The 72089-nt window shown below is 37.8% G+C and overlaps 5 protein-coding genes and 1 non-coding gene across 8 annotated transcripts in view; 3 read left to right on the top strand and 3 right to left on the bottom strand.

Annotated features, from left to right (window-relative positions):
* The window catches only part of LOC575419 (metallophosphoesterase 1), a 6448-nt gene extending 5751 nt beyond the window's left edge, over nucleotides 1–697 (top strand). For both annotated transcript variants that reach the window (XM_775822.5, XM_030975950.1), the window contains exon 8: nucleotides 364–697. In XM_775822.5, the coding sequence (XP_780915.4) occupies nucleotides 364–531 (168 nt within the window). In that variant the 3' untranslated portion in view covers nucleotides 532–697. The remainder of the gene's footprint in view (nucleotides 1–363) is intronic.
* Nucleotides 698–3653: 2956 nt separating this feature from the next.
* On the bottom strand, nucleotides 3654–10343 carry LOC575345 (cytochrome b5). 2 transcript variants are annotated; one of them, XM_775752.4, is made up of 5 exons: nucleotides 10217–10343; nucleotides 6990–7124; nucleotides 6532–6568; nucleotides 5919–6010; nucleotides 3654–4332 (listed from the first exon to the last, which is right to left on the bottom strand). In XM_775752.4, exons 1-5 carry the CDS (start codon nucleotides 10271–10273, stop codon nucleotides 4309–4311), a joined length of 345 nt encoding a protein of 114 aa, XP_780845.2. In that variant the 5' UTR covers nucleotides 10274–10343; the 3' UTR covers nucleotides 3654–4308. The 2 variants fall into 2 exon arrangements, with proteins under 2 accessions (XP_780845.2, XP_003727784.2); XM_003727736.3 differs by lacking the exon at nucleotides 10217–10343 and adding an exon at nucleotides 7848–8258.
* A 5655-nt stretch (nucleotides 10344–15998) lies between these two features.
* Nucleotides 15999–17659, top strand: LOC115920241 (uncharacterized protein F54H12.2-like). Its single transcript, XM_030975587.1, has 2 exons — nucleotides 15999–16193; nucleotides 16400–17659. The coding sequence occupies exons 1-2, from the start codon at nucleotides 15999–16001 to the stop codon at nucleotides 17657–17659; spliced, it is 1455 nt and encodes a 484-aa protein (XP_030831447.1).
* Nucleotides 17660–31110: 13451 nt separating this feature from the next.
* Nucleotides 31111–38614, top strand: LOC575271 ((Lyso)-N-acylphosphatidylethanolamine lipase). Its single transcript, XM_775684.5, has 7 exons — nucleotides 31111–31349; nucleotides 31967–32052; nucleotides 33112–33428; nucleotides 34237–34444; nucleotides 34863–34977; nucleotides 36721–36907; nucleotides 38022–38614. The coding sequence occupies exons 1-7, from the start codon at nucleotides 31213–31215 to the stop codon at nucleotides 38109–38111; spliced, it is 1140 nt and encodes a 379-aa protein (XP_780777.2). The 5' UTR covers nucleotides 31111–31212; the 3' UTR covers nucleotides 38112–38614.
* A 5160-nt stretch (nucleotides 38615–43774) lies between these two features.
* LOC575334 (26S proteasome non-ATPase regulatory subunit 7) lies at nucleotides 43775–51466 on the bottom strand. Its single transcript, XM_774922.5, has 7 exons — nucleotides 51199–51466; nucleotides 49647–49739; nucleotides 48630–48727; nucleotides 48009–48089; nucleotides 46456–46547; nucleotides 45452–45614; nucleotides 43775–44225 (listed from the first exon to the last, which is right to left on the bottom strand). Exons 1-7 carry the CDS (start codon nucleotides 51359–51361, stop codon nucleotides 43920–43922), a joined length of 996 nt encoding a protein of 331 aa, XP_780015.1. The 5' UTR covers nucleotides 51362–51466; the 3' UTR covers nucleotides 43775–43919.
* Nucleotides 51467–70046: 18580 nt separating this feature from the next.
* TRNAK-CUU lies at nucleotides 70047–70119 on the bottom strand. The gene has a single exon. It is a non-coding gene; the product is annotated as a tRNA-Lys (tRNA).
* Nucleotides 70120–72089: the final 1970 nt, after the last annotated feature.

Genomic DNA, 72089 nt, shown 5'->3' on the forward strand with positions numbered 1-72089 from the left:
AACCCTACATTCCTCATTTGAGTCCCATTAATTTTATGAAATCCAACATAAATCATTGCCTTGGTACAAAATAATCCTTTCAGTTCATCGTACTGGAGGAGTTTCATCTCCAAAATATTCTTACTTCCTGTCACCTTGTGGACTGACTGTTTTTTCAATGTATTTTTCAACAGTTTGATTGTACCTTCAATGCTATTGTAATCGGCACTCAGAACTCTGATCGGTTTGTGGTATAAGACTGAACTAATTTATTTGTCAAAAAACTTGGAAGACAATTGCAATCAGTTACATGTATAGTTTCTAACCCTGAATATGAGATAGTAATTACCAATCGCCCTATGTTCTCTCTCCTATACATCCCAGGCTTCGATCTCTCCTACCTCCATCGCTATCAACAAGTGCTTTCTCCCAGAAGAATATCTCATCCTCATCCTCTATGCTGCATCAGGTGTTACCATGGCAACCTACATTCTTTACTATCTCGTCTGCATCTTATGCAGGCATCGATGGAGGCATGTCAAAGAACTCTGATGTTTCTCACAATTATTAATCTATGCTATTTACATGAAGATATTTTATATATGATGATGGTGCAATTTTGAATGAAGTGTATACAATTACTACATTTTGTTCTTCTTTCTTGGCAAAAATGAATGAAATATTAGAAGGGTAAGTTGGCAAGTAACATGAGTATGTATTCGAAAAAGTACCATGGCTGTAATATTATTAAATATGCGGTAGTACGTGTACATACTAACTCATCTGTTTCATGACTAAAATTCAAGTTGTCTTTTATTATCTAAGATCATGCAATGCCCACAGTTTGGGTCCAACTGAGAATTTATGCAAAGAACAGAAGAGAACAAAGTTGTAACATAAATAAAAGAAAAAAGAAAATAAATTGAGGTGAAATCTTGTATTTTATTTATTATATATTATTATGTAAGTCATATATTGTATATAAATGATGCTTTTTTTTGTTTGGTATACATTTGCTAATAAATTGTCATGTCTTTTAAAAAAGAAAATATTAATTCATTTTTTTTTTAAATGATACCGTTAATAAGGATCTAGGAGTCAAGTCACCCGTCTTCCTGTTCACAGATCTGGGTTCAAAATCTTGCAGATGATTAAAAGAGAAGTTTGTCTCAGCTGTGAATACATACATGACATATAATTGCTCCATACAGATATACCTGCATATGGTCACACAAACCCCTGCACAATACAGACAAACCCACATCCAAATATCAAAATTGATGAAGAGAGTGATTTGATGGGAGAAAGAAAGAAAGAGAGGGAGAGAGAGAGAGAGAGAGAGAGGGGGGGGGTAGGGAAGGGACACAGAGAAAGAGACATACAGGAAGATACAGATAGAGAAAGAGTGAGAGAGAGAGAGAGAGAGGGGGGGGGGGACATAGAAAAGAGACAGATAGCGAGATAGAGAGAGAAAGAGAGAAAGAAAGGGAGAGGGGGGAATGGAGGAAAGAGACAGCGAGATAGAGAGAGGAAGAAAGGGGGAACATAGAGGAAAGAGACAGTGAGATAGAGAGCAAGAAGGAGAGGGGGGGGGCAGAGGAAAGAGACAGCGAGATACAGATATAGAGAGGAAGAAAGTGGAGAAAAACAGGAAAGAGACAGACGGCAAGATAGAGAGATAGAAAGAAAGGGAGAGAGTGAGCAAGAGAGAGCGAGTGAAACAGGGGAAAGAGACAGACAGCGAGATACAGATATAAAGAGATGGAGAGAAAGAGGGGGAAAACACAGAGGAAAGAGATAGAAATGAAGAGAAAGATGAGAGAGAGAGAGAGAGAAGGGGGCTGGAGAGAAAACAATGAGCTATTGAAGTGGAAATAATTATAGAATTCTGGGATGAGTCAAATGGAACAAAATATTGTATAGAATTTATTTCGCATTCATTCTGCCAGAAAGTCATTGTACATCACTATAAATCATTATGAAGTAATACATTTTTTGAACTAATGAGAGGGAGAATTATTAGTAGGCCTAACCTCGTTTTTAGAACACTGTAAACACTACGTTAGTACACAATAATCGGGTCACTGCAATTTAAAGTTAATGACGATGGTATAGACTTGTTTGATAAAACTCGTATCGAATACGGCTGTTTTTTCTGCAATGCCAGTGGCGTACAGCGAGTCCATCATCTGAAGGGACACTGGAACGAAGGTACAAGAAAGGGAGGGGGCTGAGGGAGGATACCGACCTGTCTTATTAAGAAAACAAAATGTTAATTTACAAGGCTACTGAATGGGGGAGGGCATGTGAGGTTGTCAAGGTTGTTGGCGACTTCTTCTCTTTCCCTTTCCCCTCTTCATTTTCCTTCTCTCAATTTGTTTTCTTTACCACTTGATTTGGTGCATGTGCCACCCGTAACCATAGCACCAAAGAAATGCATGTATAGAGTATACGTTTAGGTGGATACCGGCGCTATATAAGTATCCATATTATTATTATTATTATAAAATCTCCTTGGTTATTTGAAGATCAATAATTTTCTCTCGCGGTTGGAGGGGGTTGGGTGCTCTATGCCTCCATTTCCCACCCAATGATTTATTCAGTGATGCAATGTATAGCTTATGCAGTGGTTTTACCGAGCGGCATCCAGCCATTATGGCCCGAATTCACAAAGGAGGTTTGTCGACAAACCTCCTTTTGTTTCGACAAACCTCCTTTTGTTTTTTACAAACCAAGGTTTGTAAAAACGCGTCGAAACGCGTCGTATGACGCACATAAACCTCGGTTTGTCGACAAACCTCCTTTGTGAATTCGGGCCTATGTGTCGGAACATATTGAGACGTTATTTATTATTCATTTCATTATTAACATCAAATTATATATTTTTCTGCCATAAGCAGACGTCTAAATCCATAAGGTACATGAGTGTATGTCTATCTGATAAAACCAAGTACCTCAATATAGAAGAACCCCTATTATTTGCACTTTAAATACCTGGCAGCGTTTCATGAAACTGTCATAAGTACAAGTTCGTCGGACATCTCGTTGAAACGCGTGTATTAAAATTACGACGCGTTTGAAAAATTATGGAATGTCGGTGAACTTGTACTTCGGTTTCGTGTAAACGATGCACTCGAGTACAATACTTGTTTGATACAAAGTACACAACAACTCGAGTGCAGATCATAATTTATAAAAACTCACGTGATAACAAGAATGTGAAAAGTATATTCCTTTTGCATAACAGAAATTAAAACAAGCTGTAGGCCCTGAATACGTTTGTTTGAGACTGCAGCATTAATTCGCGAGACGAAGACCCACGAGTCCGAAAACAGCAGTCGATCTCGTAATCATTTGAAATAGTACATGACTGTTAAATGGCCCGCGATACCGAAACACGAAACGCCAATTGCATGGCTTTCGGTCTCGCCGGACTTTGGTCTTATTCGCGCGCCTTTTGATTAGTGCATGGTCACTTAAACTATGAATCAAGACCTTCGGCCTCACTATAAAGACTGTATAAATACTCGTCCTCTTAGCTCACACATTATTTTCCTCAATGGAACTTGACTCATTAAAATTTAAAAACCATTTAAAATTTAAAGTTCCAACCACAATTGCGTCTGCAACAGCGATATCCAGTTGTGGTGTTAGACTGAGATGAACATCCGATCTTTTCGGCCTCGTAACTAAAGATCACTAGGGCGTGTTCAATGTAGGCCTATATTTTGTTATAATCCTCCTGGGCCCCGTCTTATAAACACTTGCGATTGATCGCAACTACATGTATGTATATACGAGATAGAAGATAGAGGACTTGCGATTGATTTGGATCAATCACAATTACTCTTCATAAGACGCGCGGGGCCCTGATATATAAACAAAAAAAATACCCTTTCAATATATTTCAATTAATTGCAACACTGAAAGACTGAGAGAAGAAAATACCAGCATTATTCACAAAACTATTTTTCTTTCTGAATTCCATTATACAAAGTACTTCCAGGCAAACAAATCCACACATAATTATATCACCTATAGCCTCATATACATAATATAATAAAAATCAAGGATTTGTATTTACAAATTCATTGTACCCTGAATACGTTATAATACAAAGTGTTAATTCAATTTGGACACGCAGATTCCCATATAATATTCATTATTAGAGCTGCCATAAAATGTGATCTACAAAAAGCTGCCATCCGATTTATTTACACGTATCCTCAATGATAATATGAATAAATATATAATAATATATAGACTTTTGTGTAAAAAGACACCATTATTGCATAAAAACAGCAAGAAATCTATCCTCTTGTTACTTCGTTATCCTTTCTCCAGACGTTCACTCTGCAGAAGAAAAATAAAGGAAAACAAGAAGAAGAAAAAGAAAAAGAAGAAGAAGAAGAAGAAGCAGAAGGAGAGAAGAATAAAACAGAGAATATCAATATTGTTATATAATATAAAAGGTGAATCATAATATGCAATTGAAGCATTTTCCAGTTTTGTTTGATAAACAAAAATCATGCAATGGTTATTTGGACAATTTTCCACAAAAAATATTAAAAATCACCGTGGCTTGAGAAACTCCACAGGTGGATGAGAACTTCCCTACTAACTTAAAGGTAAAGACCAGTTATGGTCATGCGATTGCATTGTGAAAGAAACGTTGTGGAATCGATCAGAAAAGGTTGATCATCTAGCATCTAGCATCTGCAAGGTTCTGGAATCATCAAAATGATAAGAAATTTGGCCCATTCTTCGTAAAGTTACAAGCACTATACACAGAAAGATGTATATGGGACTACCCTATATCTCTCACAGTCCATGAGAGAAACAAATTTACCAAATATATGAATTAGTAGGCGGTTTCCCGGCAATTTTGTTATCATCATGTATTAGTCAAAACATATTCTTCACATGATTGGTAATGAGAGCTTCTATTTCATTTTTTGAAATAAAAATATTGGGGCGTTTCCAATACTGGTCTTTACCTTTAATGTTAATAAAATAAGCCCATGCAAGCTTCAAGCCATTTCTTGTTTCACATCTTTTTAACCTCGACCATGGGATGTTTATGACCAATCTTGTATTCGAGTGTTGAGTGTTTGTATGATTAAGATGAAATAACAAAACATGATCATGAAGCAGTGTTGGTGTTTAATGTTTAAAAAAAAAATATTTCAACGACGGCATATCTGTATAATAATTATGAAAACGATTATCGTATACGAATCTTACGCAGAGCTTCATACAGATTTCAAGACAACTTTACATAATTATAGGGAGCGAAAATGAAAGTGAGTATCCATTTCATGAATTAATGTGTATAAAACATCGGCCTCATGGTCATAGAATTTAATGTGTAATAGCAATCATCAGTTAATAATATTGGAAGAGGAACTAGTAATTCGAGTTAAAGGCGATTCTTATATTGTGGAGATCAGATGTTAAACCCTCAACTATACTGTGCAGCTTTGTAGAAGAACTTTTCGTATACGCTTCAAAAGCAGTTGTTTAGTAAAGATCTTAAAACATAAAAATAAGCAGTGGAGCTCTTCTTAGCAAATTTGAAGGGGGGGGGGGCTAATTGGATCACATTTTGCCAACAAAAAAGGCAAACTATCGACACACGCAAATGCAAAGTCATTTAAAATTAACAAGTTTCAATACAAATTGTAATAATTCCAAACAAAACGTGAAAATTTGCAAAACTACCAAGGAGTCATGTGTCACTGCCCGAATATTGGTAATATCATTTTCAATTTTATTTATTTATTTATTTATTTATTTATTTTTTTTTTTTTTTGGGGGGGGGGGGGCGGGGTTGGGGCTGCATTTCCCTGGGCTCCCACCTGGTATAATGAACTCCATGTCACGTGATGATACAATAACTCATAGCAACAATATTTTGTATAAAACTTGAATGTTCTTACCCTTATTAACTGACCGATCTTGAACCCGGCAAGCAGCTTTAGTGCATCGTCTGAGTGGCCTTTGCCCTCGAATGGATTAGTTGCGTCAGTACCTTCAGGATTTAAAAGTTAAAACCATGAGAAATGCTGGGGGTTTTATGATTATTAAATCAAATAGAACAGTATGAAGTTGAGAAACCTAAATAGTGTGAGTATTTGTTTTACAAAGTGAAATATACAGGAGCTTCTTTTAAAAACCATTGGTATATACCAATATGAACACTAGTTGACAGGTTGCAACTCTATACGAGAGAACACCTAATTGTGTTACAACTGTTACGAAAAGAGAGTAACAACAACAAGGGACATAATGTAGTCTAATGAAAGAAGAAACAAAGTTAACATGTTATGGTAATTTATTTTGAGCAACACAGAGTGAAATACGTCGTAGCTAGGCAATTATTAAAAGCGGGAAATAGTTATGAAGATAGAAAGAGGGGGAAGAAAGAGAGCGGAAGAGAGAGAGAGAGAGAGAGAGAAAGAGAGGGAGGGAGAGAGAGAGAGAGAGAAAGAGAGGGAGAGGGAGGGGTAGGAGGGAGGGGGGGAGAACCATGTTTGATAATTATGTATATACCTGCTCTCTCCATGATCATCTCCCATCCTCCAGGATGCTATAATTAAGAAGAAAAAAAAACATCAAGAATACAATTTTAACAGATACCTATTTTGTGATAATGTAAAATTATATACACAATATTTATGAAAACAAAGGTTTATTAAGACGACGATTGCCTTAAACTAGGACCTGCAGTTATCTTAATGGCGGAACTTGGGAGTGAGGTATACCGAATTTTCCGCAACTGTATTCTTTCGAGGATTAATTTTGTTTAAAGAAGATATCTCAACTTTATTAACTGCTTGATGGCATCATTACATTACCTTTTTATGGGGGACGGGGTCCATAACCGCGACGACAAAAGTAAATTACATTATTCATGCAAGGCTATTTTATACAAGTATTATACATTCTCGAATGTAGATACAATTTCCAAACATGGGTTCTAACTTCTAGTCAATTAATATTAAACTAACCTCTGAAACGAAAGACGTTACATCGTAAACGAAGTCTTTGATGACCAGCCAACATGAATGGTGATCGGAATGCAGAGCGACTTCCTTCATTGAAAACTGTCTGATGTCATCAACTTTATTGTTGTTTGGACCCGACTGTGAGGTGGGAAACAATATTAATCATCATATTTTAATGGTTGAAGATTTTTAATTTAATGTCTTTATTACTTAAATTATTTCAATATACTCCAGGAGTTTCCTCATAACGCACACAAATTTTAAAAAATGTGTTTCGACGAGACTTTGAGTAACTAGTGAGTCTATACAAACTATTTCATTCACCTGATAAGAATAATAGTATTTCAATAGACAGAATCCGAATTGCATACATTAGTTGTTGCCAGGTAGGACAAACATCATGTCTTGCCCTACATAGCAACACTTGATATATGTAGTTTGCATTCTGACTATTGAAATACTATCATAATGAAATAATTTGTATTGAGGCACTTCACAAAGACTAATGTATTATAATTTGGTTACATTACGACAATGGCCTATTTGTTGGTTAACGTTAAACAGAATGATGAAGAAAGGAAGCATGGGGAATGGAAAGGCTCCTGCGAGGGGGAGGCTTCTTTTACAGGGAGTGAGACAAAATATAATCTGTGGTCGTGGTATATAGTTCATAGAACTGGCTATTATGATGATGAGTAGTGAGTACTAACTTCCGGGTGACGGCCGAGGATGAACAAAACTAAAGAGAAGAGAAGTGATTCACTTCTCTTCTCTTCTCTTCTCTTTATCTTCAGAAGATAATTATGTATCCATCAAAATACCCCAAATCTTACAAAAGTCCTGATACCATGTTTGTCTTACCGCAAATGATCCAGTTTCCTCAGTCGCCATTGCATAAAAATTTCGCTGACCAACAAAATATAAGGTCTACAAAATGATCCTTTATGTAAAGTATAATCCTTTCGAGTGAGGTTCTGGGTGATAAATAAACATAATGTCGTCGTGTCTTCCTTGTGTGTCACATCGTCGTCAGCCAATCACGAATATGCTAAGATATAATAAGCGGTTGCATGAAATATGTTCAGACAAAAGTGGTTGCTTGATAAATTATTATATAATTCCAGACGAGACCGCAGCATTTTTTCAGTAGAGATCTTGGTACGATACATACAGCGTGCGGTCCACAGAAGGTTACATGCAGGGGATTCAACAATAGAATGGCTAGTTGTGAATGCATACAATGCATTCCTCCTTGGTGAACAATTATTGGTTGAAAGGGAAATGGCGCCTTATTATTTGCCTCGCACTAAACATAACACTCCGTGTTTGGTGAGTGAGGACGACGATCCTATTCTTCTATAACCAGTGGACCATAACCTCCTCAACACACTCCGCCAATCCAGCAAATACAAGAATTTATTGTGCTCCGGTGCTTGATATTAATCATTAATAACATATTTATTCTAGTACCATGCTTATCACTAAAGTGATATCATCACATCAAAGATCAATCTAATAATAACTGTACAAAATAATGATATATCTTTGAAGAAGAGTACATGACTGTATAAGACCATGGACCTATAGGTCCATAAATAATTTATGACTAGAGAAATAGTATCTGAAATTAAGTTTAAAGCAAATAATATGAAACTCTGTATCTCCATGTATGGAGGGGGTGAGGGTATACTGTCTTATTATGGCGATAATATTCTCATGTATATAAACCGTATACTCAAATGAGTTTAGCCCATAGAGATATGTATATATCTCTATGGTTCAGCTATAATAACAAACGGTATAAAATTCACGCACATACAAATTCCAGCGTTGAGTATGGTGGGCTCGCCTGGGGGTGTGTATAAAATACTCTCATCTGATTGGATGATGTGGAGGGGTTCATTGAATGAACTGGCGTGAAGCCAAGTTTAGGCTTTGCGACTAAACCTTACAGATATCTTTTTTTGTTTAATTGTGTTTTATTTCATTTACTATAATAATCAACAAAATGTTATCACTTTGTACTTTTCTTCTTTTCCTTTTACTGGTTCAGTTGGAAAAAGGTCCCACAAAAATGGCCGTGCTAAAGAAAATCTTCCACTCAAACAGGTTCTAGTGAGAAAAAAAAAATCATCAAATTCGAAGAGCAATCATTACAATAATTGTGTAAAATAAATAAAAACAGAAAATTTCCAACGATGACAACTTTCGGCTGATTTCGGTAGACTATACATAAAGCGCGGGTCATGGCCGGGGTCAATTACTGAAAATCCATCTAACAAAAACTGCATCTAGCGTTTCTTGGGTTGGAAATTCTATACAATGTCATGGTCGTCGATGGCCTTGGTCGTAGTACAGTCAAGTGCCAATTCGAATTTAGGTACTATATTCATAACTCCTTATATTTTAATAAGATATAAACACCCTCGCCCCTCCCCCTCTCCTTCCTGAGCTGAGTTATGACTATTGAGAGCCTCTGTAGGGAGTCATCTGGTTATTTGCTGTTCTTTTATTCTACTTTTTTTTTCCTTCTGTGTAACTATAAGACCTAAATAAAGAAAGACAACCAGATTTCTTGGACTTGGGGAAACGGTTTCACATCCTGTTCAATGTGATTTCCTCACGTGCACATTTGAATGAAGAGTGAACAGGACGCATAATTATAATATTCCTGCAATAGTATACAATAAACAGGTTAGGGTTCCCCTCGGTTATTTTTATGGTATATGATATGGAATTCAAACACTTCAGAAACTGAGTTATCGATAATCAGGGATAATAATATCTTAATTTCCTAAGAATTTCCAAGAATAAAATATATTCTTTAATGATTAATCAATCATTTTGAAAATATACTAGGCTACCGGTATGCAAATCATACCCTATTAAATCCTATAATATTCAACATAATTTAGGGCTCAAATTTCAGCTACAAAAAAATTGGGTCTGAAGTCTATCCGACCAGAAAAGGTAAACATTTTGTTTATTGAAACATAGGTTTATACATCAAAAATACTTGGAATATATATGGATTATCAAAAGATATATACCCTGTAAACAAACGGAACAGCATGCGTCGCTAGCTCAAGGAGCTACACACGTATAGCGTGGATTTCATGACCATTGAACGCATTGGTTACGACTTTTACGCTCGCGCTTACCGCAAAATATGTTTTCACGTGAGGTAAAATGATTTTACAAACTACGCACTGTATTTATAGCATTCTTACCTTACAAATGGCTTTACCCCTGACCATGTCGGTATTTCTGATCCTTGTTATATTCATGATGTAGGATTATCCAATATTCCTTTGTTAGAGAGTTGAGAACGAGTCTGAGCTGAATGGCCACATAAATAGAAGTGTAATATACCACACTACCACTCTAACTTACAATACCGGATGTGAAATTATGCATCGGCATCAGACGGAGCATTAGTGGTGTGGGAGAAGCCGGGTCAAGATTCCTGCGGTGTTAAAGATTCAAGTTTCACGCAGCTACAATTTAAAATTTGTCGGTATTTTATTGTTAATTTTTGTTGTTGAATGTGTAGGCCTAATGTCAAAGCAATTGGGGCAAGGTGTTATTGATTAATGGAAAAGACAATCTTTTTTTAGAAAATAAATATTGATTTAATGATTAACTTATTCTTATATAGATCTCACATCATTCATATTCAATAAGTTCTTTTATATTTTCATTCGCATTATTGAGCTATGTGCTCGGAAATAGTTTCACTGAAATTAAACGGATTAGAGAAGTCGTCATGATATTAATTTTATATAATTGTATCACTGTATCGGAATAAATAAAACAACTACAAAAACAAACATAGCAGGGCACAGTGTTCTGAGACGAGTTACGTTATCTGTGTTTATCATTGTGAATATCAAAAAAAACTTCTATGCTCAAGAGTTTGGTGCTAATTCTTGAAACAAAATTTCAGGTCTTGAGTGATTGGATCGGAAAACAGCGCATGTAATAAAATAAAAAAATATTATGAGCTCGCCGGCACTGCATAATCTTGTCATGTATACGGTTATGATATTAGAAGGGAATCTCCTCGGTGAAGGCAACCGACTATTCCGTATTTTGGTAGAGAAAGGTATTCTGAAGTGCAATATCTCTGAACATGCAGACAGGGGTGTCGATTTGTATCCGTGGTTGGAGAGGGGGGGGGGGGGATGATAGGTGCCAAAATATTTTCGGCAATGGATCAAAGCAACCAAGAGGTAGAAGCGTGTGGCAGGTTTTACCCATCCCTTCCAAGTTATTAACTTTTTCAAGTCCCCTTCAATAAAGATAACATTTCAGAGAATATGGGACCCATGTGGGGCCCACGTGGGCTTGCTACCTGGGTTATTATCCTCTCAAGCGCGTAACCAGGATTTTATTTTAGGGGGTGGTAGTGAGCTCTGACGTTTCATTAAATTTTTAGGGGAAAAGAAGACGATTCGTTGTACCGTTCTCGACTCTTAATCCTTGTTTGAATCAAGTTCCCCTTCCTCAGCGCGTAGCGCGGAAGCTGACGTTTCATTAAATTATTAAAGAAAGAAGACGATTCGTTGTACCATTCTCGACTCTTAATCCCTGTCTGAATTCAGTTCTCCCCCACCCCTCCCGCGCGAAGCGCGTAAGCTTTGACGTTTCATTAAATTAATAAAGAAAAAAGACGATTCGTTGTACCATTCTCGACTCTTAACCCTTGTTTGAATCAAGTTCCCCTTCCTCCGCGTAGCGCGGAAGCTATGACGTTTCATTGAATTATTAAAGAAAGAAGACGATTCGTTCTACCATTCTCGACTCTTAATCCTTGTTTGAATCAAGTTCCCCTTTCTCCGCACGTAGCGCGGAAGCTCTGACGTTTCGCTAAATTATTAAAAAAAATAAGACGATTCGTTGTACCATTCTCGACTCTTAATCAAAGTCTTAATTCAGTTCCCCAGTAGTATAGGTGTACGTATAGCGTCATACTAATCCCTATTGTTTACAAACAATAGAAATATGAATTATGATATGATCCTATTGTTTACAAACAATGGAATATGAATTATGGAAATATGGATCAATAATTATGAAAATATGAAATATGAAATATGAAATATGAAATATGGATTAAAATATGAAATATGGATTAAAATATGAAGTATGAATTATGGATTAACGGATAATAAATTATGAAATGGATTAAAAGCAAAAACAATAGAATATGAAGGAAAGAGGATTAAAGAAATGAAAGACAAAGGAGGGATTACCTCGCTATGGAATAGCAACGATGGATTATAAATGTATGGATGATATCGGAAGGGATTATAACGCGAGGGATGAATGACGAAGGGATTAGACACGTATGAAAGAGTTATGAAAAGATAATCCTTAAAAACAATAGGGGGATTATAAACAATGACGTAGTGCTTGACGAAAAAACAAATGACGTCATGGGTACCACGGTGCAAATGACGTCATGGTGTTGCACAACGACCCAATGACGTCATCCATGCGACACGCCTCGACAAGACCATGAAGTTGGCCAAGTACGAAACAAGAAATTTCATGTATAATCCTTAAACAAGAGAAAAGTAATGAACAAAAGGAAAGAGGAACAAAGACGAACCCGTTCACGGATGACGTGAATACGTTAAAAATAGATTCTGGTTGGTATAAAGGTGAAGGGCAAGACGTTGTCTATATTCATTATCAAACTCCTCCGTAGAAAACGAACCCACGTTTAAAGATGCCCGAATCTCCAAACGAATGGTGCAGAGAAATGGAGACGACCGTGGAGAAAGTGGAACTTCTGATGCTGACAGAATATCTCATGATAGTGGAAACCCAATGGTGTATCAAGAACCAGCCAGACAATATATCCAGCCTTCTACCACCAGCCGACCCTCATTGCCTGGTTCATCACACAGTCAATTACCTCGACCCTCAGAAGGTGGAACGATTTTACCCTCACGTTGCCAGGGTGTTATGGTTGAAACCCAATCAGGTAGACTGCAGACTCTACATGGCACATCTACAATTCATCCTCAAAGGGGAGACGGAGGCGGAATTGGAGGCGAGACGCAGAAACATTGCGCGTCATCTGGAGGGGATCGAAGCAGCGGTACAGATTGTTTACCGTGCCATGGACGTGGACAGGGGCTTCCCACCGATGCCATGTGTCTAACTCTAATAGCCAAGATTGTACGGGAGCTATGTCCAGAGATTACAGCGAGAGGGGTCACGACATTGACCAGCCTATGTCAGAGGATAATACACCACGATGACTTTCAACGCGTCTCTATCATCCGTCTTACAGAGGACGACAATCTTAAACTATTCATAGACACTCTACTTTCAGAAGGCTTGGAAGAAAAAGATCATCCTCATCTATGGACCCGAGCTGTGGTATTATTGTGTTACTTTGACAGCGTCTACAAAATGGCGGTCGTTTCGACGGGGAAGAAGGAAGAACTTTTCTCATACTTTGTAAAGGCGATGGCGGAATACAATATTCCCTGGCGAGTTGGGAGACCAAGATCGCTGATTGGACTTCTTCCATGGCTGTTTTCACCCACGGCGTTGAACCGGCTTGTATTCTTGTTGAACATGGATGTAAATAGAATTTTTCATTAAATGTATGTGTTTTTGTTTAATTTTTTTTTTTTTTTTAAGCATTCTGAATATAAAATGAATGTAATAAAAGTTGGAATCGAAATAGCTCGTCTCGTTGTTGTATTTATGCGTTGTTTCAACATAGATGGCGGTGTTTAAGTGTACGTGTGCTTGTGTATAGATGTTTGAGAGAGAGAGAGAGAGAGAGAGTTATATAACGTCGTTTCCGTGAAGGGAACATTCATTGTGTACAATAGCTTATACAGCGTGAAGATCGAGAGAACATGAAAGGATTGGAGAGAGTTTTGAGAGATATTTATTCCAGCCCGGAACACCGTGCAAGTTTTGGAAGTGTACAAAAACTATGGCAGGCTGCGAAACAAAACGGTTTTCCCAATGTGAGATTACATCGTGTGAAATCATGGTTAGAGAAACAAGATGCATATACATTGCATGCCCCCGTGAGAAAAAAGTTCAAAACCAATAGAGTACGAGTGCGTGGTATGGATGAGATATGGGAGTCTGATTTGATCGACGTACAGAATTTGGGCAAATTCAACCGTGGCTATAGATATATATTGACATGCATCGACGTGTTGTCTAAATTTGCATGGGCCATTCCTCTCAAGACGAAGACGTCAAACGATGTTATTGGGGCTTTTAAGCAGATACTCGATGAAGGGCGCCGTCCTATCATGTTGCATACGGATAAAGGGAGTGAATTTATGAATAGAAAATTTCAAACATTTCTCAAAGACAGAGACATTCAATTTTTCAACACGGAGAACACCGTGAAATGTGCGGTGGCTGAGAGATTCAACCGCACAGTTATGTCGAAGGTCTGGCGCTATTTTACGTTTAACAACACGTACAAATATATAGATGTTTTGACGAGGATAATGCAAGGGTATAACGGTACCGTCCATTCCAGCATCCGTATGAAACCTCAAGAGGTTACCATTGAAAATCAAAAGAGGGCGATGGAAGCACTGTATGGGGAGAGAAAAAAGGGAAAGTCGAAAAAAACTACAAGGTTTAAATTTGTTACGGGAGATCGGGTTCGCATCAGTAAATCAAAAATGCGTTTTGAAAAGGGTTACGAAACAAATTGGTCGGAAGAGGTATTCACGGTGAGTGCACGGGTGAAAAGAAAATTACCCGTATACAAGATAAAGGATTATAACGGTGAACAATTACGCGGTACATTTTACGAGAAAGAACTTCAGCGTGTTGTGAAGACGGTGAACACGTCTTACACTATCGAGAAAGTATTACGTAATCGTATTTATAAGGGAAAGAAACAATACCTTGTAAGGTGGAAGGGTTATGGCAAAGAATTTGACAGCTGGGTAGACAGGGTTGAAAACCGTTAAATGACGGTACACCTTTGAAAACGACCTCATTTTGCTATCCGGAAAAGTCTGAAGCGGTTGATATACCATGGGGTCTCATTTCTACATGACACTGCCTAGCAACAGTAGTATGCAATATTACCCTAATAACAAGACGTGTAAGTTTACGACAAAACTGCATACTCCCCTCTCTCTGAACGGCGATTACGAGGTCGCGTTGGTTGAAATTCAATTTCAATGTACATGGTATAATGTACGAGAAATCAACAATACCATAACCGTATTTAACAAAAACACAGAAGATGGTGTACCGTTGGTACGAAATGTTACTCTACCGACGGGATACTATTATACGGGGGAAGAGTTGATAACCATGATCAATGCATCGTTGGACCAAGACTGGCGTCAAAGAGTTGGACTGTTTTACAAAAAATCATCGAGAAAGGTTTACGTTCAACTAAGAGCTGACACGGGGCTGCTGATACCGTGCAACTTGGCCAGGATGCTTGGATTTGACAGGGAATGTCATCTGTTAGAATCCACGGAGAGCCCTATGCCCGTGGATCCTCACGTGGAATTCCATACTTTTTATATGTATTCAGATATTGTACAGTATCAGCATGTAGGGGAAGTATCCGTGCCTTTATTACGTACAATAGCAACCAAAGCTAGAAAAGACCAGTACAATAGCGTCAGCACATACAACACCCCTCATTACGTGCCGCTGAAACTGTATAACTTTGAAACTATCGATATTATATTAACCACCGAATCTGGAGAAGTGGTTCCATTTGAACGTGGAAAGTTGATCGTGAAGCTACATTTCCGTGAACGCTCCCCTAGTTTATAAGAAATTCAACCTTCATAAGCCATGAAATACAATTACCGAAACCCGAGTAACCTTTTTAGGCTGACGAATGGGTATTCACCATCTATTAGGAATCAGAGGGGTGGGACATTGCCCGTTTTCCGCGGAGCACCTATTCAACGCGGTCACGGTCTAGGGAGTTTGGTGAAAGGACTTTTTCGATCTGCGGCGCCTCTCCTCAAAAAAGGCGCTATGGCTCTGGGGAAGGAGGCGATGGAAACGGGGTTTAATATCGCCAAGGACGTGAGCGCTGGACAATCGATAAAATCTGCGGCAAAAAGAAACGTGAAAAAAGCGGGTAAACGTCTGGCCACCAAAACTGTCAAGGGGATTAAAAACAAGATGACATCGGCACGCAATCAAGGGGGAGGAGCGAGTCTATTGCTGGTGAGAAAGGTTAAAAGGAAAGGGCAAAAACGTAAACGCATCATTCGCACCCCGTCATCCCGTGGTAAAAGAGCTCGCTCGTCAGATATCTTCGACTAACTGTGTTCCGAAATTACTCCTGGTAACCCATCATGTCTCTCCTACACGATAAAAGCGACGTGTGCTGTAAATCTGAATTGGATCTGTTTACCCTTCCCTTTACACAGATGAGTATCTTAAAAGGACCCTGGGTGGAATACCACCCCGTGAGCAATATCACGGATTCAGCCCCTATTGAGTTCAATGTAGCCGGCACGGCTGAGGAATACGTCGACCTATCGCAAACCATGTTAGCGGTGACTGCGAAAATCACGAACCCCGACAATACAAACCTTGCACAAGAGGCTCCCGTTGGACCCGTCAACCTCTTTCTCCCGTCGCTTTTCAGTCAAGTCGATGTCATGTTGAACGAGAAACTCGTGTCTCAACCTTCAAATACATATCCTTACCGGGCAATGCTTGAAAGCATAATGCATTATGGGAAGGAAACAAAAGATTCTCAACTCACGCAACAACTCTATTATAAAGATGCAGCGGGGAAAATGGACCTTCTAAACCCTCTCTTAGCCGGAGAAAATGTCAACGAGGGATTGAAAAAAAGACATGAATTTATCGTCGACAGTAAAGTACTTTCCATGCTCGGGCCTATATACGGCGATCTTTTCTTTCAAGAAAGACTGCTTCTTCCGGGGGTGGATCTAAAACTCAAACTGAACCGTAGCAAAGATGCCTTCTGTCTACTTTCCTCAAATGCCGAAGGAAATTACAAAGTCAAGATTTTATCTGCTGCCCTCTATGTTAGGAGGGTGAAAACGAACCCGTCCGTCATGTTAAACCATGCTAAGATGTTGGAGAAAGCGAATGCCAAATACCCCCTTAATAAAGTAGATGTGCGGTCCTTCACGATTCCCGCTGGAAACATGTCTTTTAATAAAGACAATCTCTTCCTAGGACATCTCCCTAACCGTATCGTCGTAGGATTTGTGGATAATGACGCCTACAATGGAACGTACGGGAAGAATCCATACAACTTTAAAAATCTACTGTTGAATTACGTCGGTGTGACCGTGGACGGTGAAAGCATCCCTATGAAACCCCTACGCCCCAATTTTCGAGAGGGTCCTGGCCAGGACTTCATTCACGCGTACAACTCGTTGTTCATGGGTTCCAACCGTCTTTTTCAGGACAAGGGCATCGATATAAATAGAGAGGAGTATGCAAGGGGGTACACACTCTTTGCATTTGACCTTACACCCGATCTGTCGGATGGCTGTCATCTTAATCTCGTCAAACAGGGAAACCTACGTTTAGAGCTGCAGTTTGATAATCCCCTCCCGAACACTGTAAATTGCCTCGTCTATTCGGAATCACAGGGACTGATTCAAATCGACAGAAGTAGGAACGTTGTCTACGACTACCAGGGATAACGGGCGAGGTAGTAACTTTTAATCACCATGGATACCTCCCAGATCGACTACGTTTTAAAACAGCATCCCTCTATAAGAACCTATTACGGAGGAACCTATCCATCGGACGCTCTACCACGTGATATTGGTTTGGACAAGCAATGCTTCGTCGTGAACGTGGACCCTCGCAGTCAACCCGGATCTCATTGGGTAGCTTTTTATTTTGAAGGGGGTAAAGGGGAATTCTTTGACTCTTATGGAAATGAACCCTCGTTTTACAGTAAAAGATTTACCACGTTTCTTCAAAGAAATAGCGTGTCGTGGATTTATAATAGCAAGAGAGTGCAGGGAACGCTTTCTACCGTGTGTGGACAATATTGTATATTTTATAACCTCAAACGGTGTCAGGGTTATACATTGACCCCTATAGTGAGTGCCTTTGGTAATGATTTTAATAAAAATGATAGCAAGATAAATAACTGGTTTAATCGCCGTTACGGTTCCTCATTTCCAGTGCACGATGTATCGTTCGTTCTCAGTCAAGTTGCAAAAAGTTTATCCATCTAACATTTTTAGATTTGATTGACGTGAATTTAGTTTTGCTAGTTTAGAATTGTGATAAAAAGGAAGGCTATTTGTAGGGGTGTTTGTATTCCTCTTCTTTCCCTCTTTTCTCCTATTGCGCGTATTTCTATCTCACACCTCTTTCAATCTTATTTATGACACCGTCACTCGTACATCTTTCTCTTATTTCCATCTCCTTCCCTCTCTCTCTTTACCCTCATCTTACATCCTCTTTTCATGCAGTATCCCTCGCTACCCGTTATCCTTTTTACATCCCACAACCCTTCTTTATACCGTTGAAGTACATTCCCGCATCTTCTTTCACTCTTAAGTCCTCGTACAAGCTCTCTTTCTCTCCTCTTATTTTCCTATTTTCTTTTCTAGCGTGACTTTTGTTCACGCTTCAATCATTTCTTAGTTATATACTATACGATGTACACCGTTGTAATGAAAAGATGTATACAAAATTCAATGATTCAATGATGTTTAATGCATGAATACATGACGAATAAAATATTGTTCAACCATGAAACAAACGTACAAACTGGTGGATTTATTTACACAGTGTCTATGTAAACGGAAAGAGAGACAGAGAGAGAGAGAGAGAGAGAGAATGAGAGGAAAGGGGATCATGATTGAATGACACTCTCGTTAAAATACACGCTACATACTACAAGTAAAATTATATACAAGTTTTTTATAACATGTTATGCTAAAAATAAAATACAACTTTTAAAACCAGGTAAACGTGATGACGACATTGAATATAAAAGCCAAAGAACAATTTACTAAAAACCTTCATAAGTTGAAGATATAAGTGAAATGGTAGATGAAGATTTCATTCTTGAAAAAGATTCAAGCCTGGTTCAGATTTGTTCATATCTTCGATTTGTTCATATCTTCGATTTGTTCATCTCGTCGATGTGAAAAACAGTTGAAAAAAAAGTGAATTGACTATGAAAAAATAAAAATAATACAGTAGACATTTTGAATCGAAGTAAACGCGATGACGACACTGAATATAAAAACCAAAGAAACCCCGCACCGTAAACTAGGAACGTAACAACACTCTCGTTAAAATACAAACTACATACTAAAAGAAAAAATATATACAGATTTTTTTCGAACACCTACTACGTTAAAAAATAACAGTTTTGAAACGAGGTAAACGTGTTGACGATAGCGAATATATAAACCAACTAAACCTCTTACTGAAATATAGGTACATAACAATAACAAATTAAAATTATTTTTTAAAAAATACCTTCGTAAAGCTAAGATTTAAACAAACGGGTAATGAATATCTCATTTCTTGAAAAGATTTAAGCCTGATTTCGATCCGTTCATTTCTTCGGTTTGTTCATCTCGTCGATAAAGAAACAACATGTGAAAATAACAAAAATACAATTGACATTTCACCCTTTAAAATGTAACGTGTCATAGCGTACAAAACTAGGGTTACTGAAAAGAAAAGAAAAAAAAAGAAAAAAAAAAAGAAGAAGAAAAAATATATACAAACAAATACAATCCAATACATTCAAATAGTATCACGGGGGGCGGTGTCTGTATTACAGCCTTACGGTAACTCTATGAATTTAAAATGGGAACCACTCGGGGGAACGAGGACTCGTTTCGCGGCCTTTTTTCTTTCTTTTGGATTTACTACTAAGGGGTTTAGATTGTGGAGTAAGTGACACACCCGGACTCGCTGTAGAACTGGTAGACTCTATCCGCATACGTTTCAACCGTTGGAGTTCGCTTCTTCTTTGAGGATTGCTCACGATCGTTTCGGGGAGGTTGATGTTGGCCAAACCACGGATAAAATGTTCACTGCCACTCGGTGTATAACCCCGCCGTTCTCTGAATAAATCATAGACCAGGTCACACATATTCGTGCCCATCATGCGTTGACCACGGAGAAGGAGTTCTCCGCTACCTGTCCATCCAATATCACCGTGTTGTTTCATTTTCTCTAGGAGTTGCGTAGCTCTTTTCACATACAGTTTCGGTACATGTTGTAGGATGTCACGTTCTACCGTATTCTCTTCTTTCAACATGGGCGGTGTGTCCGATGTAGGAGTGGATGGTGAATAAGGGGCGTTTTTAAGTTCGATGGAGAGCGGTTGTTTCAGAGAATCCGTGGCATGGAGATATTGGCGGAGGTATTGGGAATACAGTTGTGCTTTTCCGTGAAGATCGAGATCGTCTCGTTCAAGAACCGTTCTAATCTGCTCGTCCAACGTGTTGATTTGTTTCTCTTTCACCGTGGGTTGTGTAGTTTGTAAATTTCGTAAAGTTTCTTGAGGTACCAACACCATTTTTCGTGTGTTTTCCATCCGTATTCAGCTCTATTTACCACCGGCGACAAGGTTTGAAAGTACACCCAAGACGGGGCCCACCAGTCTGGAAAGAAGAGGAATGAAGAAACCTCCTCGCTGGGTGATGATATGTTTTCTTTCCTTTAACGGTGTCTTGCGGTCCGCTAGTTTACGGAGATGGCGTTTGTGTTTGGCCAGTGAACGTTTGTGAACGGGTGAGAGTTTGATGTTTCCGCGAAGCACGTTGACGACACATTCGCAGATGGCATCGATGAGACCTCTGTCCGCAGTCTTGAGGAGCTGGCGTCGATGTTTGGCTGAACAATGGGCCAATGTCTTTAGAAGCACGGCATGTGTCCGTACACGTCGAGACATCGTTGTTCAACTAAACCCCCTAGACAGCTCGTTGATATTTTATAGTTTTGAAACGTATGCGAATTGAGTCTCTCCGGGAAAAATGTTCGTACGAAGGCGAAAGTCCTCGGGTGTGTCGGGTTTGAGATCCACAAACAAATAACCCCATTTATCTTTAGTAGCATCGTGATAAGCTTCTTGGAAAAATTTAATACGCCTGGGATACATTTGTTTACCAAGACACGTTATTTGCAATTTATCCCTGCAATTTTTAAAAAGGCAATAATATTGTGTATTAAGGGAAATGGTCCTCGACTCCTTACCACGGTGAAATAGATTTTGAGTTATATAAATGACACTAACGTTCCTATGGTGACAGCCTTTTGTAAACAAAGCGGACACCCTTTTATCGCCGGCGGCAACATCCATCAAATCGTCTATAACAAATAAGGTTGGCCTTTCAGCCGATGTAAAATCGTTAAAATCAGAAGGTAGATTTTCATAAAATTCAATGTTTGGAATGGACCGCCGCATGTTTGTATAACACGGTTGGTACTCGCTGTAAAACCACACTATTTTTTTCGGGGGTGGGTTGATCATGTTTGAAGCATTTTCAAGGAGCCGTTTCACAAATTGTGTTTTACCCGAAAAACTCGGTCCAACTACCATGCATGAAAAACTATGTTTTAACAGCGTGTCCATGTCGGACGACTCTGGTTTTATAATTGAATGTTTATCGCTGTATGAAGATGCTGTCAGATACACAGATAGGAGAAAAGAAGATAAAGGTTAAGGCACATCGGTTTATCAACAAACGTAAAAAGTGAACGTGATGCTTTTAACGAACTTTTACCAAGAGATGTGGGTACAATTATAATATACAACTACCCTATTCAATAAGAAGAATGAATCAAAATAACATATTCAAAGCAGAGGTCAGAGTAAAATATATAAAAGAAGATATCGTACAAAATATACACTATGACCGGAGGTCCTACCGGTCATCCAATTGGAAAAGAACTAACGTTCTCGTTAAAATACGAGTCGTTTAAATAGAAATTAGAATCTGTTTCGTTCATCGGATTGTTGTCCACGATTAATAGTTCAACATAAAAGGTTAGGAAAAAGAGGAATACGAACAATGCCAACACATAGACATTGCGCGTGGTATTATTGCCCCTCATTGCTTTACTAAACAGTACTTGTAACATTGTCAAACGATCACGATCCATCTCGCTTCTTTTAAATAACGCTTAATTGTTGCGATAGAGAATACAAAATGTACCGTCTTTTCCGGGGTTCTTTTTACAAATGATAGTATTTACTCACGCCTGCAATTTATATACATGTACGGGGAATATCGGCGTGCCCGTAAGGTAGTGTACTACCACCATCCAGACAGACCCTCTTGGTAAAAACAACCCTGTAGTCTTTTTTAGTCTGTTTTGTGTAGATTGTTTTGTTTTTACTGTCCCTTAATATTCTGGATTCGTGGATGGTTTTGGTTGTGCCCGGAACTCCCTGAATGAGTTCCTTCATGGTGTCGTGGTTGATGACCATAGAATTGGCAGCATTCAAGGTAAAGCCTCTCACTTTACAGACCGTATTCCCCTTGTTTGTACAATAGCTGTAATTTTTTGGCCCCGCGCACAACCATGTTTCTATAAACTCCTCACCCGTTTCGTCGATCTCATCAGTGAGGTCCCCTACATAATCGCCAGTGGTAGGATCAAGGTGTTGAACAAGAGGGTCTGTCTTGAAAACGACGCTATCGGTATCGTAGTATAAAACCCTATCGTCTAATTGTTCAAGTACAGTGTACAACTTAAGTCGCGCTAAAGCGGTTGTGAAAGAGGCTAAGATAATGTTTGTATTCACATTATGATCGACGAAACCTTTTGCCATGGTATGGTGTACCTCGATCAAATGTTCATTCAAAACAATAATATCCTGGACGACAATAGATTTGTCATTCAACATGTCCAATAATGCCGCGCTTGTTCTAACAAAAACGGTCTTTCTCAAATTGCTTCTTTCGGCAAACTTTCCCCAAAGTACATTGATAATCGATTTCGCAATAGCACGCAAGCCGGGATTTTTTTCGATTTTTGCCGGATCCAGAGCGATACCCTCGTGTTCGAGGTAATCCGCGATGTATCGCTCTTTGTCTTCCGCTGTGACGACATGAGCGGGGTAACCCGAGGATTCTTGCTTTATTTGCATGAATTTATCGATGTATGCGGCAAATAGCCCACCTTCGCGCTCCTGACGATTGTATTGTGCAGAAGCTGGAAAGTGCCATACTTCTTCTAACTGCAAGTTAGAATACCCCATTTCCATTGCTTTTTTCAACTCCTCCGACACCCACGTCCCCTTTAATGCGCGCTCGCTGTCGGTATGGGTACAAGGGCCTTGGTTTAAAGATGTAGTGCATGTTCTACATAGAGTGAAAGTCAACTTACCCCCCGAACGGAAAGGCAAGACAGGGTGAAACAATTTCTTTGGCGGTAGAATGGTACATTTGACGAGGCCAAAGATGCTTTCTAAGGGAGGGAAATTCGAGTGCATGATGATGGGGTGACCGACGGGGTATTTGGCAGATTTATTGATGAAAGGGTAGAGGCTTGTAAAGTCGTAATATTTGATCTTTTCACCTGGTTTTGCCTGGTAGAAAAGTGAACATCCACCCGTCCTCCCTCCATAAAAAGAATCCCTGGGATTGAGTGGCTCCCGAAACACGTCTTGGAGGTGTGCAATGTGGGGGTTGACATCCGGGTATTTCCGTATTTCTTTCCATTCACACTCCCACGTGTAGCACACGGTGTAACCGGCATCTTTCAAGAGCTTGATTCTATGCATCGTCTCTTTGTATAATTGTCCCGCTGTTTTGCCTAGCTTTTTGTTTTTGAACCCCGGTTTGGGAAAGCAAGTGGTACACCCATGGTAGAAACAGCCTAGAAATTCCCAGATGTATTTCTTTCCATCCTCCCCCTCCCCATACCCGTCTACATAACGGCCATGCACTTTCCTTTCCCCCCCGTTGAAGTGGTGTTTGATGTCAATACCACTTAGCATTGCCTCGTGGTGTAACCACTCGCCCGCTATAAGAGATTGGTTCTTTGTGCCCGCGTAACCGTCCTGGGGGATAAGCGCTATTGTTTCGGGTCTTAGATTGTTAGTACGAAACAAAAGGTTGCAAGCACTGGGTAGGGTTAAACAACGTAAGAAAGGGTCGATTCCACCTTCGTTTGTCTCTGTCATACTGATGTATTTGAAATTGGCGCGGAAAACCTTACAACTTTGATGTAAGATGTGAACGTCACTTTGACAATAGTCAAGCATTTCTTTCTTGAAATCGAAAACGTAGTTTTCTTTGAACAGCGCGTCGTACCATGCATGAAATTCCATCAGGGCACTTTTCCCCATACTTCCAACACCGTAGAACTTTTTGTCTGGCAAAGGTCCTACGTAATTTGCATTTGCAGCGGTGTTGAAAAGATGGGGAAAGTGCCCTTTCTTCATTTCATCCAGGCCGAAGGTTTTGGGCAATTTTGAGAGGGCCATCTGAAAGAAGTTCAAGGAGTCTTTGACTTCGATTTTAGGGTCTTTTGTTTGGAGGCTTATGATTTTCGCACCATTCAGTATGACATGCGGTTGGACTCCTTGTTCTACCAGATGATTCAGTAAAAAGTAGGAATCATACGCCTTGGCATTGTGCGCTATGGCTACCGATTGATGGTTTTCAACAGAAAACAGCCATTTTGAAAAGTCAACGAGGGTGGAATCGCCCGAGAATGCGACGGACCTTCCCTCCGGAGGGCCACACCGTTCGCAATGTTGGTTTTCGTCTTGCTTACCGTCCATGCAATGTACACACTCCCAAGTGGCATGAACATAATTTGGAACATGTAAACCCGTTTCCTGCGTGCATTCGAAATCGAAAAAAATATACTTTGTAGGGAAATCTTCCTTGCCTTTTCCTGTTTTTCTCTTTTTGGCGCGACGCGTGGAAGGCTTTGCATTTTCCTGTTGAAAAAAAGGACTCTGCGGGGGTACCTTCATATAACATTTATGATAGCGGCCATCTACGGTCATTTTGCAGGTATTGCATTTCATATTTGAACATTTATGAGCCGACCTTTCTATGCCTATCAAGTCGGTGTCGAAAATTTTCTCACAACTTTGGCATTTGAAATTTCGCTGGCAAGCGGTTTTACCATCAAAAATGTGAACGCTATGCATTTTAAAGCAACCTTCCGTAAGAAAGGTCACGTTGCATTTGTCACATACAAGGGTTGTGTTTACGGTCTCACGGAACGTATCGCGATCACAATTCGTCGATTGACAATCTAAACACATTCGACAACAGCTGTGATATCTCGGATCGCGATACGTCTCGTGACACTCGGTACACACAAACCTGGCACATAGAAATGCTTCGTGGTTCACTATCACATCGTAGTGATTGCCCGTCAAATATAAAAAGAGGGGTTCACCCGTCGGAGGACCCGCATAAATGAGAGCCTCTTTACGGCGACCCCTGTAAACCATCAATCTATAAGCTGGTGAAAGAACAGCTTGAAAGGCATTGTATTGACTACTGTCGACCTCGCCTTCTGGTACACCCGCCAATCTGTGCAATGCACGCGCCTCGGATAAAAAGGCAGTCGGTGAAGCGCGATCGTTCCTAGACCAATTTCGGTACTTTTGATGTTTCAGTTTTTGATATTTCGCAATGAGGATGGCTTTCGCAAAACACATACCATCATCACCCGCGGGAACTGTGACGATGGATTTTTTTTTCAGAGCAGCAAGAGTTGCGGATATGCCATCATACTTGCGCGCACGACCCCCCGCAGGGTTCACAACATGATGGAATCGAATCGTGAATCCGGGATTGATAAAAAAATCCTGATTGCTATTGAGTACCTCTTCGATTCGATCCAAAATTGCGTCTATATCGAAATCCCTCACGGTGGCCCAGGGAAAAGCGATGGGGACGTTTAATTGATCAGACACCAGAACGAGTCTGACATAGTCTCGCTCCGATGTATTTGCCAAAATCAAAGTCCTAAGTTCCTCGAGAGACGAGCGAATGTATTCAAGCATGTCTTCGATCGTGGCAAAGGGTTTTGAATCACTTTTAAAGTCATACCATACCTCCCTAACCCCAAAACGTTTTGACATCCTCTGGTCAACAAACACCCATTTTGGAGAGGATGGTAAAAGATCGGGAATATCTGAGAAAACTTCCTCTTCTTCTTCTTCTTCTTCTTTTTCACCCTCCTCGGGGTATATAACGATGGAAGGGTCCGTTGTGTTTTTTGTTTTTCTTTTTTTCTTCCCACCGGTTGAAGTGTCAGAGTGTATGCGTTTCCCCCCAATTTGTTTTTTTAACCCCTTTTGTACATTAGTGGGCGGAGGATTTGGGTAATCCTCTTCATCGGAAGAGAAGTTAAAATTAACGTGGGGTGGAGGGACATTTTTGGAGCTATAGCGCGCTCCTGGGCCATCGTGATTGGACGTTGCTGGGATTTCGCGAGGTGCAATTGGAGGCGTTGCAATTTCAGACGCGCCAGAGCCACGCGCTGATTGTCCAGCGTTAGCGGGTGTATCGAGGGCATGGTCACTATTATTGGAAGAACCCCCATCTCTTGGTAAAAAATCGTTAAAAGCATCACGTTCACTTACCCCGTTTGTAGTACCATGATGAGCGCTGGTGGTGGATGAAGATGCACGGCGAACCCCATCCCGTACACTTTCTGCGGCTTTTTCAACCGTGGATTGTAATTGAGAAGATGAAAGAGGAAAGAAGGAGACAACCAACTTTCTCAATTTCTCCTTAAAATTTAATGAACGTTGAGAGTTAGATTCGTGGGAAGACATACCGGTTAAAAAATGATAGAACTGATAGAACACCCTAACAATATATGACACTTGGCCGTTAATTAATACAGACACCTTAAGACCCCGCCGTGAAATGATGATCCCTGGAGAGGGGTTACGTATATATCAGGTCGTGGGAGACAAAAGAAGTCCAAACAGGTCCACAGCGAGACGATCGCTGAAACGTTTAACAAGCTGTTCTCCTCGGTTTCTTTCAAAGAGTAATTGCCATTTGAAACAGCGAGACGATCGCTAAAATGTTTAACAAACTGTTCTCCTCGGTTTCTTTCAAAGAGTAATTGCTAATTGTAACATGTTACACAGAGATGATTACTGTCGTTTTTTAACGAGCTGTTCCCCTCGATAGATGCCTGCGTTGATTTTCTTCGCCACCGTTAGAAGAGATTTAAAGCTACTCGCTGGCAGTGTAATCCCTTTCTTTGTCGGAAAAAAAGGCCTCCTGAACCATAAAACTCCCGAATGTCAACGTACACCTTCCCCTGAAAACTCCTCACTGTTGCATATTTTGGTCGTTTACTATCACCGCCTATATTAAACTTGCAAATATCCATGCCACTGGAAGTAGCCTCTATGGCGGGGGGTTTGCTAGCCACGGCGATCTCATACTCTGGTTTGGGTTGTCCATGCACAGCTTTCTCTTCAAAACCCTCATCCTTCTCTATTTCACGCGAGGCGGTCGCTGGTACAGGGTCTGTGTACGCATGCAAGTCCATTTTTAACTCGTTTTCACGAGAGTTGTCCCTCGTCGGTGACATCGACGTCGAGCGTGATGAATTGTAATAGCTGTACATCGTTGATGGAAGGTCGGGATGTTGATACGACAAGCGTGTTCGATTCCCACCTTTATAGCTTCGGCCTCCTTTAATGATTATGTAATTGTCTATATTTAGAACTTTTACGCTCTTGTCCCTACTTGTTTCGTAAAGAACGTTTTTCTTACGTTTACAATTTCTTTACTTTTCTTTTGTTTAAGGATTATACATGAAATTTCTTGTTTCGTACTTGGCCAACTTCATGGTCTTGTCGAGGCGTGTCGCATGGATGACGTCATTGGGTCGTTGTGCAACACCATGACGTCATTTGCACCGTGGTACCCATGACGTCATTTGTTTTTCGTCAAGCACTACGTCATTGTTTATAATCCCCCTATTGTTTTTAAGGATTATCTTTTCATAACTCTTTCATACGTGTCTAATCCCTTCGTCATTCATCCCTCGCGTTATAATCCCTTCCGATATCATCCATACATTTATAATCCATCGTTGATATCGCGTAGCGAGGTAATCCCTCCTTTGTCTTTCATTTCTTTAATCCTCTTTCCTTCATATTCTATTGTTTTTGCTTTTAATCCATTTCATAATTTATTATCCGTTAATCCATTATTCATACTTCATATTTTAATCCATATTTCATATTTTAATCCATATTTCATATTTCATATTTCCATATTTCATATTTCATATTTCATATTTTCATAATTATTGATCCATATTTCCATAATTCATATTCCATTGTTTGTAAACAATAGGATCATATCATAATTCATATTTCTATTGTTTGTAAACAATAGGGATTAGTATGACGCTATACGTACACCTATACTACTTTCCCCCCCCCCCCCTCTCGCGCGAAGCGCGGAAGCTTTGACGTTTCATTAAGTTATTAAAGAAAGAAGACGATTCGTTGTACCGTTCTCGACTATTAATCCTTGTTTGAATCAAGCCCCCTTCCTCTGCGTGTAGCGCAAAAGCTCTGACGTTTCATTAAATTATTAAAGAAAGAAGTCGATTGGTTGTACCATTCTCGACTCTTAATCCTTGTCTGAATTCGGTTTCCCCCTCCCGCGCGAAGCGCGGTAGCTTTGACGTTTCATCAAATTATTAGAGAAACAAGACGATTCGTTGTACCGTTCTCGACTCTTAATCAACCGCCCCCCCCCCCCCCCGCCCCCCTGGCTACGCGCCTGTATCCTCTCTGTCTTTTATTACCTCTCTTTCCCACTCTCTACTTCTTTTTGGCACATTTGAGCTTCGCGCTTAACATTTAGGTCGTTGCTTTTTAACGCTACGGCTTTGCATTTGGCGCACTGCATTTCTATGATGCTGTTGATTGAATGAATTGAATAAATCCATCAATTCCTGATGAAACCGTATGAGCGAGAATTCAATTAATTCTTGTCTCATATACGGTTGTCTCATTTACTTCGTTTTCTATTTATAATTATATGTATGTATTATGAAAATGAGATAGCAAAATGTGTATATTGATGGTCATCTTGCGAGTAATAACCATTAACTACTCTCATCGGGCTCTCATCATTAATTTTTCTCTTCATTTTTTTTGTTTGTGATGGTGAATTATTGGGGGGGGGGGATGATTGTACAGGCCATCCCCCTACCTGACTATTGGGGGATATATCCCCCCCCCCCCCCATCCCCCCAGGATCGACACCCATGCATGCAGATCATAATAATAGGATAAAGGGCCGAAATCGGCTACCGTTCCGCCCTTTCAAAGAAAAGAAAATAAAGGATGGGCTTTCATACTATTAGAGGCCTTGGAATCTCCTCCCCCAAAGGTGGTTTAAGAGAACCAGCGGGAGTAAAAATGAATTAATCTAAATTCATTATATCTGCAGTGCTTTGAAATAGGCATAATAATAAATGGAAATTCCCTTCCAGACACGGGGGGGGGGGTCAATCCACATGCACGTCGACATTCTGTACTCCTTGACAAAAAAAAACCTTCATATAATATTATGTGAACCCTGCAGTGCAGTGCATACTTGGCTCGTCTGCATGCACAAAATTATTACGCTTATCAGAGAATTTTGGTTTGTATATAGGCTTCATCATGAACATATTCTTGCCCCCTCCCCCCCCCCCCCACCCGTCCATGGATGGACAGTCCGAGCAGCTAATTGTAGAACTTCATTTGGTGTATGCTAAGTCACGTTTGTTTGTCTTTGCATTACAAATATTTCAGACTGACTTCATTTTTTATGATGGTTGGCTTATTGATCAGGCTCGGCAACTTTATACAAGCCTATATAAACAATATGAATATGATTTATTCAGATGTACAATTTCATGAACAGTTATGTGTTGATAAATACATGTAGTTAGAAATACAACATACAACTACAATGATATACAGTAAATAAACTACACTGTCGCTCATAAAGTTGGAATATTTTAGTTTTACCCCAATTTATGGAATTATTTTAAAAATAATTTAAAAATAATAGATCTAGATAATAGTATACCTTCTCAGATTTTATTGAATAATAATTTGACAATGTGTGTTTTGCGTGACTGCTAAAGCATGTGAATGCTACTATACTAGGGTACCTACGCCGTTAAGTCATAAATGACGGTAATGAGGATTAATGCCCCACAAAAGGGCACTAATATGGCACATCGACACGGTTTTGATCCTGGGGCCTCACAGTTACAAGGCCATTGCTTTGTCACTTAACCATGACAATACGCAGCGGGGGCTAGGGTAGGGGGCAGTTTCAATAAATAAAAAAAAACACAGAAAATGCAATAAATTTTCAATAATTTATTGCATTTTACCCCGGCCCCCAACATAACAAAATCCTCTGGTCGGCCATGCATTATGGCTCAAGGCATGGGCACACAGAGGATTTTTTTATGTTGGGAACCGGGGTAAAATGCAATAAATTATTGAAAATTTATTGCATTTTCTGTTTTTTTATTTATTTATGGAAACTGCCCCCTACCCTAGCCCCCGCTGCGTACAGTCATGGTTCAGTGACAAAGCAATGGCCTCGTAACTGTGAGGCCCCAGGATCAAAACCGTGTCGATGTGCTATATATTAGTGCCCTTTTGTGGGGCATTAGTCCTCATTACTGTCATTTATGACTTAAGCGCGTAGGTCCCCTTGTTGATAAGCATTGTAGCATACACATGCTTTAGCAGTCACGCAAAACACACATTGTCAAATTATTATTCGATAAAATTTGAGAATGTTTACTATTATCTAGATCTATTATTTTTAAATTATTTTTTAAATAATTCCATAAATTAAAACAAAAATATTCCAACTTTATGAGCGACAGTGTAGAAGAAAATACAAGAATTGTGAACTTTATATGATAATGAGTTTTAATTAACTCAGAAGCTCAGTATACTTAGTTAAAACATTTTGAGTTTGTTCTCATTTTTGACAAATATGCTTTATATTTAATTTGTTTTCAGAGCACAGTGCATGAGAAAAGGAATCGTCTAGATTGGTGTATGTCATGTAAACACTGCCAGCGATGTGACGTGGTATTATAAACATAGAGATGACGTCATCAGGCATTGTTTACATGCATGCAGTGACTGGGCAGTTTTTTGCCAGCTTATGCAATCGGATATAAGTTAGTCTCGATATTTGGTGGATTATTTCTATTATATGACAATATGACAACGACAGAGCCAGTCCAAGAACCAAACTTAAGCACAAGCAGTGAAAAGAACGGAGATATGACGAGAGGAAGCGGAAACGAAAGGCGGATTTGCCAAGGAAGGTGCAGTACGAGGCGGAATGATGTTGACGAGTAAGTTGCGGGCATTGATTGGCAGTGACCGGATGACCTGGCGCGGTACGGCTCGGGCACGGCTGGCTGGGCAGCTGCATTGCACGAGCCAAACTGCATACAAAATGATACATGATTGTATATGAAACGAATGAATTCAAAATCAAATGTCATAATACTAAAAGATTATTTTTGGAATGTAACTGTAAGACAAACATACACGGTATGCATGTAGAAATGGAACCTGACTTGCCATTTGGGGGGGGGGGGGGTGGGGGCAAACTTTTGAAGCCCAAGCTTAGGCAGTAACGCTGCCTCATTAATTATACCCACAGGCCACACTTACATGTAGTTAAATCGACATTGAAAGCTGAAACTGATCCATAGAATTTTGCGCTTGTATATTTTAGGGAGGCCAACTTAATTAAAAAAGCCATATTTTTCATTTCTCGTTTCTGATCGACACTTTAAACTAATTGAAATAGCTAAATTGAATGGCAATGTTAAATGAGATGAGGCAAATTCACAGAGTCTAGATCCATATTCATATAGATGCACATTCATCACTTCATTTTGTTATATTGTTATTTTTATTATTCATAATTCTAATTTGATTTTTTTTTCTTTTTTTTTTTCAGAGAAGGATTCTTGTATCGATGGATGCCAAGATGGAGTCCTACTTCAGCAAAGCTTCTAGAAAAAGCAGAGGAGAAAATTCTGGAATGTAAGTTGAATAGGACTGTCACTTTCAAAAGAGAAGATTATGGGTTAATTTTTTCATCCATTGACTACTGAATTCTCTGATTCTCATATGTTTACCGGTAATACAGGGGCTACAGGTTTGTCATACACTGTAGGAAGTGTCACACAGACATGATAGTAGACAGGCAGTGATCTTGGGCAGTTCAGGATCTAAAAGTCAAAGCGCAGTTCTTAGGTTCAAAACATGTCACTGGCATCACTAGATGCATGCTCCCATTTGTATGTGTTGCAATATATGCACATCTCTACTTACAAAAGTAGGTTCACTAGGTTGTTGTCACAGTGCTGATATTTGGCACATTCATTCTCTATATATAGCGATGGAGCTATTGTATTAAGGAACAAACTCTTTGCAGTGGTGTACTGATGAACTATGGGAGGGCATTACAAGACATTGTCTTACTAAGGAGCCCGAAAAGACAGAGATATAGAGATACTTTAGAGATGTTCCCAGGTCCCAGGTTTTCCAAGATTAAAGATAAACTCCAGTACTGGTAAAAAAATAATAATAATTCTCACAGAATCAAACGAAACTTACACTGAATGTTCAAAATTACAAATAAATGACATGTGCCAAACAATTTTGGAAGAAAATGTATACTGGCTGAGTAATGAGCATAGAAAGACAAGGAAATCAAGGTAGTACTAGCCCCGACACCATGTGTGTTGTCCCATATATAGCTTTCTGTGTGAGTGCTTGTTACTTTACCAAGACTCGTTCAAATTTATTATGATTTTGATGACTCCAGAACCTTGGAGTGCACACCAATACTTACATGCTACATGATCAACTGTTTCTGATCCTTTCCACACCTTTTCTTTCACAATGCAATCGCATTACCAGTACTAAAGTTTATCTTTAAAGGAAAGGCTTGTATGATGCAAGGAAGTAAAAGATTAATTGGATAGAACGATGTACCTGTACTCATACCGTCTCATAGGCCTGTGAACTTTGTAATTGATGTTAACCAACTTATTTACCGTTATAAATCTCTACCCAACTCATTTTCCACCTCTGTAGGTCTAACCGTGCCATACGAGTCATTCTTTGTGGAGATCGACGACGGAGAGAACAAAATCAGAACCATTAAGATGAACCCCTCCAACTCCACCAAGACGCCGTACGTCCTCGTCCACGGCTTCGCCAGTGGTGTTGCACTCTGGGTAATGAACCTTGAGGAGCTATCGGCCGACAGACCCCTCTATGCCATAGACGTGATGGGTTTCGGGCGCAGCTCGCGTCCCAAGTTCCCCTTTGGACCGGAGGCTGCCGAGGCAGAGTTTGTTCGATCGATCGAGGAGTGGAGGAAGGCATTGGGACTGGAGCAGATTATCCCGGTAAGATTTATGCTACAGATAGTTTGAAAGGAAGATATATGCTGTACCTTCCCCGGCGGTAAGATCAATGAAAACAACCTTGAGGCTGTAGCTTGCAAAATTGCTGTAATTATCCTACATGGAAATGTAGTTTGTTGTTTTTCATTACATCAAAAATTATTTACATGTTGTTTCCAATCACAAATCTTGATTGATCGCATATTGCAAGCATTATTCATTCAAGGGCAATGTTCCTGTTACAACAATTTATCAGCAATATTTACACTATGAGTCCATATCTTGTTACAGTATCATGCTGAAAACCAGAAGGATGTAAACTAGCTACTATATTTTAATTTTCACTGAGTTAACTCCTGTTTGGCTCCAAATAGATGATGTCTTTGTGAACAAATTATATTTTAGTACAGTGTAGCTGCTAATTGCTATGTGAAAAGAAGACAGCTGTGCTGGTCTTACCATTTTAATTCGATAAAAGCTTAACTTTTCCAATGAGAAACAGAGGGAAAATTGCCAAATAAGATGGACGGAGGATCCAAGACATTGATTGATGGCATCAAGAATTGGTCAAGAATGTCCTATGAGTAGTAAATAAGAAAGGCTTAAGACGAGCACCAAAGAAAAAATATAAATAAAACAGAGCAACAAAAAAAAAAAACAGCTGAAGACAGAGCTACACAGATTCATCTCACATGTTCTACAGTATTGCCCCAGCAATCCCCAAAAAGCTAGATAGTGATGAATCAAGGTGAAACAATAATAATAAGCATAAATCCATTTCCTTTCTTTTTGTACTTTTTTTAATATTCAGGTTGGTCATAGCTTGGGTGGTTTCTTATCATCGGCCTACAGTCTGGCCCACCCTGAGCAGGTGAAACACTTGGTGCTCCTGGACCCATGGGGTGTGGTCAAGAAGGATGAGGAGAAGACGATAGAGATGCCTTACTGGGCTCGTATCATAGGAACCATCGTCCTGTCCTTCAACCCACTCTCAACCATCAGAGCAGCAGGACCTCTAGGTATATACACCCCGAACTTTAAAGCCCCACTGCACTACTTATAGCCTCTACATAGCAAACAATGCCTAATCGGTGACCATTAGTCCCCCATGGTGCCCTTTTTCTTATGTTTATTGAGAGCTGATTTGATGAGATAACCACCTGTCAGTGACCAGGCAGGGAGGTCTAATCTCTCCTGGCCAAACTAGTGCAGATAGGCTTTAAAACATGGACATTAACATTTAGCTGACTAGAGACATATCAAAGTCTGTAGTCTTGCACTCATCAGAGTAAACTACAAGAAAGTTAAAATCAGACAATATAAGCAGAAACTAAAAAAAGAAGTGCACAAATAAACCAAACATCTAGCTTGTGTTTACACAATTGCTATAGTCTAGAAGTCTTTTATAGTTTTCTCACTTTTCTCATGACATTTCAGGGCCCTACTTGATCAAGAAAGCAAGAGGAGAAACAGTCGGGAGAAAGTTTTCGTCCCTCTTCAATGACGACCGCGTTACACAATACATCTACCACTGCAATGCACAGTATCCAGCGTAAGTATTCCAAGAGTTATAAGAATTTCACCCATGAAGATTGCTAATCCGACGATGCTTGTAGGACTAGGCTTTTTCATTGATCATTTGAAACAAATCTCTTTGCTTCATACTATGAAATTCATCATCATCTAAACTTGAAACAAGGACCACACTAAATACGCATCACCTGTCTGGTCCTCGTCACTGACCACTGCTCAATCCAATGACATTGAACGTGTGCAGAAAAGGGTCTGTCGAGTCATCCTTGGTAGGTATGACTCCTACCGCGGTGCTTTGGATTACCTCCGTCTTGATTCTCTCCACTCACGACGAGAAGGTCTTCTCCTCTCTTTTGCATGTGACCTTCTCACGTCAGCTCGCCATCGTGACTTTCTTCCAAAGTCCCGACCATCACTGTCTGGAAGGCAGTTACGCAACTCACATCTTCTCCATGAACCAAAATGCAGGACCACAAGATATTACAATTCTAGTATCCCATCAATTGTTCGTTTACTAAATAGGAATCCCGACCTCCTCATGTAGGTCTAGCTATTTAATCCTAAACCTCTATCTGAATTTGTATGTAGTTTTATGAATATGTTTTTGATTAATATGATTTTAATAAATAGAAATTTGATGAAATGCTGTTTTTAAGAATTTTATTTTGAGAAATATAATTTTAGAAATATAATTTAGTTAAATGCAATTTTGATCTGATAAATTATTATAAAAGATATTCTCATTGCCAATCTATGCAACTTAGTAGAACAATGTATATTATCTGACTTTTAAAATTTAACTTTGATAAATCCAAGTTGATCAATGCAATAATTATTAATGTTATTTCAACAAATGTAATTTAATAAATGTAATTTTATGTTTTCAAGCCGGGTTTTACATCACAAATTCATGAAGATCATACATAACAATATTTAATAATTGTATTTTATTGATTTATTTTGTTATATATACTTCAAGTAAATGTTACAGTTTAATCATTTAGTTTCAATTTTTTAATAATCAATAATAATTTTTCTCTTAATACATTATCAAAATGTCCTGCACCGACTCTCAAACTGTATATCTGATCTTACACCCTTTGATTTTCTATTTATTTCATATCCAAGTATGCAAACCGAACTCAATATTATTATTGTTTTCATTATTTATGATTTATGTACTATGTACTGTTTATATCTGGATTCATTTAAAAATGTTAAAGCATATAATTATATTTTTATGTCTATGGAATTATTTTTACACTGTAAATTCACTTGTATCAGCCTCCAGCTGTATTGTTGAATATTCGAATAAAACCTTATCAAATCAAATCAAATCAAATCAAATCAAAACTTTCCAAGAATATTGTCTAAATTGTAAATTTAAAAAATATATTACAGATTTATCTTGATCCTCTAAATATCAAGAGAAGGGGGGCGGGGGCAGGGGTTCAGCTTCCCTGCCCCTCCTCCCGTCTCGTTCTTGGAATGATAACAAATATGGAACTTAGAAAAGTGATCTTTTATGAGTTTCTAGCCAGCTAATTTGGAATATTGCCTTCCCAGTTTAATTCATGTCCTCTTTTATGCCTCCGTTACGAAGTATCCAGAGGCATTATGTTTTCGGGTTGTCCGTCCGTCCATACGTCCCGTTCTCGTGATCGTGTTATCTCAAGAACTGACTGCTGGATCCCTGCCAAACTTTGGTCATGTATGTAACTTGCAGAGCTAATGAACTGATTATTCTTTCCTTATAATTCAGTGGTGAGCAAGCTTTCAAAGATATAAGCATGCAGGTGGGTTGGGCCAGGAACGCGCTGGAAGACAGGATCGGAGAGTTACCGGCCGACATCCCCATCAGCATGATCTATGGCTCCAGGAGCTGGATGGACTTCACTGGAGGTAACCTGGTCAAGCAGTTACGACGCAACTCAAGAGTAGATGTTAGGGTGAGTTCTAGATTGCTAGTACAGTCAAACTTGTCTATAGGGACCGCCCAAGGGAAACACAAAAAGTGGCCTTTGTAGACAGGTTCCTTTAGTACATGATTCAATGAGAAACCTTTTTCAAGGGAAACAGCAAATGTGGCCTTTGTAGACAGGTGGTCACTAAAGCAGGTTTGACTGTATACAGATTGTGAAAAGTGTAAGTGTCCATAAAGGACACCTAGGGGTAAACAGTAAAAGAGGCTGTCATGACCACGATCATGTGGTTACATTGTGTAAGAAACATGCTGTCTGGAATTGGGAAAGGTTGATTTATAGAAGTACATAAGAATTGACATGTACAGTATTTTGGAATGATCAAGAAATGTGCACGGAACACAGAGATTGGTATATGGGACTAAACAAACATGGCATGGAAATTTGGTACAATCTTTGCAGCTATTTCTTGATATATCTTGAATATGAGACTAGGCTGAGGCATTTCTACTGTGACATTTTTCCAAACTGATATGAAAATAATAGTGGGTCAATTGGTTTTACCTGACTGTTATTAAAGTATAGTCACCCAAAGAGAATTCACGCCAACTGATAATTATGGACAAATGATATATGGATGGAAAGATTTTCTCTTGAAAAACAAGAATAATTTGCTGAAAAAATCATATAGATATCGTGAAAAGGCGTAAAATGCAATTTTCTGGCTAGCTGTGTCTCGAATGTGAAGTCACAAATCTTGAAGCTCTACGGAGGACCGCTGAAGACAGAAAATTTGGATCTCAAAATAATTTTTGAGAGGTGATTACTGCAGGCCCCATACATATTTTGAAGAGGGAAGTTATTATATTTGATCAGTAAGGCTTCCCCTTTGCATGATATGAATTTTGCATCAATTCAAAATACTTTTGATTCTTCGGGTGACAAAGAAAGCATGTGTATGCCTTGACGTAAGCAACCAGGGGACCAAAAGCTTCAAGTCCTCTCCTAGGGACTTGGTAATGAGAATTAATGCAAAAGAGAAATGAGAGAGCTTACAAAGTTTGTTCATCTTTACCAGAACTCCACCTTATCTTTCATACTAATCCTGAAGTATATTGTATCAATATTAATCCTCTTGCAGATCATCAAAGGAGCTGACCACCATGTATACGCTGATAAAAGTGGCCAACTCAATACCCTAATCAACACCTTGTGCAAGGATTCAACATGATGAGGCACCATTGCTATACTATCATCCCTCGCAGCTGTTAGCCTCTCATTACCTAGCACAGACTCAATTAAACACAATTCCATACAGCCTTGAACCTAGCCTAACCTTGTCAGTCTGGCTGTGTCCGGTGAGCGTACAGGGCCTGTAGAGTGCATTAGGTTGTTGTTGTTTTAGTTTTTATGGCGTGTATCATTCATTTATGAATATTTACGCATTTAGGCCTTGCAGTCTTTATAGTTTTACTGTCAGACACTCTGTTACACATTCTGACTGACAAGGGGTTTGTGCCTGCAAACTACTGATAACCCTTTCATTAAAAATTTTCTTCTTCAAATTGACGACACATGTATTTTGTTATTTCATTGATGCACCCTTTCAACTAAAAAGTCATAAAACCCGTCTGTACTAGCTTGGCCAGGAGGGATTAGACCACCCAGGGTGGTCACTGACAGGTGGCTATCTCATCAGCTCAGGTCTCAAATACATAAGAAAAAGAGGATCATGGGGGACCAATGGTCACCGATTAGGCATTGGTTTCTATATAGAGGGAGCAAGTAGCTACAAGTAATACAGTGTCAGTGGGGCTTTAATATGTAGTGAAAATAGCAGTGTTATATTTCTTTTAATGATGCAAGTTTTTCTATTACTTTAAATCACATTCTTATTAGATACATGTAGTTGTTTGATGGGCTTTAGAGCACAGAGCTGCGTTACTGCCAACTTAATCAAGGAGTTAAAACTAGGCTCCTTACTTTGAATTGCGGTTTGCTCAACCAAAATCTTCATAGAGTCATTCAGGTAAGGTTGTTGCATTTTCAATCATGACGACTGTTTGATGGAGCTTTCAGACAATGCATTTTTCATTGCATATTTGCCTTTTCATTCAGTCAGAGAAAATGTGATCATGAAACAGAACCTGGGAGAAAATGTTTTTGAGGTGGATGTGACTTAACCATTTGATTCCAATTTTGCTTTTTTTTTTTCTTTCCGTCTATTGTTATCTAAATATACTTCAGGCAAGTTTTATACTAAGGATTTAGTAGAACCTACAATCAAATAAAAACGTCATTCAATATATGTAAAGGACTGCAAGATATTTTTGTAGACAAATAGCAAAGACATTTAGTATGAATGCACCAATTATATCATTCTTCTGGTTTTTTAATAATTCAAGCCGTGTATCGATACTCAATTTTAAGCTCTTTTATTACTATGGTGATCAACATCTCTTTCGTAATCTTTAGAATATTCAGTACTCTTCAAAATTGCCTTATTTTATGTGTAATTTTGTTTTACAGGTGCACAGTTTTGACATTAGATTGAGCAAAATTATTTGTATGACAATTCTTTATTGCAATACTTATGATTGAAATGTTAACTTGATAATGAGCCAAATATGTTTGATGTAAAATGTTTCAACAAACATGTATTTTTGTCATTACTGCAATTGTATGAATTATCTTTATGACGTTACATGTGTATTTATATGTACCAAAAGGCTGTTTATGTGTTTAGTCAGGGAGGTTTCATGTAGCTGTATAAAATAGTTAAGTGTTGAATGATCATGTTATCTACATCATGATGAGATGAGGTCAAAGTGTGGAGGGATTATAACATAAAATCATGTCTAGCACAAATGTTTGGAATATGGTATAGTTTTAAGCAATTTGGATTTTTTGTTGTTGCCAGTAAGATGATGTATAAAGAGAGCCAGGGTCAAGCCTTATAGAATAATATATGGTATATTGGTTTGTGTGATATACACATATTTATTGAAGAGACTGCCTATTGTACTTTCATCTATACATTTGCAGCAGTGGTTATGAGTATTGGAAAGTTTACAGTTAAGTAGCAACTTGTATATCTATCTAGATGCCAATGAAAGAAATGATGAATCAATGGTTTCAACTATCATCATTGTTAAATGACTGCCTTTTTAATTCATATGTACCGTATGTAGAATATTTTTAAAGAGATGTACATACTTGAGATTTATTAATGTAAATGTATATTTATGTAATTTGAATATGTGATGTTTCTAATGTACTTATTTTCAATCTGGTGTGACAGAATTCACAAAACATATAAAATAAAAGAATATATAATTTGAAAGCAAAATGTAGCGATGTCTTCATTAATTCACCATGATGTGGGACGGTATGGGAATTCATCTTATAACAGTATAACGACAAGAAGAATAAGAAAGAATTGAAAGAGGAGTAATACCCCCCCCCTCACAAAAAGAAAAGACATTCAAATTGTGTTAATAAGCATAATGGGAAAAGCGGTTGAGATCAAGGCCTACACCACTACATTTTATCCAAATATGTAGTGAAGTCTCCTCACAAATTATTTTAATGGTACTATGTCCCATTTGCAGGCCAAAAAATGAAAAGGTTAAATTCCAACGGCATTTGAAAGATAATACTAATTTAGAACTTCCCTTAAAAAAAAGGGGGCTTGAAAATGTCTGGGAAAAAGTGGGAAAATAACGACTATTAGTTGTCAAATCGACTTGGGAGCTATAGAGCCAATAAGTAATAGTCTTGATTTTCAGACCGTTGTACTGAATGGTCGTATATGTTTTATGCTGCGCAAAGATTCGATCACTTTAATTTTGGCCATTACAAGAAGTGGGTTATTATAGACAAATGCTCATGTACCCTTTACAGCTCATTTTATGTATATTATTACCAAAGAAGAAAAGCCAGTCAGTCACTCAATAGTGTCTGACAGTGAAGTCTAGCGAGTAAACGGGTTTCCTTGCATAATTTGAATATTAGGACACTGCTAACGTTTAAATTTCACAGATAGGACATACATGACATATTCATAATTCCTGCAAAGTTCTACAGAATTGGGGGTGAGCTGCAAAAGGGACATAGTATCTTTAACATTTTGAATTTTAGAGTGCACTTGCTGTGTTTCAACCTGTAATGTGTCTGAGAATAAGCTAGTTCGTAGATACAATCTGCGCACGGGGGCAGATACAGTCATTTGTACCAACATTGTTAACTCATTGAGACAAATACTGTATTTGTGCTCATGAAAGTTCATAATTATTCATGTTTGCACTGACGGCACATTCTCCTGTCTGATACACAGGTAGGAGTATTCTTCTCAAAAGGGCAAACAAAATATTCATGAAGCACCTCCCTCACTTTGGCAGTGATTATTCTAAGATCTGTAGATATTTGGGGGTCATTTGTACCAAAGTCGACTGGAAGTGGAAGAAAGAAGAGTGGATAAGAGAGAGAGAGAGAGAGAGAGATGGCTTATGAGTGAAGGAACAAAGAAAAAAGGAGGAAAAATAGAGGTTGAAAGGTACAGGGAGTTGGTATTGGATGAAATGAGATTCTGAGAAAAGAAAATATATGATAAACAGGTTGTACAGCAACCTTGGCTCATATTCATAAAACCTTACTACCGGTAAGCCTAGTTTTTAACTATCAATGTATTACATGTATGTGATTAGATGACAACTAGTTTAGTAAGGTTTTATGAATATGGGCCCTGATGTCATCGTGAGCAAAATGAAGTTTGAGGAAGAGAATACATGGAACACAGCATGGGATACATGACTGCAAAAAGAATAAGAGCAACATGGATAGAGGTTGAGCGAGGTGGAGGTGGGGGAGGAGGAGGTAAAGGTGAAATGAGATGAGGTGCTAATGATGTTGATGTGACCATATGCTTTACCAGGCAAACTAAGAGCATCACTGTAATATTCACAATCACATCACATGTGATAGTGAATACAACAGTAACAAAATAATCTTTAATTGCAAGCAATGTAACTCGATGAACAAAATCTCAAGCATTTCACACATTCAGCCGACAGTAGAAGGAATAGGATGGATGAAGCTATGGCATGTACAGACACACAAATACCCATTCTCGTGCAAATACATTGGAAACTCGTTATAACAAGCTCCTTGGGACCAAGGAATTATCCTGTTATATCAAGAATCTTGTTATATGAGGGTAAAAAAATAAAAATATAAAGAGTTGGGACCAGCAAAATCACCTTGTTATAACAGATACCTCATTATATCAGAGCTCTCTATGAGGTTCCACTGTACATGTATTACCATATTGAATATACACACAATATTAACACAAATAGAGACATGTACCTTTGTTGAATTTTATTGTTTTGTAACAAAACATAAACATAACAGACATAAGACACAAAATTGAACGATAGCAAACTTACTATAAATACAAATCTGGGTCAGGCTTATAAAGCTAACCCTTACTCTCTCCAAACTTGATGCAATAAATCAAGTCTGAAATCTTACCGGATACAACATTTCTCCTCTTTCATAAGGTGATTGATTTTATTTAGCTATTCAATAGGCTTCTATAAATTAAAAGCTTGTAATGTTGAACTGTACAAGAGAAAAATAGGAGTGGGTACAATATTTTCTTTTAGCAATGATTGTAGGTGAATTTTGACCAGAGCAAAATAGATGATGCCATCTCTTTCATACCTGAGCTCGTCGACATAAAAAAGTCACTCATTTGAAGAGCGAAACAGATGCATATAAATAGGGAAGATACCATATAAGCATCAAATTTGAAATTGAAATGGGTGATTTGGGATGATTTATGCTAGGGTCACAAAGGGTTTGTACGAACGAAAATTTTGTACGAATCTCCATTTTTCCATTGTCTGAAAATCGTTTGTACGGCGTTCGTAGCAGTTCGCAATGGCATTTGCGACCGAGGCTTTAAACAAAGAGAGTTTTAATGCCAAAATTGTTGAGATGCACTTTTGGAAGAAACACTGAATACATTGCAATTCCAAGGGTGATGGTTTAAAAAGGTTTAAGTATCTTAATGCATTTAACATGTTTTTCTGCCCCTGATTATTCTGGATAGACCTGTTTGAATATATTCTAATTAAATGACTGTCAAACAGTTATTCGTCTGTATTTGATTTTGATGTAATGGAATGTAGAAAAATATGTAAACCTAAAACTCAAAAAATGAGCAGTTCTTTTTTGTCTTCTAAATATTAATTTGCTATAGCAATTCATGTATACATGTACATTAAAACTTCAAATTAAACACATACACCAGCACATATGAACATCTTGTACAAATGCCTTCAGACATTACACATTTTCCCTTTTTGTTTTGGCCCTCCCATCCCTTTACAATATATGTTCATGTATCAAAACAATTTTAGTTTATCAATTTATTGGGGGGGGGGGGGTGGGAATCATGTTTCTAGGGAGCAAAAAGGACACAAAGGTTGCATTCAGAAGCAGAGTTTAAATGCAAATAAAGCTCATTTTCTTTCCCATCGTAAGCCTGCAATTGAAAGTGCATCAACTTATTTAGGCTAAGGAGATTTTGTCTAAAAAAACACTAAATTAAACAAAATTATCCTCATGTTTTCATAGCATCCATTACATCTCGATCAAATATCAAGGCTGTTCTTTGTACGAAAATCCTTCTATGAACAATATCAAGGGTTCAGTGACACAAAGAGGTAACTCCATATTTTGCCAAAATGAGTATTTGATATTGAAATGTTCAGAAAAATGTGGGCTTTCCCGGAAACACAAAGACTTAACTTCACCCAACACCCCATTGAAGTCAATGCCTAGTGAAACATAGACTTAACTCCTTAAGGCCCAAGTGCTCAGTGACACATAAACAACTTTTTGTTGTTAATGGCCAAAATGGAGTTACGTCTTTGTGTCACTGACCCCTCGATATCTCACTACGGCTCTAGGTATGCTCCTTCAAGGAGCCCCCCTTTCAAGTCCATTTAATAGCTCGGTGTCATCTCACATTTTACTTCTTATCCTTAGACTTCGAGTCCTTCTTGTCTTTACTCTTGTTGTTCTTGTCATCCTTTTTGTCCTTATCGTCCTTCTTCTCTTTATCCTCCTTCTTCTCGTCCTTCTTCTCCTCCTTCTTCTTGCCCTCCTGCTTCTCTAGATCCCTGTTCTGGATCTTGTTGTTGATGAGGTTGTGGAGAGCGAGGATGGAGCGGATGAGAGAGGCCAGGTAGACCACCAGCATCTGGTCGTTTGTCTTGGTGGTCAAGGACTTAACGAAGTCGTTGAGGTTCACGTCCGGGAGGAGGTTGAATACATCCTGAGTGGGGGTGGTAGAGAGTGGGGAAAAGAGGATGATTGTAAACTTGAAAGTCTAACCTTGATGACATGTTAAAGGCATCATTTAACAATTTTAAATCTGAGATGCATGGTCCTACGTGTTATCAGTGTCTGTGATAAGGTGAAATATTAAAAAAATTGCGGTTCAAAAAGTAAGAATCTTTGAGAGACCGGTTTTACCATACTCATTTTCCCCATTAGACTGTAGTGTTATAAAAACTGTTAGGAAAACGAAAAATGAAATTTCCATTTCCAATCATAAATATCTTGATAATCAGACAGGTGATCGGCTTGTAAAAGTCATGGGATTCCTGACTGACCTAAAGGTTTATAATTATGATTGTAGCATGAGCTAAATTTTGTTTCAGAATCTGAGGCAATGTTACTGAGTCACTTTAATGCAAATAACTATATGAATTTGTGATATTGTACAATCACCATGACGAAAAAATAACATAATCAAGGCCATTCTGCACACTATATTCAAGGATTATTACCATTTCTGACTATTGGCAAGATTTGAAACAGCATCAACAAGGATGATATCAAAGTAAATATGATAAGATCTAGAGGCCAATAGTATCACAATTCTTTCACAAAAGGAAACTGGGTAAATATTCATGATTTTGCAGACACAAACTCTTGTGCACAAGGTTTGAACCATCAGGGCTGTGAACAAATGTTAACAAATTGCCTACTGGAATCAGGATAGCCCCTGTGTTAAGCCTATGGCAATGAAGGAATTCAGTAGTCACCGGGTTAAAATAGCTACATGTACTGTAACTACCTGACCCAACCATTGTAAAGCAGCTTCATGCAATAGACTATATATATATCTTTAGTTTGAACATATTTGTGGCTAATACACCCAGTAAATAAGATCGATTGATCGATCTGTAATTGAAAAACAAGTCAGAAAAAATCTTGGAACCAGCGGGATTTGAACCTGCCATCTACTGCTTGCCGGGCAGTAACTCTACCACCAGGCCATCACTGGTCCTGGAATTAAAATTAAAGCAATTTTTCCCAGGAAGCATTACATTTATTAAACAAAAAATATATATGTATCTTATTCTAAATTCAGTACAAACCGACAACCAATATCACAGATTTGCATGGTTACAACAATTTACAAGGTACAGCCGGTTTCACCAATCGACCCTCTACATGTTATCTTAAGATCCATGAAGTACTACTACTACTGACCTGTAATTGATAAATGATGGTATGGTTGATGGGTAACTCTCCTGCTGCTACCTTCTGTAAGTAACCACTGATGTGTTGGATCTGGGATTGCAGCCCCTTCAAACCTAACAGCTGGGCCGTGATCCTCTGTGATAACGTTCCTACGCTTGTGTCTTTAATATCTCTATAGAATGAGAAGAGCATAGAGAGAATAAATGTGAAGTTGTGAACCACAGTAATCATTCCTATATAATGCTAAGCAGATTGTTAGTAATATTGGAAAGTAGATATCTTCATGTAACATTTTGAAAAGTGACCCCATACATTTATTGTCCATCTTACATATTTTAGTGTTGTCTTTTCAATCATTTAGATATTTATTCATTTATTGTTTTGTACCAAACATTTGTACTGCTTAGCAGTTACTCACTTAGGATTAGGAACTTCCGAGCTTATGGATGTATTTCACAAAAATAAATAAATCTGATTGATATACCGGTAATGAAAAGGATGTAATTCAAAGTTAATTAAATGTTTTGATCTCCAGAGAAAAGTGATAACGTACATGTAATCCCGCTAAAAATTAACAATACGGTAACTTAAGTATCTATTGTGCATCAGCTCTACACAACCAAGGTTCTTAGCTCAAAGCATAGTGGAAAAGAGAGGTACAATGTAAGAATATATGAATGTACAACAATGGAACAAAGTCAATCATAAAGGTTAATCTACTGAAAAGGCACGATAATCTTAAAGCAATCTTATCGTGAATAATCTGAGGCAATTTAATATATGCTTGTTTGTTTGTTTTACTTGACTGCTAAGAAAGTATGTGTATGCTTGTAAGTAAGCAGCCAGGGGACCAACGGCTTTAAGTCCTCTCCGAGAGACTTGGTAATGAGGATCAATGCCTCACCAAAGGGCACTGACGCATCGACTTAGTTTCGAACCCAGACCTCCCGGTTACGAGACCACTGCTCTACCACTGAGCCATCATGCCTTTAATTTTCTTAACAATTTCTTACCTAAGTAGATGTTCTACTCCTACTTCTTCTGCCTCCTCTGCACCCATCTCACTTGGGATGTGTTCGAACGTCTTACATGTTGGTGTTCCATCCTTAAATAATATGATAGAAATAAGATGAAAAAGACGAGGTTAAATACATATCTTCTACCTATGTTATTTGTTTGTCCATTCATGAAGCTGGTACTGTAGGTGCTAAAAGACCTTGCCAAAAAGTGTTCTGTCTTATGAAAATTACAGAAAATCTAAACGAGGATCATTTTTTCCCTCTCGTTATCTTTATAGTTACAAAATGGTGGATGAACTCTGTTATAATTGCTCTTCAGCCCAACTTTGCATTGGAAGATTTGGAACTGAATCCAAAGTACACCCAACAAAGAACAAATTACATTTGATTGTTAACAATTGTAGTTGTTTTCGATTTTCATTTCCACAAATTTGATTGAGAAATATAAACACTTCATGAAGATCAATATTGAGTTCAGCTTCTTTGATTAGTTTGCAGAAAACTAGGAAGAATCTTATGCTCACTGACAACATTTCTACTTTTCTAGGCATTATTACAAAATTTAATAACTTTAAAAAATAAGAAAAATATAATAACATACCCCAAACCAGTCATGTAATTTGTTCTCCAGATAATATTACATGTGGCTATTAGTATTAGACTAGAGTATAATTCCTCTGTTTGGAGTCATAAGGGAGTTAACAATGTGTAAAATGAATGTAAGTTAATGCCCTTCTGGCTTTAAACAGACAAATAATGTGTCTCTGAATACATGTATGTCCCTCGACTAAAGGAACAAAATACAAAATATGTATGAGTGTAAGAGTGTACTATTACAATGAGAAGGGGTTCTAGCTGTTTGGCATTATTATCCCTCTAACCTCAAACAACACACAATCACTCAAAGCAGGAGAATATTAACAAAAAACAACCAAGATTTACCCATGACTGTGGTGGTTTATTGCATCTCCCATTCTCCAACTCATAACCAATGCCCATGCGCATACATTTACATAATCATTATTATATCCTGCATCAACAATTTGTTGGCTTTTGATTGGTTGAGAGCTCGTCACATGACCAGAAATATTTGAGCTATTTTTAGAAAGTACTATATGAGAGTACTATTTTGGTTTACTATTTGGGAGTTGAAAAAAAAAGTTTTTTTTTTTTTTTTTTAATTGAATCAATTTTTTTTCTTCAAATCTCAATAATATGAAAACAAAATATTTTAAATCTTTTTAGATAAAAATTGACATTTTTTTGGTTCTAAATGTTTTTTTCCCAAAAATGTTTTTGTTTTTTTTTAAATAAATTTTTAATGCAGGATATAAAACAAATATACCATGCCTTCTATTTGAGGTACTGGTTAAACTATGGGCCTCGGTGACTCCAAAAGTACCATTTGCTTCGGGGCTGCGCCCCTCAGCAAATAGTACTATTGGAGTCACCTCTTGCGCATAGTTTTAACCAGAACCTCTCAAAGCAGTGTATATTTGTATAATATGTATATGATTAACAATAGTTAAGATTGGTAATGTACTCACATCATGAACTTCTTCTACTGCATAGTAAGCCTCTGTTGGTAATCCAATTTCCTTAGGTTTCGCATCTATGATACATAATACCTAACAGGGAAAAATGTAGATAAACATATTAGCATTTTATCAGAGTTGGAATACAAAACAGTGTTGAGCTTATAAAGCCACATAATACAGCCACATAATAACTCATTGAGGTTAAGTTGTCTGCACCTATTTCCTCCTCTTAAAATAAACTATTGGTATTCATTATTCTATGCAAATATTGGCTGTTTAAGCAAACTACATGTAGGTTGAACTAACAGTTTCATGCTAGAATTGTCAGTATACTTATCATTTCAGAGTGTAAGGTTCATGATCACTTTTATTGTTTGATGTACATTAATTGACATAAAGAGACACATCATTGCTACAAAAGGCTGATTTCCGTAAAAATGTCAAATCGGAGGTACATGTACATGTACACATTTCTACACGTGTTTAAACAGTATTATTGAAACAACCATTCCTCTATCCTTTAAGCACACAAGTCAATTGATGTATCACATACTGTTTGTCAATAATGTTTATGGTTCTGCCTTAGATGACAAATGACTACTTTACCAGAATACTGAGACACACACTTACAGAGTTCGGGCAGTATTTCCTGATGAGCTCATTGATTGCGATGTCATTCTGATGAAGCTTGGGACCTGTATGGTACCATCCTACAATCTTTTCCCTTGCTAGATGGGAGGACATGAAAAAAAGAAATAAACATATTACAAATCCACAATTTAAAGACCGTCAATACTACTGGGCCAGAAGGGATTAGACCACACAGCGAGGTCACTGACAGGTGGCTATCTCATTAACTCAGCTCTCAACTAACATAAGAAAAAGAGGATCATGGGGGACCAACAGGCACAGACTGGGGAAGTTTTCTATGTAGAGGGAGCAAGTAGCTACAAGTAGGACAGTGGGGCTTTAACAGCCATAATGATTAACTTGTAGCCTCTTATTATAATTGCTTCAAGTGTTGTCATTTCAACGGGTGGATTGGATGCGATTACGACGACTACCATGCCTGCAACGTATAGGCTGCCCTACATGTACAAGTATCTATATAATTAGGTAATAGTATTTTTATCAATGTTGATATCAATACTGATGCTACCTTCATGTAGAAATGCTGATACTACTTTAATGTCAAAATGTACATGTACAAGTACTTCTTTCATTTTCCCCTTCCTTTTCTTAAATTAATATTTTCCGTTGGTAAAGAGGCCCACCATCTGACAATCCATTTTCCACCTGATGTTGCTGCAAGCCTATCATCGCAGGATAGCTTCTAGGAGCTGCTGAAAGAGGCTTCTATTTCAAGGTTCAAGATTCAAACCTCACCATGTGAGGCAATCATTAGCTACAGGTGCCATCAAAGACTACCAAGACTCATGATTGAGATTTTTTCATTTATATATATATATATACCGGTATATATTTTTTAAACAAGTTTTTATTGTATCATTTTCATTTCTGTTACATTACACTGTGCATATAGCATTAATAGAAAAATCAAATGTTCAGTGTTGCCAAATTGAAGTGGAAGAGCTGATTTGATTTAGCATTTGTAAAATCCCTGTCCTGAAGTGATTGTCAGCTTACCATTGACTTTCTTGAACATCGTGTGCATGTTCTCCAGGTAATCATGATCCAAGAACCACACAGAAGTATCTTTGTCATCTTCATCAAATGGAACTTAGCAGAGAGAGAGAGAGTGTTAACATGGTAAATGCGACTAGACATTTCAAAGTGTGCATTTGTTCTTATACAAGACTAGCTTTCCGATCTACCGGTACTCACTACTCACTATCTTGGGAACTCCTTCAATTAGATATCTGTCCCTTCAGAATGGAATTTTAACTTGGTCCCCCTCTAAAAAATGGCGTAACATATTTACAGTACTGTCAAGTATTGTTAACTTTATTTTTAAAAAAAGGGGGGGGGGGACCTCTCAATATACATGTACATGGTACAAACCATTGGGCAACACTCAGTGGGCAAAAACCACATTCTCCTAAACGCAAAATACTTTGAAACGTCAAGCTTTAATGTCCATTTCTTGGGATGCAATGCAAGGGTGTGGTTCTTTTCTGCTACATGTAACTTCTAATCTTACAGGGAGCCTTCCAATTCATATCTACCGGTAATTGATGTTTATCTAACTTGAATGGATAATTTTATTGGCAATTTCACAGATTATGAGACATGACAGACAATATTAAAATCAGTATTTCTTCCACCTTTTAATTTTACCCAAGATGGTTGAAATTAGGATTATGTTCCTAGATAGAATAGTAGGATCATTTTCTACCATTGATTTTATCATCGCATGCCCCTTTCCTGGAGAATCTGAAACTGTACATTAATTATTATATTCGGGACTACAAAAATCATTGCATAAAATCTTAGTTTAAGCATTCATGTACATTATGTTAAAATTGTATTTCGGATGAAAATGCAACTAGTCAATGTAGACCTCGATTACATTATGAACTGCATTTCTAGACATTGAAACAATAGAAAAGCTTGGCAAAACTAAGATGTTAAAACCCAATTTTTTTTAATGATTTTCCAAGCCAGGTGTTGTTAGTAGTATTACGCTACTAACTGTAACGTGACCAACCAACATTTTTAAGTATCACTTAAAATCAAAAGGATTGAATGATAGATATTTCATACAAACACAACTGATGAAGCGTAGAATATAACCAAAGAAATATAATTTCAATAAGGCGTACAATGTCCAATCAAAGATGCCCTTGAAAATGTAACGTTAGTCGTTACTAACCACCATGGAATTGGGCATATGCAATTAGTTAGCACCATGACTGAGCCTGAAATACACAGTAGTCTAGGCTACTACTAGATCTACTTTACTACTGTCCAAATGAAACTCAGGTAGAGTCTATGTCAAGTCAGCTTTGTGAAGTGTTTGTCAGACTCTCTTTCATTTTCAATTTCATCTCTCATCTCAAGAAACGAAGAAAAAAAACATTTTTATTTTGATAGAAATAATGTTACTCAAGAAACTTAAACAGACAGTTCGTTAAAATAATAGTGAATATTGCATTGAACTACAATAACGATACACATATTAAATGCAAATACCATCATTTGTGATTTCTTAACAAAATTATTTGATGTGATTGTTTACCTGCGAAACAATTTGCAATGTCACACACTCCCTGTCTCCACGATCCCAGCAAAACGCCGACGACTCTTCTTTGATTTCGTATCCTGTTGAAATGATCAACGACGCTTAGAAGCACTAGTGGATGAACAACCACTTTCTTTATTTCAATTGTCGGCGCAGACATTATTAACAGCTATTTTAGTGACGGTTTACAATGCCAATTTTTCACACACTGATTTTTGCACGTGTGGGTCTGACGTCTGAGAAGCAAGTTGAAATGAATCGACAATAAAACAGCTGACAAAATTTAAACATAGATGGCGCTATAACACAAAGTTGAACGGGGACCGCGGGTCGAACATGTTTTTTTAAATTTTATTCCAAAAGAACATAGGACCAAGAATAAGATAACAGTACTTTATTCATTTAATTCAAAAAGATCATATTGCTGTACCAAGAAACAGATTTTAGTATTGTACCAAGAAAGAGATAACATTAGAAAATTCCGATCCCTTGAAAGTTTAAAAATATAGAGAAATGTAAAATTGGCACAGGAAACGTGTCTTTAAAAATTTCGTCACTGTTTTATCCGTAAAAACCTATCGTTTCAGTTTACATAACTTTGCTTTTTCTGTATTTCACTATTTTACTGAATGGGGTAGGGCTTATGAAGTTGCCGCCCTAAAAAATCAATACAAATACAATGAATAGAATAAAAAAAATACAACAAATTGATAACATCCCTTCCACAAATTTGTTTGTATTTCTATATCACCACCTAATAATGCAAAAGGTATGCAGAGCTAATGATACGTCTTGTCCTTTTTATACATAGGATAGCTTTCGTGTTACAATTTTATCCTTCTTTTATGACATGAACTTTCTTTCAACTGATATGGATATGCCTAGCCATCATATCTTTTTTTTTAAAGAGGAATTGTTGTTCCATAAAGGGTAAGTGTATAATTATTACAATCAGTGGCGTATCCATCATGGGATGCCCCCTCCCCCTTCAGAAAGAAATCGCACAAAGTGAACCATTAATATCCCAATTTTTTGTGGATTCGTCAGTTGAAACAATCATGATCAGAGAAATCAGTGATCAAACTCAGATTTCAATGCCCACCTCTTGTCACTAGATGGCGCCAAAGCTTTTTCTTCAACCAGGTTCACTGCAACAACTATAACTAGTTCAGTGGTCAGTTCTCAGATCGCTTTATAATTATGGTTATTTAGGATAATTATTATTCATGGCCTATTCTTTGATTCTTTTACGATATTTAGCATTTTTACAATTCGAGCGCATTGGAAGAATTATTGATAAAGTACGTGAAACGAAGAAAGCATGCTTGAAAAAGAGGCCTATAGCATATCATCGTGTTTGGTTATTACAATCTATTTTTGTTTTTAATGTTAAAGTTCGAGTAAGCCTTTTCTAAACAAGTGTCACAAATCTTTGTGGTTTTATTATTGATGTGTACTTCAAAGTTAGAGTCCACATTGTTGGCTTCCATCGACGCTCAATTAAACGTCACAATGGAAAGAGGGCGTGTTTTCGCCCACGTTGTGGTGGTTCATCCTAATTACCCGTGACCGCCAGAGTCTCATAAATCTTTCATTTCGAACATTTTCACCGAATTCTTAAAAACATGGAAGCTTTTATAGTGTTGTGTTCGAGTGAAAGCGAGAGTTAGGTCGGAGGAAATTTTTTAAAAGCTTTAAGAAAGAATTATGACGAGCAACCTTGCATGACCATTATATTCTTATATGTTTTCTTCTTCTTATTATATGAGCATGGAAATAACTAAAAGGATGAATATGAACGATGATGACTATTTGGATTAAGTTGTATTAAATTAAGTGCGAAGGCTCGGAAGATTTTTAGATGACGATAAATATATAAGTGAAATAGGTGAAATATTTATTGGTCAGTACTGCATCATCACAGTTACAATATTTAGCAACACATTTACAGAGATAGAGTGAGAGGGAGAGAGAGTGTGTGAGAGAGAGAGTGAGAGAGAGAGAGAGAGAGAGAGAGAGAGAGAAAAGAAAGAGTCAGACATAGTATATATATAGAGAGAGAGAGAGGGGGCAGAGCAAATACAAATCGTTTTTATTCAGAGAGAGATAGAGAGAGAGGGGGCCGGGTGGGAGAAAAGAGGGCGAAATAGATGAGTAAGGAGAAGAAGCGAGAAAGAGAGAGAGAGAGAGAGAGAGAGAGAGAGAGAGTGAGAGAGAGAGAGAGAGAGAGAGAGGGAGAAAGTCATAGAAAAAAAGAGATAGAGATAGATAATTAAAGGGGGGGGGGGGTAAACAAATGTGGAACAGAGAAAAGAACCATGTGATTTAAGTCGATGTTATAGTAAATCTTCAAAATGTTACACACCATTTTATATCCAACAGGATGCCAAGCTCAATCAGAGCCGACACAATGACGTGTTTGTTTTGAAAGAAGTTGACATTAAAACGACATTTTTATGCCAACATTTTAGACCTCTCCCGAACTTATTATGGTTGTCGAACTATCGAGGGCTTTTCGTGTTCCAGCGGCCTTCCGCATCACGCAACAAAACCATTTCGATTCTATTTTGCGCATTTCTACATTCCTCCTGTTACCCATAGCTATCTCTCATCTTTTTCTTTCATCTTTATCTTTCATCCAGCACGACTGCCCATCAGTATTATTCCATTGATAAAAGCCATTCCATATCCATACTATCTCTTGCTTATCGTATATGCTCTCTCTAGTGTGACTATCACATTTTTTTTTGTTGATTTGTTTTATTTTGCTTTCCGATGTCCTCATTATCAATTTTACAGTTAATTTGAACCCTGACTTTGACGAAGCATGTTGAAAGTTAGGCTTCCTTGGAATAATTCCAATTTAATAGTTGTGAAAATTTTATTCATGTTTTTCATATAATGTACCTAAACTTTTGTTGGGTATATTGATATCTTTTTTGTTTGCATTGATAGCCTGATGTTCTTTCACGGGTTAGGATGGCGGGAAGGCTGCAATGATTATTGTAAGAGATAGGAGAAATCATTTATGTAAGAAGTTCAGCCTGTAGCGTGTTATATTTGATATCAGTGTATATTATACGTAATTATATATATATAGGTTTTCCCGCCCAATTTCATCAGAGTTGCATCCGATTTAACGATGCGATCATTCAGTTTCGAGCGAATTTGAATGATCACCGAGATCAACATTCAAAAAGCTAATTAGTTCTTTCAATTTAATTGTATAAGCATGCAATTTCATGATTTTTTTCACATAAACGTGTAAAAAGCGCGTTCAAATTAAAAATGCATCGCCCTGATGACCGTTAGGGTATTCAAATTGACGAATAGGCAAGCAATTACAGCATTTGGGCAGTCTTTTTCTGTTACTGTTTATATTCTTTGCAATCTGCATCTCTTTGAATTAATTATGCAAACTTTATGTACCTTGAAATGGGACCTTTCCCTTATAGTGAAATATCTCATTCTTCTGACAAACCGTCATGCAAACAAATCATGATTTATAAACCATTCTGTAAGTGTTATGTCGATACTGCTAGGGAATACAGTGAAACTTGGAGAGAAGATTAGAAAGAAAAGAAATATATAGAATATGATAAAAATAAACATTATGAAACTTTAAGAATGAAAATTAAGTTATATAATTAAAAACAGTGAAAGAAAAAAAAATGACGTGAAAAGATTGCGGTAAAAATGAAATAGAACTACAGAACTTGTTTATGTTGATTTAATTTGAACGTTCAAAGTGCGAAGGTGTGTGCCTATATAAATGAAATTGAAATTGGTATTAAGCACGAAATTGAACGTCTATCCAGCTTGCGCGAAATTGAATGACAACTTAGCGGCACTAAATTGAATGGATTTCTCTCTAAATTGAATGAAATACAATTTAAAAGGAATGATATAAAATTAAATTAAATGCTCAAAGAATGAACTCGAACCATGAGAGCAGAGAGTTGATGAAAACCGTTCGAACTTGAACTTGAACTATTCATGAAGTCGAATGCAACTCTGATCAAATTGGGCGGGAAAACCTATAGTATAATTGTCACCAATCTATTGTATACGTAACGTTTCTTCTCTTCTAAATTTCATATTAAAATCTCCTTTGCTTGAGATACATGACCCAAGGCATTTAGTATTGTGATGTATTGGGCAAGTCCGTGATACAATGCAGAGACGCTTTCGTGTTGTGTGGGCTCCTTGCTTTACTCCAAGAAGAAAATCTCTAGGATTTTTCTTTTGCAGTTGAGAGAAAGGCAGTCGCAATAAAAAATACTTGGAAGGTTTTTAGAAGAGTTCGTCACCTCATCGAAACACGAAACAGATCCCGTCTTGGTATTGGAATAAGTTTTTGGAAAATGTAAGTTTTAGCACGCACGTATGCCTTAAAAAAACCTCGTCGGTATATAATTATATACGTTCATTCTCTCTTCTTCTTCCTACTTCTTTCTTTCTGGGCCATTCGGGTTGATAGTTCGGCTTAATTTGCTATGGTATTTAAAATTGAAAAAGACATGAATTTACGTCATTAAGCAAGTAGTTCGGGAGGTGCACAAGGAGTTGTCGCCCACAAATTTGAGTATGTGATTAATATTATGTATATTTTATCAACTTTTATAATATCTGAGTACCTTCGTGATAGCTTTTATATTTTGTGATATGATTGGTGTTTTAGGGTGGAGAAGCAGGGGAGATGGCTACAACCTTGCTCCACCGGAATCGACAACTCTTTTACTGCGCATATTATGATGTGTCGTGGTCTAGTGGACACGTTACCGGAATATGGATCACAAGGTTCGCGGTTCGAGACATGCAGCCGCGGCAATAGTGTCATTTGGAAAGACATTAATCTCCATTTACCACTCTCTACCCAGATGAAGTAAATGAATACCCGGTAGGAACTTAGGAAGAAATCCCTTGAATTCTTTAGCGCCTTGTGTAATATTATGGTGGCTCAGCTATAGCCGGGATACTAGATTGATACTTAGTATTAAGCGCATATGGAGTATAATTATTCATAAACATGTAGTAGCAATACTATATAAACGGAGGGGCACAGATTAAACTAAACCCAATCAATTACTGATATATAAAATCAAATTAATTTGTTGTTATAGAGAAATAACTCGATGGTGAAAATGATGAAAAAAGAAGACATAATTATTTAAGTTTATTTAGGATGACAATTCATTCCAAATCCTGGAGTCGAGACCAAAGCCCTCCTCCATCTCACTCGTCTAATGGTCGACCTCCTCAAAGGCCGAGCTGAGCTGAGCTGGATGGCTCGCTCGCTCCTTCTCCTCAACTCGCTCGTCAATCCTCATCATTTCTTGGCGTCTTCGCTTCTCATCATCAGTCTCCCGATCGCCGTCAGCATCATCACCCTCTTCATCCTTAGTCTCAGAATCCAGACCTCTATTCAAAGACAACCAAAATGATGATTATTCAATCATCATCTATTGCATTGATGGCCAGTGAGTGAGGGGGTAGAATGAATTTACATTTATTTTAACAGTGAAATGATACAATTTAAAGCTAAACTTTAGTACTGGTAATGCGATTGCATTGTGAAAGAAAAGGTGTGGAAAGGATCAGAAACAGTTGATCATGTAGCATGTAAGTATTGGTGTGCACTGCAAGGTTCTGGAGTCATCAAAATCATAATAAATTTGACCGAGTCTTGGTAAAGTAACAAGCACTCACATAGAAAGCTATATATGGGACAACACACATGGTGTCGGGGCTAGTACTACCTTGATTTCCTTGTCTTTCTATGCTCATTACTCAGCCAGTATACATTTTCTTCCAAAATTGTTTGGCACATGTCATTTATTTGTAATCTTGAACATTCAGTGTAAGTTTCGTTTGATTCTGTGAGAATTACTATTTTTTTTTTTACCAGTACTGGAGCTTAGCTTTAAAATAAGATAGAGGTCATTTTGTTGAGGTAAAGCGACGAGTCCTCCCATAAGTGCAAACTATTATTGAGAGGGATTGGGGTACAGACTATCGACTCCCATCTTGGATGTCTTGCACGGCGCGCATCCCTCCTCTCTGCCTCCCAGCTGGCGTGTGGAAGGCAGAGAGATGGAGAGAGCATCCATCCAACGTCTCTATCAACTCGAAATGAAGAAATAAAATAAAGAAAAACGACGGAGAAGATGGGGACCGACCTCTTGATGTTTATTTGTTCGGGATGAAGGTTTTTCATGGCGGCTTATTGCTAGCGAACGACTGTTTGTTTGTTCGAAAAAGAGTTTCATTCTACCATGCTATCCGAGCACCCCTGCTTCTCGTCCGCTAGTGCTATTCACAGCCATCACCAGAAACATCATCTCATGTTGGAAAGCTTGTACAAGGTGGATAAACAAAAAAAGTGTATTCCATTTCATAGTTGACTTTCTACTTCTGCAACATACGTTGCTACTGGTAGCTGTTACAACTATTCTTTTACAACGAAAACAAAGCTACTGATATTCCCTACATATTGACAAGCGGTAAAAGGGCACCTTATCTTAGCTATTTTGTAACAAAGGCGTAGCCCCCCCCCCCCCAAAAAAAAAAAACCCCGATAATAATGAAATAGGGATGTGTACTGTTAAACTGCCCTTCTCAAAACAATGGATATTAAAAAAAATGAAAAAAAATATTGAAAATGAATTATGAAACTCATAAGTTACAAAGTCGGTGGATCACATTTTGTTTAGGCTGCTCCCACGAAATAAGCTGGCTTTGTGTATAGTGCTCTGTAATAATTAACCCTTTTTTCTCATCACATCAGCAGCGTCAATAAAAGTATAATCTACGATTACGTAGGCTTACCAGCTTTCTACGGAATGGTGATTGCCCCCCCCCCCCCCTATTATAGAAACAAACCTGTTACACTAAAAACCATCGTCATTCGTCTCGTTTTCATAAGATTAGTTCGAATTAAAAACCCAGAAGATAATAATATCATAATATCCATACTAAGAAAAGAAAAACATGTATATAAAGAGAGATCGAATGATAAAATGACCCATGTTAAAAATCCCACAATAATAATAATTCATTGTATTCAACATTATAGGTAGTGCCCATTTTCGTCACCTTTTTTTAAACCAATATTATTTCATCAATTCATTCGAATTTTGTACCACTTCTAAAAAAGGGGGTAATTTTTTGAATTACCATGTACTTTGACTTGATCGTGGACCTGGCGAACATTTTGTGTCCTCATCAGTTTTATTAGTAAGAGAAACTCGAGCCATCGGGTTGCATGATTCGAACGTGTTTACGACTTGGCGGGTCCTCAGGTTTCAACGTCAACGATCGTCTTCATTGTCGTCGACGAAACTCAAAACGGACCACCTTAATGATCACGGGCTTCGAGACGAACGTTTAGTGTCAAGGCAAACCAGAATTGACTTTGGTGGAAGTTTGAAAAGAAAATAATTTGCAGAAGAGGGAAGTGTAAAGAATGATTAGCAAATGAGAGGAATATTGATTATCATCATGGGGGGAAAGTCGGATGAGGAGGTGAGAAGGAACAAAGATGTGAAAGAATTGTTTTTGAAAAAAGAGATCTTGCTATCATCCGAGTTGACCGTATGAATGAAAAGAAATCCGGAATCGGACGATAAAACGACCGCGCGAAAATAACGCAAACATATCGATTTTGTAGTACCAATTAGAAATATACATGTGAAATAAATAAATGAAGTTAAGCAAAAGAAAACAGAGAAAATCAGGAACAACAACAACAACAACAACATGACAATGATAATGAAAATAATGATGTTAAGAAGAAAACAATACGAAATAAAATAATAAACAGGGGTGATGAATGGCAAAGATAATTATATCAAATTCGCCTTTATAATGTACGCTATCACATTCTTGTCTTGAAAGTTATTCTAAGTGTACCTTTCATGCGCGAAAAAGACCGAGTTCAATTATTACGAATATAATGTGAATGCATCCAAAATGAAACATTATTTTGGGCATTGTCATAGTCATTTGTCGGACAGTATTTAAAAAATCTAGCTCCTGTCCTCTCAAAACTATGAAGGCTATTATATTATAGTAAAACAGGTAGACCCATGAATTAACAGATTAAAAATACCCATGACAATGGACATTATTTGTTTACTATTTTGTTCGTCATGGTTAGGAAGATATACTTTTCAATCACACTTTTTATCCGACCTTTTTTTTTTCCTGTAACGCCAATAAAACTGATAGTCCGTCTATTAGGCTATGTTGTTTCGGATACCACAAGTCATTCATTTTTCACCCTTTTGCAACTTGAATAATAAAAAAATATGCATTTTTTTTTTGGTGAGCATGATACATAATCTTATTTAATAATCATGAAATCTCAGTTTAAATACTGAATATATAAATTGGTGTCGAACCTGAGGGTGTGACGAGGCAGAGGGCAGTTGCTCTTAGAATTCAAAATTTGGAAATCAACTGTATCCAATTATTCGTTCGTTTCCAACCCCCATTCTGAAGAGGATCCGAGGACCCTACTCTGCGCTTATCATACACATAGCATGTTCCTCTAACATGACATGACGTAATGATTTGATGCTTCAAAGTGTCATTCTAAAGAGACAAAAAGGGAAATCTTGATGGTGATAAAACTCCGTTAATGGTCTCTTATGAGGGGCTAATGGTGCGTTAAGACGGTATCAAAATCGCGAATTTAAAACCCTCCTTGCTCGGAAATGAGCAACATGCTCCCGATAAACGTGGAAATGAGATGCAAAGAGATTTGATTAGAAGGGGTTGGTTGACTCTCCCATGGGGTCCGTCCTCAACGCTTCGTATCATTTCAAGACGAGGGATGATCAGGGCTAAATTGATGTAAAACATGCCGCTATGTAAAAGAGTCCCTTCTGCCTTTAATCCTCATTAGCCCACAAAGCTTCAAAGTGGCAAGGAACATGGGCCATTTTGTGTTCCATTTTGTAACGTAAAACATATATAAATCAGGGATCATGCACTAGACGAAATTATACTTTACGTTATAATCATTCTGCCGAAATCTTTTCATTATCAGACTATTTCGGTTATATATAGCTTTAAGACTTTGAGAAGTTATTATTTCAATCTACAAGATATCTCCCAAATTTGTCTGACTGTAATACGTCCGTCTTCCTCCTTTTCCTGATGTATTTTGTTCGATACAACTGTTATTGTTTGTAATCTTTTTAATTGCCTTTATTGTGCGATAGGATATTATGGACCCCTGCATAAAACTTAAAAACTTGCAAACACTATGTCTTGATAGAGAACTTACGTCTACTGCAGACAATTCGTTTCGGAAACAACATTGAATATTAGTTTCAGTTTAGACAGTTTCTAGAAGTTTAAACATACTGACCACTTTTAAAAAGGAAGAAGGGGGTGACGCCGCTGTATTCTTTACTTTAGGAGAAGGGCAGCGAGGAGCCGGAAGAGGGGGGTCGGTATTTGCAATGTCCTATTATACATCCCTCTCCATGATACATCCATCCGCTTCTCGTAATGTCCTCGTCGATATTTTTTTCATGAAAAAGTGAAAAATGGCGTAGCGGTCGCTCGTGCGAGATCGCTCAAGAGATAGAAACTAGCCAGTCTCGAGGAAAATTGAGTCAAACGAGCAGGGAAGAACAATTATTGGGCAAGATTTATGATGCTCTGTGGACCACCAAATCCGCGATTTGAGCCCGTAATTCACGCCCCTTCGACTCGGTTGGCAAGCCCCCGGGAGTCTCGGCCGCTCCACGCTCTGCAACCGCTCTGGGTTCTGTAACACGGGCACCGAATGCATGTCAATTGTCACTTCAAATTACCCCCATTATGATTATCTTCTTAATGGATTTCATTTTTGCTCCATTTTCTTTCTTTCGAACTGATAGAAGGACAATAATAACCACAATGGAGTATATATCCGAATGCACGACATTTTATTGTCTGCATAGGTATGTTGGGAAGAGAAAGAGAGAGAGAAAATGGCCGACAAAATAGGCCTAATGACAAACTCGTCAACTTCAGAAAAACATATTTTTGTTGTCATTGATGACAAATTACATGTATAGGCCTAATGACACAAGAAACGAGTTTTTTCTAATATCATTTAAATCCTTTTATATAATCATGGACAATTTCTAGGAATCTTGTGGCTCAAAACTTTTATCAAATTTAGGCCAAAATAGATTAACTGGATTATTATAACTATAGAATGGTTAAGCAGAAGATTATAACTAAGGGGAAAGACTATAAAAGATTAGAAGGGATAAGAGTAATAATCATCCCTGGGCCTAATGATTGTTTAATAGTCGGATACTATGATTGGTTTTTCTAAGTTGACTATGAAAAGTAAAAATGAGAATGACAGACACAACATTTTCAGGGTACAGTTACATAGCATTTCCACCCGAATTAGGAGCTAAATTATCCAAAAAAATTGATGTATTTATAGAAGCTTGATTTTTAGACTCAATACTTTTAGATTCAACATCTCTAATTTTCTAATATAATTTTATAGTTAACGCAGACTTTCCCTTTTGTATTTAATAAATTGTGTCACTCTTTCATATAAATTAAAATGAAAAAAATAAATGACATTACAACAAAATAATAACGTCGGGGGGGGGGGGGCTTAGCAATTTTTATTCTAATGTAAGCATAAGGAATACGAAGTTACGGTCGAACTCAAACGCCACCTGGTTGATTCTAATGGTATATGCCTCAACAAAAAATAATCATAAAAATTGAGTTTTATTCTTTGGAACCAACCCGCCATTGTTTATTGATAATACTCATCAAACCAAAACAATGCCATAAATAACCGCTTATAATTAAGAATGAATTTCATCCTTACAAGATGTGCTGGCATAATAATATTGCCTCGCACATGTGGCTTGAAAGAAAATATCTGGGGTTTATCATAATGCAAACCTCAGATATAAATTCAGGTCTATTATTAAGAGACCCGGTATATGGAAGCTGACACAAACAAGGCGCAAAAGAGGCTGGCAGCCCGCGTAAATCTCGACCAAAGTCGAGATCGTAAAAGTTTGTTGTAAAATGTTTTGATGGTTTCTTCGCTGTACATCAGCTCATTTTGAAAGACGAAATTATGGTGAAAGTTATTGCCTTCAAGCTTTATTGCATTGTGGTTGCCCATAGCAACCGTTCATCATTTCGTGTCCCCCATATCGTCTGTTCAATAACAACAAGATTGGCTACATGTGACGGAAAGGGTAATGGTGACGGAAAAAATGTTTTAAAAAATAATTGAGAAAAAAAATTGAAGCAGCAGCAACATAGCAGCTCTGTAGTCGATGAGAGCAAATTATAATTGCGTTTGAAGAAGAAAAAAATCCTTGTCTCTAGGCACATGTTAGCAGCAATTACAAGGCGCGATTCTAGAAGAATTTTCGTTGGGGGTGGGGGCGGAGGGGGTGGTTATGGCTCTTTGGGGGTTATTGTATTCATTTTTGTACATGTTACTCTCTCTTATTAAAATCAAGATTTTTTTGGAGGGGGGGGGGGGCTTGAAGATTTTGTTTTTGTTGTGGGGGGACCCCAAGCCCCCTTTAGAACTGCAACTGGCACTAAAAATGGGATATAGTCATGTTATGCCATACATAAATGCATGCTCATAATTATACTCAAAAGACATAGGCTACAGCACCCAGGGAACTCGAAATTGCCAATCAGTATTATGACAGATGTCACCTCTGATTCGGGCAGCGTAATTTTATTGTTATTATTTACTGCAACTTGATGATAAAACTACATTTTTACCATATCATTAAACAAACATACAAAAATAAAATGTTCAATAACTTCGATAGTTCGCACATTTAAAAGCTTGAAAGTTGGTATTCATGTCAGTACTCAAGAGGACATCTATGTGATTTGTAGGCCCTAATGGTCAAAGTACAAATATATTGTAATATTGATTCATTTTAGCTTATTCAGTTCTGAATTGAAGTACATGTACATAGGTATTTTATATAGGATATAATCAGTTTATATGTAAAAAGCAGAAACTTAATTCAAAAGAACTTGAGTTCCAAGATAAGCCAAAGCTTGAAATTGACGCCGTGATACAACAATGTGCGTACATGCAAGGATAGAAAACAATCTAAAAGACAGTCATTCATTTGTGTGTGTCCTTTAACATCACAACCCAACAATGCCCCCAAATTGGTTCAAACTATAAAACGGAATGCACACCTCTCTCCCCCTTTAAGACTACCGGCCCCTACGTCAGCACACGCAAGCCAATCATAATATTAATGATAATAATTCTACCCGGAGGCCCGATATGCGTATGATAACAAAGGAATTATGGGTGAAGGTCGTGCCATTGGGTCGTCTGGTTGATATTCACTGCTAGCCCCCCCCCCCCCCCCCCCCCCCACTCCATCCTCCTCCCTCTCACCTTCTTTCATGGAATCTACGGAAAGTTTTTCACCTTTGAGTTTGAACTGTTGGAAAAGGTTCATGAATGTAAGCCCAATACAAGGGCGGATCCAGGGTTTTGTATAGGGGAAGGGGCACAATTCTGAAGACTTTTCTGACTAGCACCACCCCAAAAAAGGGAATTAGAAATTTTCCCCAAATGCCTTTTGAGTCGAATATTTTAAATGGGATACACTTGGTGGAGTAGGAGGGGGCGCTGAAGTGAAGGTACATGTATACAGGTATGCAACTTATTTTTCAAGGGCGGGGGCACATGCCGATTGTCCCCTTTAAATCTGCTGATCATTTTAATAGAGGCTTTAAGTATTGGTGAACGCAACACACCATACAATGTTATCGATAAGTAAATACTGAGATTGAAACAATTTCGTTGAAACACTCAAACGATAATATCTGAAAAATCAAAACGAAACGAAGAAAATCGTGCGTTTTGCTATTCCTCTATAACGTCAAAATCAACCCCCCCCCCCCTCTTTTTTTTTAACACCAACTTTTTCTGTTTTTGACTTGGGAGTACACTTACATTAAAATATAAAAGAGTAAATTGTCATGATTCAATGAAACAAATATAGTTTATATCAGTACTAACCAACTTTTACTTCAAAGGTCGCTTATGTATTTCAGTGAAAATTTGAACAATTTCAATTCTATCCATTTTGATATCACTTTATTTTATTCTTCATTTTTGCAAGCCATCCAAGGATTATTCACGTACATGTATTGTATGGGGCAGCTTTTTTTCCTTAAAAAATCAGCTTGGGTGGATAACGCACAAGGATAGAAAGAAATTACTTTAAGCATTGGTTGATGCTATGTTGGACAAGCTTCCGACAATTTGTCAACTTCTGTTGAAACTTTTTTGTGTTTCAGTAGGCGTGTCCATTAAATTTGACAGTGGAGCATGCCTATAAATTGAATACTAGTATGATTTTATAATATTAGTTTCAGACATTATTTAATTTGAACCTAAGGCATACGAATGCCCTGCACACGCCCCTTTTATATGCATAACCAATCATTAAACTTACCTAAAAACTCAAAAGTTATCACCTCTAATAAAAATACCTGTAATCTGTACATATCATTATTTACACAATTCGCACTTTGGCCTGGCCAGCGCGTTAACGTTATAATGCACATTCGCACACAATATACGGCGCGCACGCTTCAGCGCACCGCACGGAGCATGGTATAAGTACCGTACTATTCTCTCCTCGGTGCCCGGATGAGCTTCACTGGTGTGGTGTGCAGGCTTCAAACCTGTAGCTGTCTAGCGACAGAGTGGTTCGATTCCACCTTTCGGGCGACCAATATTTTTGAAGAGATCGAAGAGAAAGAGGAATTATCCCTCTTTAACCTCGTACCAACCATTCGATATGTCTCGAGTGTGTAGTTGAACAGTATGAACATCTAATGAGCAGTGTATGGTGTCAGAAATTGAATGATCACGGTCATAATTATAAAGGTTATTGAATGATTCTGCATGATGATGAAGGATTTAGTAACATTATATAATTTTTTTATAGCTTTCCCCTTTTCACATTTTTATATTGATTATCATCGCCACCATTACTGGTGAGTATCTTTCCTCATACACATACTAAAAAGGGGATGATAAATTAAAAGATATTTAAGCAAAACAATACGTTCTTATAATCTTAAGTTTACTTCGAGATGCATGTCATTTTATACTTATTTCAGTTATAATTATCATGTTCCAATCTGAAAGCCTGGTTATAAAACATTTTATTTAATTATTGATTCATTTAAATTTCCTATGTACATCATGTACATAGGCCAAAATAGACGTATGATATCGCCAAAATATTCCAGAACATATCCAGCCTTGACTGAGGTTTGCATCAACAAATATAGTAATAGATTTTGACAACATTAAGCGGACTTGAACATGATAAAGAAAAGGGGTTCTTCCCCGAATTTCATTTAATGACCATTACAGATTTAGATTTATTTCGCTTTATCCGGAAAACACTAATTCTTTGCAATAGTGAGGGGAAGTGAAGAAGCACGTTCGTGACATTACTTTTGCTTGAACGCCGACAATGTTCACGATATTCTTTGATTTATGGACAGGCGTTGACAATTTTTGGTATCAGATAAAATGCCTAAAATGGGAATGCATTAAAAACTGTGTTGAGGGACCATGTTGACAATGATGAATCATAACTTTAGTTTGAGATAAATGCGTTGCTAATTTATTACATCATATTACTGCTTGCATCATTATAGTTCATAGGCTTGAAAATTGAGCACAATTTGTTTCGACGATTATATATAATAAGTATTTAGAAGTTAGAGATCTGTTTGTTTTTATCGGCACAATGCTTCCACAACGAAAAATAAATTATAGAACACAGTTATTTATTTTTCTTATCTCTTCGGTCAATGTACTGGAAGGTCTGGTCATTATTTATATTTTCGTAGGAGTATATAATAGGCGCAACATGAGGGGGGGGGGGGTAACTATCTTGTCAAATTCGGGTAGCGAGGAAGGAACGCTCAAGAAAGAATTACATAATGTATCACCATCGGCTGTTGGTATGCAAGAAAACTCTTATGAAATTTTGTCTGTCTCTTTCGCTCTCTCTATATAATACTTGATGTTGGCTCCAACACACTTACACAACGCGAATCGTGGAACCAGGATCCTGAAAGGAGGGGATTTTTGTTTTTGTTTTAGTGAAGCGCGTTAAATCATACGCTTCCAACAAGTATTTGAGGCATTAGATGGAATATGCAGTGCTACCATATTTACCATTTATATAAAACAAACACTTTCTATGTCTTGTGTGGGAAGGGGGGAAGGGGCACCCGAGAACGTGTCTCCGCCCCCCCCCCCCCCCCCCCCCTCCTCCCGCTTCCCCGCCTACGCCGGTGATACCATCTTCTGACTACTACGCGAATCCGGCGTGCAAAATGGCAGATGTGTCATGTCCAGTCATCGTTCATCATCTCTTGTTCTTCTTCACGCATGAGCATCTCAAGTCCGAGTCCACTATCATCCTTGCTCCTAAATTGTCCCCTTCACTCTATCGAGCTGTCAAGTGACATGCATGACGTCATCATCAAGACTTCTCATCCTCCGAGCTGGTTCCCAAGTGATACAGTTCCGCGTTTTTCCGGGTCAGAGGGTACCAAAAAAACCACAGGGGCACATATTATTTATGCAAAAATGGGTTCTAAAAGGTGAGGGGAATGGATTTGGTAACCTAGCATGATATCCTAATACTAAAATTATTAATAAAAACCCTGACAAAATACAGGGACGCCAACAACAAAAATTATGAAAGAAGAGAAATTAACTTATTTTTAAAGTTGGTGCGGATAATAGTCAAATTTGACTGATTGCCATGTAACGCTGAACTCAACAACAAAATGTGCCCCAAAATCTGCTCATGACTGTGTAGGTCCTTCGTGCAGTACCTCATTACGTAAAAGTATTGATAACTAGAGATTTAAAGGTTTGATTCACATCATTATTACTTTCAATTTTTAACCTTTTACAGTATAAAAATCGGGGCACCGAGTCTGGTGGCGCTTTTCCTCAATAATTAAGGTTAAAGGATCTTAAATATTCTGTTATCAAAATAATGTATGTGTTATACCTGTCCTCCCTTTGTCATAAAAGTGGATTGGCACCCCTGCATCGAATGCGTTTTTTGAGGCCCTTGTTTTCGAAGAAAAAAGTTTTAGCTTGAATCTTGTAACACATTTCCCCGTTTTATATTTTGTTTTTCTGTTGTTCCTAACTATACATATCGGACTGAATTCGAGGCGACACACACTTCTGTTCGCGCCACTCGCATCGCGCCAAATCCTCGACAAGCGCCCCTGATGGATGGATGAAACCCGTCACGGTTGTCTGCTCGAAGCCTAGGCCTGAGCGTTCGTCCCTTCTCACTTGCGTGCTAAGCCTGAATCCGGCGAGGCTGGACTTAAAGTCAAATAATTAGTTGGGGCGGACTAGCAATCTGTCATCTGGTCCATTTTGGATTTGACTTACGACGATTGGAAGAATGGATCGAGAGAAAGGGAGGCAGAGATGGAGAGATTGAGATGGATGGAGGACTGTAGACGGATGTGGATTGAAAAGAACGAAAATACACTAAATATATTTAGGCGATGAGGGAAATTATGAGAAAGAAGGGGCGACCGGCCAAACTAGTGCCCCACAAATTCAAAGCAATTAGAAAGTGTTGTTTTAGTTTTAATTGTGAAACAAGTTCAATTTTCTTAATATAGAAAGAGCCAATATATCATGTTTAAAAAGTACCAAATTTAATACTAAAAGTGTCATATTTTCCTATTAAATTTTATATGCCTCCACCAAATTCATATTCAAGACGACCGAAGCCTCTTTATGTCATCACCAATGACCTTATAAAGAAGGTTATTTATGCTCCCTTTCTTGAAAGTGTACACCATTCCAAATATGCGACGGCGCCATTTTACGGTTAAAAAGTGCCCTCTAATCATGGTAATGAAGCTGATGTGAAAATGTCCTTTATACAGGACAAGACTGTAAGGCGCATTATTAAATGCCAACGATGTGGTGTCTATGTTGTATCAAAAGTATGTATGATTAATTTCTTTTAAAAGGTGAAAACAGTTTAGTTAATCTGAATAATGAAATGATTGTTATTAACAAATCTACAAAAAATCGTAACTCTCTTCCATATCTCGTTCTCTTCGTTGATGACATTTCTTTTAAAAGGTGAAAACAGTCGTAACTGCACTACAGTATACAAAAGATCCCCTTTGAGTGAACCCCACGCACCTTAGAAACTACCTTTCCTTATATCGGGCCATCCGTGGGAGAGATTTAGGGGCAGAAGAAGGATTCTCTGGTAGGGGTGGGGAGGGGCACAAGTCCGAACGTTTTCTGACAAGCAGAAAAATCACGTTTGTGGTCATTTTTCAGCCGATAACTCTTTCTGCCAAGCAAGCAAAGGAAGGAACAGAAATAGAAGACTGAAAGGAAACTAATAAACACGGTAAATAAAAAAATGTGTTGTATATGTCTTTTTTTATATTTTTTAAAATAGTATTTTCCCCCTTTCACAGGGTTCCTTTTTTAAATAATATCATTCACATAATGTATACAAGAAGAGATATATACATGCAGAATTTCAAAATTATATTCTTGGTCATTCAAATATGATAAGAACATACATTAATATCAGTTACAAACTGCAGTGCATTTTTAAAATATCCCAGAATTACTTGGCAAAATAATTTATAAGAAACAAACAATCAGAAACACTTTGTAAAAGGTAACCACTTTTTCATAAATTTCTTTTTTTTCAGATTTGTTTTACACTTTCCAATATCATAATAACATTTCATCGCTGATGTTAAATGTTCAAAAACTGGCGAACACTGTTTGCATTTGGCTGCACATATTTCTTTATTATCATTATTTCCTTGTTCGCTCATTCCTAAAAACAAGAAACGGGCAGAAAAGCGACAGCCATGTTGACGAATCCGCGACCTAGTCCTATTTCCCCAATTTTATTCAATACCAGATAATCTATTTCAAAAGTACGAGTACATGTCATGAATTTATACTTTTGTGTATATGACTCTTTAATTTTTTTTTTTGCTCACTACCCCTGTACAAAGTTGAGCTTGACGCCCATGGCAGATACGAAGAAAGAAAATAAAAACAAAATGCCCCTTACCCAAAGTGCATGAATCCTCTCTAGCTGTCACAACGTTTTGGCGTTGTTGTTGTTGTTATGTTTGTTGTTGTTTTAATCTGTGATTTGGTGTCTCGAGCGTCGAAAAAGGTGAAACAGTTCGCAATAGATGACATGCCCCCTTTAAGGCAGTTATTGAGGCATCACAGATTTCATATCGCTGTTATCTTGTCGTTACGGGGATAAAATTCTCCGCCTCTACGTGTGGTCTTCCTCATGTAAGATGCCTTGGATGTTGTATGTCACAGTTTAGGAGCTGAAAGCAGAAACATATATTCAGGGTCATAGGGTTGTCTGGAAAAGAGTGCAAAATCTTAATTCAGTATTTGACATTCACTTGTGTTGCTGTGTCAAACAGTACTGGAAACTTGTTCAATTTCATGCCGCAACATAGACCTGAATGATTTTTTTTTGCCCCCTCCTCAAAAAACATAGATTTGTATTGATTTGATTATTATAAAACGAAGATACATCAAATTATACAAACATTGTTAATAACAAATAGGCAAAATGCTATACTAGAATTAAACTGGTAAACAGTGAGAGAATGAAAGTTGAATATTCTTACAAGAAGCCTGTAATACCGTTATGTATTATTGACTCAATAATAATGTCATGATAATTAATTTCCAAACAAAAACAAAAACGAATGTGCGCCCAATGTGGGGCTCGAACCCACGACCCTGGGATTAAGAGTCCCATGCTCTACCGACTGAGCTAACCGGGCTGTGCGGCAAAATTAAACAACAACGCAAACTATTCAGAAGTAGGAAATCAATAGGTCTTCTCTTGAATCAACAGGACAATACAAGTATGGAAATAGCTTTGTCACACGTTTCCGAACATTCAACTTGATATCGAGTTTTTTTCATTCAAAATACATTGCGGACAATTACTATTGGACCTGTCTTACTTTGAAATCTTCTTAAAAATAAGGATGAGCACTGCTAACGCGATGAAACTGTGCAAGAACACTGGAAACAACTGGGAAAGGTTGATTATTTTGGCTGTGGTATACACGAATTGAAGTTTACTTTTAGAATGGTCAAAATAAAGAAAATGAATTGACTCAATTTTGCTCTCACATGCTGCATACAGAATTGGGTATTGCAATACACATAGACGTTTGATCTAAGGTTTACAACTAATTCTTATTGCATTTTGAATATGAGGGGTTTTGATGAGTTTTCAGGGAACATCTTTTTTTTTTTAATATGATATCATCCCACATTGACATTAAAAAAAAAGAGAAAGCTCAAGAATTTTTGTTTATTTTTACCATGTTTACCAGAACTCAATCTTCTCTTTTAACGAACTGTAGTTCAACGATCGGATGCATTATGTTGTCATATCTCCTCACGACAGAAATTGTGTATACCTGACCAAACGCTATCTCAAATTCGTCTCGATTCGTAGAGGCGTAACGATAATTTTGAACATTCCAAAATGGTCGTTTAATTGCGCCTCCGTCGTTTCCAGACGATCTGAACGCGATGAGCAGGCGAAGTTCATCATCATCATCCGAAGAAGAAGAAGAATAAGAAATTAATAAAGATAGCTTACAACATTAAAAAGTTATTGCCCCCAGAACGATGCTTTCTATCGTGAAAAGAGAAGAAAATATGACCGCAAAAAATATCACCAGATCGTTGTGGTTTATAGAAAAATAAAAATAAATAAAACAAAACAATCAAACAAACAACAACAACTAATACAAAAAATAAAAACAAAGAAGAATGCTAGAAAGAACATGCGAGCACTTGTTTTTCTTTCTAAAGCAACTTTGGTCAAAGGCACCTATCCGGAAAAGTTTATCAGGCTCAATATCGATAATTTGATTTGAAGTATCAGGAAAGCCATTCTTTACTTCCAAAGAGAAGTGTTTCCTATACGTAAACATCATGTGGAACATCATTCAAAATCATTTCAATTTGATTGTATGCGGTCGAGATAATTGTGTTTGCGGAAAAGAAAAGGTGTGCACTTCGGGATGAGCTTCAACTTTACACAATAGATATCTGGCTGCCGGATGGGAAACATAATTGTGTGTTTCCTTCTTTTATATAAGGAAGACACCTGTTTTATGCAAAACTGATATTCTCTTATAACTTCTGAGATGCAATAAATAAGAAAGGCCTAATAAACCCGCATGTCTGATTTACAATGCAAGTACGAATGTTAGTAATAATGCACATACATGTACGTAAAGAATTTATTGAAACGGAAGAGGGCAAAAAAATACGTATGAAGAGGAGTAAACAATACGCATTTATCGTTATCTCGGATGGAAATGTGAACATTGACCGGAATTTCCTAATTGATTACGAAACGAGTTCAGTTCAGTTTCGCAAGGCACCCACTTCATCCAAAGACTGTTCATTCGCAGGTCCGTGCACAATAAAAAAAAAAATTACAATTATAAGATAACACATAGTATAACATATCAATATTAAAAGCAAACAAAGAACATAAGTATAAAGAAGAGAAAAGGAACATGTACAAACCAAGATACCACCCCACCCCCTCCCCAGTGAAAAAATACACGGGGGCTCGGGGCGAAATAGCCCCAGAAATGCCCCAAAGAGCCCCCTAAAATCAGAAAAGAGCCCCCGAAATTTTGCATAGAGTTCAATGCAAAACAAATTTTAGAATGTTATTTTCATGCAGGCAAGCTTGAAAAGTAGCCCCCGAAAAATA

This window comes from Strongylocentrotus purpuratus, unplaced genomic scaffold, assembly GCF_000002235.5.
Source record: "Strongylocentrotus purpuratus isolate Spur 01 unplaced genomic scaffold, Spur_5.0 spur5_scaffold_8, whole genome shotgun sequence".
In the NCBI taxonomy this organism is placed as follows: Eukaryota; Metazoa; Echinodermata; class Echinoidea; order Camarodonta; family Strongylocentrotidae; genus Strongylocentrotus; species Strongylocentrotus purpuratus.

Bases quoted from the DNA above. Each gene is read 5' to 3' on its own strand.
- LOC575345 (XM_775752.4), bottom strand. From the start codon at position 10,273: ATGAATATAACAAGGATCAGAAATACCGACATGGTCAGGGGTAAAGCC. The intron at 7,125-10,216 runs GTAAGAATGCTA...CCCACCTCACAG, and splicing joins GGGGTAAAGCCATTTGTAAG to TCGGGTCCAAACAACAATAA. The intron at 4,333-5,918 runs GTAAGAACATTC...TTTCTTCTGCAG, and splicing joins AGATCGGTCAGTTAATAAGG to AGTGAACGTCTGGAGAAAGG.
- LOC115920241 (XM_030975587.1), top strand. From the start codon at position 15,999: ATGGCTCTGGGGAAGGAGGCGATGGAAACGGGGTTTAATATCGCCAAG. The intron at 16,194-16,399 runs GTGAGAAAGGTT...CCCTTTACACAG, and splicing joins GAGGAGCGAGTCTATTGCTG to ATGAGTATCTTAAAAGGACC.
- LOC575271 (XM_775684.5), top strand. From the start codon at position 31,213: ATGACAACGACAGAGCCAGTCCAAGAACCAAACTTAAGCACAAGCAGT. The intron at 34,445-34,862 runs GTATATACACCC...ATGACATTTCAG, and splicing joins CAGAGCAGCAGGACCTCTAG to GGCCCTACTTGATCAAGAAA. The intron at 36,908-38,021 runs GTGAGTTCTAGA...ATCCTCTTGCAG, and splicing joins ACTCAAGAGTAGATGTTAGG to ATCATCAAAGGAGCTGACCA.
- LOC575334 (XM_774922.5), bottom strand. From the start codon at position 51,361: ATGTCTGCGCCGACAATTGAAATAAAGAAAGTGGTTGTTCATCCACTA. The intron at 48,728-49,646 runs GTAAGCTGACAA...CCTCCCATCTAG, and splicing joins GATGTTCAAGAAAGTCAATG to CAAGGGAAAAGATTGTAGGA. The intron at 46,548-48,008 runs GTGAGTACATTA...ATATTATTTAAG, and splicing joins CAGTAGAAGAAGTTCATGAT to GATGGAACACCAACATGTAA.